The sequence below is a fragment of the Thamnophis sirtalis genome, unplaced genomic scaffold, assembly GCF_051295495.1.
Source record: "Thamnophis sirtalis isolate CommonGarterSnake01/CBP01778 unplaced genomic scaffold, rThaSir2_p1.2 scaffold_5, whole genome shotgun sequence".
NCBI lineage: Eukaryota > Metazoa > Chordata > Lepidosauria > Squamata > Natricidae > Thamnophis > Thamnophis sirtalis.
This window is the reverse complement of record NW_028261385.1, coordinates 30,091,454-30,152,401: the sequence shown is the minus strand read 5'-3', so window position 1 is coordinate 30,152,401 and position 60,948 is coordinate 30,091,454. Positions and strand designations below refer to the sequence as shown.

General features: G+C 40.0%; 1 protein-coding gene across 1 annotated transcript; it reads left to right on the top strand.

Moving 5' to 3' along the window:
• The first annotated feature begins 4,261 nt into the window (after window positions 1–4,261).
• On the top strand, window positions 4,262–38,126 carry DEPDC1B (DEP domain containing 1B). The gene is made up of 10 exons (XM_087715540.1): window positions 4,262–4,512; window positions 9,288–9,420; window positions 9,848–9,975; window positions 13,321–13,451; window positions 15,107–15,154; window positions 17,305–17,445; window positions 29,123–29,289; window positions 29,846–30,022; window positions 34,063–34,248; window positions 37,259–38,126. Exons 1-10 carry the CDS (start codon window positions 4,280–4,282, stop codon window positions 37,415–37,417), a joined length of 1,503 nt encoding a protein of 500 aa, XP_087571666.1. The 5' UTR covers window positions 4,262–4,279; the 3' UTR covers window positions 37,418–38,126.
• The last annotated feature ends 22,822 nt before the right edge of the window (window positions 38,127–60,948 follow it).

Here is a 60,948-nt window from a genome sequence, read left to right as displayed (position 1 = left end):
TTTTCCGAAGGCTTTCTAAGCACGAGCTGCCTTTTTTTGTTGTTCCTGAAAATAAGCAATATTTGAACATAAGAAAATAAGCATGTGACCCGGTGCCTCCACTCCCTGATAAATTCGTGGTAAATAGCATTCCTAAATCTTGAAAAAAATCCTGTTTGCTGTAGATTTAATATATAAATTGACTACAGTTATATACTATACACTTTATATAATTGACTACAATTCAGGTTAACAATTTTCTGCAGGGTGAATGGTCTTAAATTGCCCCAAAGCGCATGCATATGTATAATCTTTACATTGAGTCTTTATTGATTGGCCTGATGAAAGAAATGTCCTTCTGGGTTCGGCTCCAAGTGGGGAAAAAGACATCGGGGACATGGAGGCTGCTTGGAAAGATGGTTTAATGGTGGACAGGACTACATGGCTAGAATCCTGAACAGAAAAGATGATCACATGCTTCAATGTTGGGGGAAGAAGAAGATAGAAGGAAAGGCTGAGATGCTGAGACCCTGGTTTTATGCCCCCTCTGGCCTTTGATCTTGAGCTTGTATTCTGATTGGTTGTCAGATTTCCATGGGGCCATGCAGGGGCAACTCTCTAGGCTGTGTTTTGAATCCAGGTTTAGTTGAATTCTCAGATGCCATGTAGTGAGTTGGGTAAAGGCTAATGCTAGCATGCCTTGATTCCATCACCTGGAGTTGAAGGGGAGAACTCTTTATTATGTAAAGGGACTGGCTTGGCCATCTTAATGGCCCATTGACAAAGGGGGTGGGGGCAGGAAGCTGCAGGGAGCTGTTCTCTCTTTAAAACACGTTTCTTCCTTTTCACATCCAGGGAAATATTCAGCCCTTTCAATATTTCCTAGGATATTTCATTTTTCTGGGAGAGGGGTGGGTTTTAACTTCCTACAGGCCCTTGGGCCATATCAAAGTGCAAAGTTCCAGAAACAAATTATAACTCAAATTTAATAATAGCAATTTGAAATGAAATTTGATAAAATACAATTTAAAATGGGATTAGAATAAAATACAATTTAAAATGGAATTGGAATTAAATATGGCTTAAAATGAAGTTGGAATATAATGCAATAATTTAAGATATAGATAAAATATGATAAAATTATATTTCTGTGTCACCGCTGCAATCTACCCCCAATCAGTTCCACATATGCAGATCTCAGCCGAACCATTTTGTTTAAGTATTGTGCTGTGTTAAATGTTATTTTCCAGTTCGGGCTGCACATAAGAGACACATAAGGTATAGTGAAATTCGATCCTCCTAATTTGCGGCCAGTTTTGGAATTACTCCAGCACATCTGGGCAGGTGCTGCATTGAAGAAAGCTGGTATTTTGAATAGGCTGACCTGTTGTAGGGACATCTGCACCTCTAATGGAAATGGGGCTGTTATATAAATTAACATTTCAGCTGTGGATGCTGGGATCGCCTGCATTCACTGCCACTGAACCATGGTCTTTCCCCGAGTTCCTGTTTATGTGCCTGATTCAGCTGTTCTTCAATTTTGAGTGTACTAATGCCAACTTAGATAGCAGCATGTAACGTGAAAACACTAAACCTGGCTGAACTGCTTAGTTTGGGATGAGACACTGTCAGAAAAATCATGGGATGGTAGTATAGACATGGAAGGAGAATCAAAAAGGGGAACTTCCTGGGGAAAAAGGCACCTGCATACTGTTGTAGGAAAACTGCAAGTTCATGCTGGTGCATTTGGGTATTTTAATACATATTTGGATAGTCTATTAAAGGCATATATGTATACAGTACAGTTCTTTCTGAGCTGCAGCCGGAGCCTGCATAAGTGCCACCATATCTCACTAGTCAAGTAAAGGTAAAGGTTCTCCTCGCACATATGTGCTAGTAGTTCCCGACTCTAGGGGCCAGTGCTCATCTCGGTTTCAAAGCCAAAGAGCCAGCATTATCCGAAGACATCTCTATGGTCATGTGGCCAGCATGACTAAACGCCGAAGGTGCACGGAACGCTGTTACCTTCCCCTCAAAGGTGGTCCCTATTTTTCTACTTGCCTTTTTACATGCTTTCAAACTGGTAGGTTAGCAGAAGCTGGGACAAGTAACGGGAGCTCATTCTGTTGTGTGGCGTTAGGGATTCGAACCGCCGAACTACCGACCTTTCTGATTGACAAGCTCAGCACCTTAGCCACTGCATTACTAGTCAGGGTAGCATTCAAATTCTAATCTCCTGAATGACATGTATCTGTAGTGTCAGACCTAAACATTAGCCCTCCTGAACATTTCAGAGATTCAGTCAGATCTTTTGCAGGCAAAACAGAGGTATCCCTAATAGCTGCTCATCTTTGTCTTATGCCTTATCAAAACTGAGTTTGTATTTTCTTTATGGACACAGCACCCATAGCTTCATTAATAGATCACTGGTTTACGATGCAGCAGAGTGTGGTGTTAAAGCTTTGAATGGGCTGTGTTATTTTATATGGTAGATGAGAGAATACATTTCCAACTGTTATCACATTAATTTTAAAAAGAGTATTAGAAATACCACAAATTAAGACTAAGCTACAGCCTTTCTTCCAGAAATCTTGGGAGGTTTTTTAAAAAAAATTAACACTTAAAACTTTGCATCCAACAAATGATGATTCCAGGTACAGGTAGTCCTTGACTTACGACCACAACTGAGGCCAACATTTGTGTTGCTAAGTGAAATATTTGTTAAGTGAATTTTGCTCCATTTTATGACCTTTTGTGCCACAGTTGTTAAGTGAATCTCTGCAGTCGTTAAGTTAGTCATACGATTGTTAAATGAATCTGACATCCCCATGGACTTTGCATGTTAAGAAGATCATAAAAGGGAATCACATGACCCCACGATGCTGCAACCGTCATAAATATGAGTCAGTTGCCAAGCACACAAATTTTGATCACGTGAGGGTACTGCAAGGATCATAAATGTGAAAAACAGTCCTAAGTCACTTTTTTCACTACTGTTGTAACTTTGGTCACTAAATGAACTGTTGTAAGTCAAGGACTGTACTGAAATAATGGCCTTGTGCAATATTAAACCTATATAATATTCTTCAGGACATTGAATCTTTTAAGTGCTTGCTGGGGTGGTGTGGATGTGTTTTGCATTTCTAGCCACCAGATTTTGTTAAATAACCCATGATTAAAATTTATAATTCAATATGAACCCAGTTTATGAATTTTTGCAGGTCCTTGAACAGTGTGAGAAAAAAAATCCTTAGATTTTTATAGAGACTTTTATTATCAACATTACTCCTGATTTGAATCTTTGCCTCCTGCCCCAATTATGAATAAATGTACATAGATACATGCACATTTGATGGAGATAAGAAAAATAGAGCTACCTGGGGTTACAAAGACTGGCAGGAATGATGGTTCTAGAAAATAATAATGCAACTTCATCATAATTGCCATAAATTGTTATTTATACGATGACCTCCATATAAAGTGTAAGGAATATCATTCATTTGTTATGGCCACCTATTGAAACAACTGACTTTGGGCAGCCAACAAAATTAAAATAAAACAACTACAAACTTTACAAAATATTGCAAAATACAAATGTAGTTATTTGGACTTTCCAGATGTTTGGTCTTCCACTCATCCATCCTAACAGCTTTGGGCAGTGGCTAGGCATTATGAAAACTTCAATGAAAAACAACATGTTGCCACCTCTGAGCTATAGGGAGTGTTATTCTTCTTCCTCTGTGAAGAGAAATCTTGCCTGTGATAAATGAACAAAGAAGGCAATCAATTTTTCTCCATATTTTTTATCTCTTATGAGCAATGAAACAGGACACAACGTTTTAAGATAAATAAAACAGTGTAAAATGAATGGCCGATATTAAGACAATTGTGATTGAGAATTTCAACACACAAATCACCATGTCACAGTTTTGTGCACCTATTTATATACACCAATCAAAGCAGATTTATGCTCAAGTAATTTAAAACCTGAATGTGTTCAAGCATGACTTTAGAACGTATGGTTGTTAAAAGGGAATGTGCTTATATTGGAGAAAGTCTTGAAAAACAACCAGGCCTTTTTTTTAGACTTGCTGATTAGAAATAATATATAAAAACTGGAAAGAGCTTGGCTAATATGGAAAAGGCCTAAAAGCTTAAATTAGAAAGTACAAGTTAGGTTTCTTCATACACTCTTTTGTTCCTTCTCAGGTGCTACCCCAACAAGTACTAACTTGTGCTTAGATAAAACTTTCATATTTCTTTTCAGTGGAATGAGACTGTTGAGCTCTTTCGAAATGGAATGCCTTTACGGAAACATCGTTTTCACTTCAAAAGCTACGAAGGTTGCTTCACAGCTTCTGAGGCTGTGGAGTGGTTGCACAAACTGCTGAGACGCAACCAAAACTTTAGCCCAGAAGTAACTCGTGCTCAAACAGTTCAGCTTCTCAAAAAGTTCCTGAAGAATCACGTTATTGAAGATATCAAAGGACGATGGGGCAAAGATGATTTTGAAGATAATGGTAAATTATATAGGTAAATAACTGAATGGATTCTTCGGGCAGAAACTGTGTACTGTGTTCATTTTTAAATGAACTGTATTTCAAGTAAGCGTTAAATCCTTAGTAAAGAAAGAAATGCACGGTTCTTGCAGCATAAGCAATACAGGGAGTCGCCATTTAACAACTGTAATTGCAATCGGGAATTCCATCAGTGTGATTGTAAAGTGAAAACTCACACAAGTGCACTAGCTTATGAAAGTCGTTATGGATGTTAAGCAGATTGTGCTTGGTTGTTACAAGTAATGTCACTGACTTGCAACTTCCTGCCTGCTTCCCAATGCCTTTGCTTGTTGAAATCCAGTAGTGAAGTTGCAAATAGTGATCACATGATCCCTGGGGGGGGGCAACTGTTGTAAGTGTTCACTGATTGCCAAGCACCTGAATCATGATCATGTGACCATGGACATGCTACAACAGCCACAACTCATGAACCAGCTGTAAGACTTGTTCTAGTACGTTTACAATACAATACAATACAATACAATACAATACAGTACAATACAATACAATAGCAGAGTTGGAAGAGACCTTGGAGGTCTTCTAGTCCAACCCCCTGCCTAGGCAGGAAACTCTATACCGTTTCAGAGAAATGGCTATCCAACATCTTCTTAAAGACCTCCAGTGTTGGGGCATTCACAACTTCGGGAGGCAAGCTGTTCCACTGATTAATTGTTCTAACTGTCAATTTGATCTGTTATGCCTCTTATCAGTAAGACTGAATGGTATTCAGTCTTGGTATTGTAATGGTATTGTTGCAGAATTGACCTAAAATAGTTTAATATTTTCCTCCAGAGCCAGCAGGTACCTGCCTCTTTCAGGTAGTCTACAACTACCATCCTTGCCTCTTGTTTGCCAGAATTTTGCTTCTGTTCCTTGCAGGCCTATTCACCCATAGGCTACTCAGGTGCTTTAAAAGGAACATCTAGAACTTCTGTTATATGTTCAGCCAGGATGCCAAACATGCTCAGAAATGGGGATACATTCAGTCTAAGAAGAGTTCCTTGATTGGGAAACTAGTCACTTGTCTAGCTGCAATTCCACTTACAAAGCTTTGGTGGGTTTTATAGGCACTTGATCTTACCTATAAAGATTCAGATCATTGGTTCTTACTCAAATCATGATTGATTGTGGAGCCAACAGTAATTTTGTGGACTTCACACCCAGAATTTGGGACATGCCATACAGCCATCAGTGTCCCTAGAAATAATTGATGAAAGATCCCTGCTATTTGAAATAGTACTGACCTAGTGGAAATGGGGTTAGAAGAACATATAGAGGAACTGTCATTCTATCTAGCCCCTGTCCTTAATTTTCCAATGATTCTGAGAATTGCCTAAGGATGACTTTCAAATCATATGTCAAAAGGAATTAATATACTTCAATTCCCCCATCTGTAGGGAGCATTTTTCAGCAAAAATAAATTAGAGCAAAACAGTTTTCCAGCTATGTCTTAAATGAGCACAATCCCCTACAACCACATTGTCCCTATGACTGTCCTGTGGGCATGATCCCTGGAGCCGAGATTCCATTGTACATCTACTTCCTTTCAGAAATTGAACTTTTGCAACTCTGCAAAATTTCATTACAAAAAAAATCTCAAGATGATTAATTTATCTCTGTAGCTGCTTTTACAGTATTCTATTTGTCAAAAAAAATGTCAGGATAAGTTCTGCAATGATTGCCTGATCCTCAACCAGATCATAATCCAAAATCAGTACTCTTCCTTGATCTCAGAATGTCCAGGGCATATGTGAAAGGCCAGAAGTTTTACAGATCTCAGTCCCAGAGGGAGTTACATACAACTGGAATGAAACTAGGAAGGCAACTAATGAAAAGCTGTTCTTTCCACCTGCTAAGGGTGTTTGGAATATATTGTGATCTCATTTGGTTTGTGCAACACTGCCACAATATTCTAGCACTTGATTAATGACGTTTTTCAGGAGTTTACCAACCAATCTGTCATAATCTATTTAGATGACACCTTGATTTATTCATGGTCCCTTCAGCATCACAAATGCCATGTAAAAGATGCTTTGCAGTGCCTCAGATAACATAATCAGTATGCAACTCCTGAAAAATGCAACTTTGAAGTCAATGCTATTAATACCATAGACATTGCATCTCTACCAAAAAGAAAGTTCCAAAAGGACCCTGCCAAAGTAAAAAAAAAAAACTTCCTATTGACAACTCTCAAGATGGGTCAAACAACCTATGCAGAAGCTATGAGCTCTCACAAACTATTAATACATCTTCATTCCAAACTTTACAAAACTCACAGCTTCCACCAGCCTGGGCTGGAAATACACCCCATTCAGACAGAATATCCTATTCAATAAGGTTTTGAACAAATATAAAATGATTTCTCCACTCTGTCTATCCTCCAACATACTGACTGTACTCAAACATCTGTAGATGAAACTAACATTTTTGACATCACAGCATGAGCTATTTTGCTAAAAGCTAAAAACAGAAGAACGTTAAATCCATCAGAACATTTCTGTGCTATGATCTGGGACAAGGAACTCTTGGCTATTAAGGCAGACATTGAAACTTGGAGGTAGTTGCTGAAAAGAGATCAACATCTAGAGCAAATTCAGACCAACCACCATAACCGAGGGAGAGGATGAGGTTGAATGCTTCTCCCTTTTGTAAATGCTAGGTTTACCCCCCCTCCCCCAAGGCATAAATATTTTATAGCACTATAAATTGATAGGGAAAGTGTTCAACCTCCCCCCCGAAGCCTGCCTAGAGACAATCTGACCAACAGACTCAGTCCATAGTTATCCATGCCAGTGTTCCAGCTGAACAATTGGCCCTTCCAGCTGACTACATTAGCCACACCCTAACTTTTTCAAGGGTACCTCATGTCCATAGATAACCAGGTCAGCACACTGATGGAAGAATTTGTTCTCCAATTTGTTTCCTTGTTCAAGTCAGACACCAGATATCATAGTTCAGAGTTCAAAAGTTGATTCAGTACACAAGAGTCCTAAATGAAGCTGGCTCCATGCCAGGGATGCAGTACCCTTTTATAATCGGGTACGAATGTCCATGTCTGCTTTTAAAGATCTCAGATTCTAATTTTACTAATATAGTTTCCTACTTTCTAATTGATATGATTTATCTCTCTTGCTATTATTGTGATAGTTCTTATTCATACCTTATGTGTCCCATGTGACACACTTGCTTCAAAAAATGATGGATTGCCTTTCCCTTTTAAAATTATATTAGTTGAGCTAATAATTAATTTCTAACAACACCACACCCTCCATCCCTCAAGCCAGTTCAAAGAGAAAGCCAACCCAGAGGTATATGGGTGTGTAGGAGAACAGGAGACAAAAAAAACAGAAGTGTATTCAGACAAGTGCAACAGCCACAGACAATAAAAGGGCTCATAATTGTAACTACAAGCCATGGTAAACAGCCTATTTTGACTTCATCCCTACCTGGAGTTTAGGTTGCATGTTTAATAATACCATTGCTTAAAAACAGAGCTTGAAATGTAGCCTGGACCTCAGCAACAAATGTGTTCTGCATCAGGTTTTATGAAAGGAGCTAAGGGGCTGAGGCAATGCCTAATGCCCAACAAATGCAAGAACATTTGTAGCGAGCCAAGGATTGCATGCCACTTCAAAAACATTTAACTACTATGGGGACTGAGCCCCAAAGACTTGTTTACCTGACTAAATTAACTTGGCAAGGCTAGGAGGGTGGAGTTAACCCATTATTATTGTTGAGGAACATGTGTAAGAAGTAAAGCATTGTATAACATTTCCATCTAAGCCAGACATGTCAAACTCAAGACCCGTGGGCCGGAACTGGCCCGCGGGGCTGCTGTAGCCCACGGATCTGGCCCTCCCAAGCTCTGTTTTCGCTGGAAGAGGGTTGCAGGAGTTTGTCTCAACCGAAATGGAATTCAGGAGCCCATTTTCACTGGCAGAGCGCTCGGGCCACCACAGGTGCCCCTGACACAAGTAACATCAAGCTGGCCATGCCCATCCTAGCCACGCTCATCCTGGCCACCCGAGGTCAAACCTAACCTTGATGCAGCCCTCAATGAAATTAAGTTTGATACCCTAATCTAAGCCGCTGTTTCTCAAATTTGGCAACTTTCAAAATTGCCAAGTTTGAGAAACACTGATTTAAACTGCAGTGTGTCCAGTCATTGCAAAATGACCCCTTAACAATAACCTGGAATACCTTTTAAACAGGTGTCTGTGGAGATTCTCAGTCAGGAGGACTTTTAAACAGGTATGAAGCCAAATCAACACCAGATCATTGTTTCCCCTTTCAATTTTTGAGCATTATCATGGTTTTATTAGCTGAAATTCTTCTGTGTGATGGTAAAGCAAAATATAAAATGGTTAATAAAACAGCACTTGAGTTCTGGTTTTAACTGATCCCAAATGATAACTTTCTTCCAATAAGAAGAAAAATATTGAAACAAGTGAAGGTGAAAATTCTGCAATACTCTGCAGCATCAAATTTATCTATTTATAAAGATATTTCGCTTGAATAAAACTTTGTTGTGATTTCCCTCTCAAAGCAAAAATATTTTTTTAGCTCGATCATGTTATAAATTGATATAATTGTTTGTGTATCTTTAGTTTTGGAGAAGTTGTGTAATTTTGTCTCCGAAGTTCTTTCACCTTAAAGAAAGATTGTCTTGTAGCATCAATGGGGTTAGATTATCAGGGCAGAATGATAGTGTTCCTATGAAGGTTTTAATAGACTGTTTTTAAATTTTAGGTTTCCTCCTTTCTCACCATTAAAACCATATCCTAAACGATCTCCTTACCGAAAAGAAATTGTGAAATTCCCAAACTGGGACTTTGAAAAAGTTACTTTCCAAGAGCACATCCCAGTGAAACCAATCACATTGGTAAGATATCTTCCCATACATTAATATGTAATGCATTGAGATATACATGAGATTATGTCAAGATTATCATTTTTCCGCCTTCAAAGATATCAAGAAAAATTAAAATTGGCAGAAGTCTGTAGAGATTCTCAGTCATCCAGGTCATGGTTGTTTTCAGGAGGAAACTGGACTTCCTTATTTTTTCCTTGAAGACATTTCGTTTTTCATCCAAGAAGCTTCTTAAACTCTGACAGGATAGTGGGGGATGGAATTAAAATTAGGGTCAAAATTGGTGGATTTATAGAACTTGTTTCATTAATTTGAATTGGACTTTGTGACTCTTTCCATAGATTTGGTCAAATATATTGCTGGCAAGGCAATGTTGCCATGAAAAGGCAAAAATTATAGATTAACAATAATTAGGGTTTTTCTCCTCACACTGCTACAGAATTCTGAAATGTGGTTCAAACGGCACAGCATAGCAATTGGAGAAGTACCAGGATGCAAACTCATTCATCGTCGACAATTAAAAGAGGCAAATGTAGAAGACATATGGAAGTCCAGGACTTTATCATAGTAAGCATATTGCCTGAGTTGTTCTTTTACAAAATAAATGTGGTGGAATGTACTCCAGGAGGGAGGGGTGCATTTCAGAGGAATAAGAGACTAAATTTTAGATAATTTGGTTGGGAGGAACAGGGTCAAAACAACTCCTCCCTGGAAGTTCTCACACTATAACTATAACGAGGCAAAATAGTTTTCTTAGGTTGGCAGTATTTCTCTCTGAAGGTGAAAAACAGTATGGGAAACTGTTTAGAAGAAACTCTGCCTGTCTTTCTTGGTTTTGAGGCTTGGCCTCGATCTCTCTTATTCCTTTGGAATAGATTATTCCTCCTGAGAATCTGGACTGCATTTCACCACACATTAAGCCACTGCAATTAATGTTAGGAGTTACTTCCAAAATGAAAAAAAAAATACTTAAAAGTCCTGGTAGCCATTAAAAAAATAAAAAGGTATCAATGAACAAATCGGTAAATTATTTTCTGTCTCTACAGACTTTCTTTATTGTTTCCAGGAGATGATCTATAACAGTGGTGGTGAAAGTTTTTGGCACTGGGTGCCCAAACCGGAATGAGTCTGCATGCGCATGCGCATGCACGTGATGCAGCAACAGAAACCCAAAGACCAAGTTGCTGTTGCGCATGCACGTGCAGGCCACCAGGTCTTCAGGTTTCCAGCATGCACATGTGCGCTGGCCAGCTGGTTTTGTGCACACTTAAGCAACAAAAAACCAAATGCCAGGAGGCCAGCGCATGCATACACACTGGCCAGCTTGTCTTTGGGTTTCCAGCACTCCAGAACACACGAAGACCAGCGCAGCAGAAACCAGAAGAGCAGCCCGCGACGGCGCATGTGGCCACCAGGAGGGCATGTGTGCCATAGGTTCACCATTACAGATCTATAATGACAGATCTGATTATGCAACTGGGATTGTTTTATTTATTTATTTACTTAATTCATATGTCTTCTATTACGTGGTTCGAGGCGAGTCTGGGTGACATAATAAAACCTACATGTATAAAAACAATTGTAAGTATAAAAACAGATTAAAATTAGAAAAGGTTTAAAGCAGAAACAAACAAACATGGGTTTGGAGCAGAGAATGGTGTTGCCTTCTCTGTTACTACATCAGCCACCTGCATCCATCAGCTTCTCTCAGGGTTCCATGCCAACTAGCACAGCCAAATGTTAATGCTTTTCCTGAAGGCCAGAAGAGAGGTAGTAGATATCACCTGCTATGTCAAAATATCCCAAAGGGCAGGGGGACATGGCAGAAAAGGCTCTTCTAGACCCTATTAGTCACAATTCCTTGGCTGATGAGGTCCACAGTATGCCCCTTCAGCCAGCACGAGAGGGGCAGGTCAATCCCATTGAAGAAAGAAGGCTCCAGAGATAGCCTGGAACCAGGGGTGGGTTTCAAAAAATTTTAGAACCTCTTCTGTTGGTGTGGCCTGCTTTGTGGGAGTGGCTTGCTGGCCATGTGACCAGGTGGGAGTGGCTTGCTAGCCATGTGACCGAGTGGGAATGGCTTGGCAGTCATGTGACTGGTGGGTGTGGCCAACTTGTAAAATGTGGTGAAACTCACTTAACAACACTCTTGCTTAGCAACCAAAATGTTGGCTCAAAAACTGGCATTTGAAGCACGCAAGTCTTAAAGCTGTCAAGTTACAAGACCCTTGCACCCCTAACCCTTTAGAAAAAAAACCCCAGGGCTGTTCAAACTTGACAGCTTTAAGACTTGTGGACTTCAACTCCCAGAATTCCTCCTCTCGCTCTTCATCTTGATGATGTACGGATGGGCAGGGGGAGGGAGCTGAAACCGGTTCTAAATGGCACTAGATTTGTGGAACCTCTTCTATAGAAGAGGTTATAACTGGCAGGAACCCACCCCTGCCTGGAACCCTACTCTAGAGGGCTTTAAAGATAAGTGACCAACACTTTGGATTGGACCCGGAAGCAGATCTACACCCAGTGCTGTTTGTACAACAATGGTGTTACACTGCCTCTCATCCAGAAAAAAAGATGATAAAGTCCCAGATCCTAAGGCTCCATGTATTCACAGCCATTTTGTCTTACCAGCCTCAATTGAAGGCAGCCACGATTAGATCACCAGGGATGGAGATGTAAAGCTGTGTCATTAGCATATTGATGATAACTCATCCCATGGTGTTGGATGATTTCACCCAGCAGTTTCATATAGATGTTTTATTAAAGATTACTTTTAGTCCATTCACAACACACTTCTGGAAAACTGACTACCTTTCTTTTAGTGAGACATTTTGTCCAATAAACAAAGACCTAATCTAGAATGTAGAGTGAAATATTTTCCTATCCTTTGGGCGTGTTGTTCTGTAACCTGTGGACTGCAATCTACTACCGGGCCATGGCCTGTTGGCCACAGGGCTGCATGAGTGGCTGGACGGTGAGCGTGCATGTATGCGCATGCACCCCCCCTCATGCTAGCATCACTGTCAGTGCCACATGGGTGCTACTGTTGCCCATTTGCATCATGCATGCGCTCGTGTCACTTCGTACATGCACATGCACAAGTAAAGGCCCCGGCCCCTCCTCCCCATCTCCAGGCCACCAACCCAGAAAGGTTGGGGAATTCTGCTATAAGTCACATGTGCTGAAGTGTATCATCCAGGAACTGGATGAGCTTGTTACAGGTAATATAGTACAGCCACAATTGGATAGTTTCACAATTTTGCACACTAAGGATCATTAAACAAGTCATCACACCACTGGGCCCAATTTTGAAAACATTTTTACGACAGTTGCTAAATGAATCGTGGCCGTTAAGTGAATCCAGCTTCCCCAATTGACCTTGCTTGTCAAAAGCTGTTATGAGTGCAAATCATGAGCACGTGACTGTAAGAAGCTGCACTCGTAAATTTGAGCCAGTTGCTAAATGCTCTTATTGCATGGGTGGTACGACGGTCATAAGACGCTTTTTTCGAGGCCAGCATAACTTCAAACTCTGATTAAATAAGTAGTCATAAGTTGAGGACTACATGTGTGAAACACTGAAGAGAAGGTGTTGCAATTCCCTAATCTCTCCTTTCGCTTTTATTATAGTTTATTATAGTTTAAAAATAGTTTATATTAAAGTAGCACTATCATATGTATGTAATTTGGTTTGCATCTGAAAGATGCAAATAATTTTTGTTTTAAAACAGTTTTATTGTTTTACTAATGAGGCTTTGAAGATGGCTTACTATGCACACAAACACATAATCTATTCATTAATATATATGTACATAATTCAGTGACAATGTGAGCTATTTAGCTGTAAATCATTTTCCAGATAACTGCTGTTAGCTAATTTACGTAAATCTGTTTGCTTTATGTCTTCTATAGCTTGCAAAAAACTTTAGGCTTGGATTCTCTGAATGATATTTTGGACACTAAACTTGTAAATCCAAAGGACATCATTCAGAATGTGTACAATGTCAACAAACAAGGAACTGTCATTTTAGAAGATAAATCAAGTAAGTGGAACTTGTTTAATATGTTATAGTTTTGCTGGAATGCCTCAGGAAACAAATATATCTTGATCACTAACCTGCTCATGCAGTGGCAATAAAATTCTGGGACAGATCTGTCTAAAGAAATAAAAGAATTGGTGATAATTTCATTCCCCATAAAATCTATGAAACATTGATAATTCCAATTACCGTATTTTTCAGAGTATAAGACGCACCTCTTTCCCTCAAAAAAAGAGGCTGAAAATCTGGGTGCGTCTTATACACTGAATACAGCATTTTTTGCCTCCCCAAACCCCACCCCCTTCACCAAAATGGTCGTGCATAGCCTTTAAGAGCCTTGCAGAGTGTTCCTGGGTGATGGGGAGGGCAGAAATGAGCAAAAAATGGACAACTCTGCAATGCTCCTAAAGGCTATGCATGCCCTTTTTGGGGGGAGGGAAACGGGCCCATTTTTGCGAAAAATGGGCTGTTTTGGGGAGGTCTGCAGAGTGCAAAAACTTTTTTTTAAAAATTGCCTCTTCAAAACCTTCGTGCATCTTATACGCCAGCGTGTCATACTCTGAAAAATACGGTACTCTTTGCTGTCTTTCCTTGTACATGCCCTCCCCCAACTCTTAACTAATTCCAGGGTTGAGCACAGCACACCTAAGTGGGAATGGGGGACAACCAGGGGTGGGATTCAGCCGGTTCGGAACAGTTCAGGTGTACTGGATGCTAATTTTATATCTAGTTCGCCGAACCGGTAGTTGCAAGGACCGACTGGCCCCTTCCACTCCACCCTGTCCTTCCTAGGAATCTCCATGTGGCCTGTTTTGGATGCCAGGTAAGTGCAGGCTCCGGCCCCTGGGAGGGTGTAAAACGGGCCTCCTGGAGTCTCTCGAGGGCCTCTGGAGCCTGGGGAGGGCAAAAATGGCCAACCCCGCCATGGTTCAGGAGGCCGAGTAGATTTCCTTTAAAAGGAAACTATTATGGGTTATCTCTTAAAGCTCTATCTGTCTCTAGTATTCCTCAGTGGCTACATAACCTTGCTAGGAAGGGTCATCAGGAGATTTGGAACACAGTATGCTCAAGAAATAGCTTTCCATAATCTATTCTGAGGACAGTATGGCTTCCACGATAGCGCAACTATAGTTAAAAAGTGGCTGGATGAGGGATAATAAATTGAAACTGAATCTATTACATGTTGTATGAATTAACTTTCTGCAAATACGTTTCACTGCAGTGTGCACTGTTGAAATGATAAGCAGCATCCTTAGTGAAACTGAGTATTCATTTGGGTTGTACTTTTTAAAAAATGTTCTTTATTGCATAGAGATCATCTCTGTGCACCAAGAAATAGAATGCTTATTATCTTATTATGATTAAAAGTTATTGCTTTCTCTTACAATCTTATTACTGGTACTGTTTTTGTACTCTGAAATCGTTTTCCTCAACGCCTACATGAATCCCTCCTTAGCTGATCAATGAGCAGCAGCCTATAAAGACTCATATAATTCACTTGATATATAAAAACTAAAGGGGACAAATATTAATCCTTCTTTGGGGAGAATCATAAAATCTTTAAAGAAATGCATGCCTGCAGTTGTAATTTAAAACCCAATTTCTTTTGTATAATAATTTCTAACATATTAAACCACTTTTTAAATTGTTTGATGCAGAAGAAGTTCCACATTGGGTTCTATCGGCAATGAAATGCTTAGTGAACTGTGAGTATTTTTCTAATTTTATTTCTGTATGTCATTTTGGAATTTACACTTTCACATTGACTTCAGTAAAGAAGAAACCCCTCATTCTTTTTTTAATAAACCGGTTTTGATTAAATGAATCTGTTTTCCATCATAGTTTTTCTAATAACAATATGATACTTTCTGCAACAGAGCTGGGAGGAAATCAATCTGCCACATAGCATGTCTCATTCTCATCAACCATTGTTCCAAAGGTGCAGTTTATTTGAGTGGAATATTTTCTGAGGAGTGGTCTGGTGATGGGATGAATACAGGTCCTCGACTTAATGCATTAAATTACATTTAATGACATTTCAAAGTTACAACGTGAAAAAAGGGACTAAGGACGACTTTTTACATTTACAACCATTGCAGCATCCCCATGGTCACATGCTCAGGATCAAACATTTGGCAACTGACTCATATTTATGACAGTTGCAGTGTCCCGGGGCCATGTGGTCCCCCTTTGCAACCTTCTGACAAGTAAAGTCAATGGGGAAGTCGGATTCCCCTAGCAACTGGGTTACAACCTCTCAACTGCAGTGATTCACTTTCCAACTGTGGCAAAAAAAAGTTGTAAAATGGGGCATAATTCACTTAACAAATTTCTCACTTAGCAACAGAAATCTTGGGCTCAATTGTTGTCATAAGTCGAGGACTACCTGTATTCTTTTCACTGTCTCTGACCCTCAGACACTAGGCTAGTCCTCTTCAACGTCCTTGAATATTTAAGGTTACTGAGGAAAGCAGGATGAATCTGCTGAACTTTCTAAAAGTTGCTAATACAGGTGAAGAATAAATTTCCTTTTATGTCATAATATAGATAATAATGCTAAAAGACTAAGTTTAATTGGTTTCTTCAAATTCTTCTGAGGAAAAAATTCCTGACAGTTGGAACAATTAATCAGTGGAACAACTTGCCTCCAGAAGTTGTGAATGCTCCAACACTGGAAGTTTTTAAGAAGATGTTGGATAATTATTTGTCGAAAGTGGTGTAGGGTTTCCTGCCTAGGCAGCGGGTCGGGCTAGAAGACCTCCAAGGTCCCTTCCAACTCTGTTATTCTATTCTATTGTAAATTGAAAGTGTCAGGTGGATTGCACACTTTTTTAAAATTGGTATTGTGACCTTCCTATAACAGAGTATACTTTCCTTACTCAAAGGAAAGTGATCCTTTCATTCCATGTCTTACTTAATTTCATACATAGAAGCAATTTGGATTTGGTAATAAATAGAATGCAATGTTTTAAAGTTTTTTGGAATGGCCATATTGCGCATGGTGGATATATGAAAGAAAAAAATACTGAAGAAGGTATGTTTGTAAATTGCTTTTTGCTATAATTTCAGGTAGTATGCGTATATTGTTCTTAGTTGTAGTCATTCTCTACTATTAGAAAGCCCTTTCAATTGTTCCTCATGGTTGGTTACTCTTCGTGTTAAAAGATAATCTGTTTTAAATCAGGGATTATCTATCTGGAGGAGCCAGGAAATAAGGATTAAGTTGAAGCGCTTTCAAAGAGATAATTCCCTGGGTCTATTCTGAAGTGGTTTGGCTGAGAGAAATCTGTACTGCAAACATTTAAAACCACCAATTTGTTTAGGAAGTTCAAAACTACCTTGAAATTACAAATTTATGAATAGACAAGATTGCACAACAAGTTTTTAGCAGGACAGTACATTAAGTCCTTGTTAACAGTTCAATCACTATTTTCATTCATATACCTATGTGACAGCATAGTATTGTCGTTGCCGGAACATCATTTCCATTGAGGTATGGTTGGCCCCCACCCCGTTGCTTTTCTGAAAGCTTCTAAAAATGTGGTTTTTCTCAGTGGACCTGACGACCACAAATCTGGATGGAGCCAATCATGTGGCTGATTTGATTGTGTTATTGTTGCCATGGAGGTGGTGTGGGTTTTATTTAATAGGTTTTTATTCTCTGGTGGATTTTTACAATTTTGTAAGCCACTCAGAGTCAGCTATGTGTGAGCTGGGCAGCTGTACTTTAATAAATTAAAACAAATAGAATTTTCATTATGACTACACATGTAAATTAGTGTCATTTCTGCCACCTGCATAATCCAACCAGGATATTTTTTTTTCATTCTACTTTCCCCCTTTCCATTCATTTTAGGGCCCAGATATCCAGATCTGAAACATCCCACCTACTCAGGTTTTGAAAGAGATGTCTTTAGAACCATAGCAGATTATTATGCACACATGAAGGAGCCTCTTCTCACTTTCCAGTTCTTTGATGTTTTTGTCAGTGTGCTGGGTAAGTTATGCTATGAAAAACACATATCTGGCAGGCTGAGTGCCCAGTGCTTATGCAGCAAAACTTTATTGCTCTCTTTCAGCATCTTTCGTAATGAAAATGACTCCTTCTAGAACTTGATAGTTTGAGAATAATTGTTGTTCAATGGATGTACATCTAACAGGACACCTAAACATTTCTTTTTTTTTAAAAAAAAATTGAACTTTCAGGATCTGCAATTCAGACATTACAATCCTTCTTTAAGAAGGCAAGCTTCCTAAAGGCAAACCTCAGCAATGCAAATAATCTTGAGGCAGTTTATTCAGAGATTTGCCTGGGGTGCATTTAAAGCAGGAGTGTCAAACTCATGTCATCATGTGACATATCAGGACTCCCCCCCCCCCTTTGCTAAACCGGGCGTGGGTGTGCTCAGCACATGACACATCTGGTCTGCAGGTTTGACAGCTCTGATTTAGAGGAAGAATCTAACCTACTTTGAGCAGACTGGGGATTACCTCACAGCAGTAAGGGCAATAAAATTTCAATATTTCCCCACCCTTAGTGTCTACTTTTTAGAGAAATTGGTCCCTTTTGGGTAGGGAGAGCCTCTTCAAACAACTGATGGTCCTCTGTGAGGATCTGATGGGGGGGGACTCTTCAGATTCTCTGTGCCTTGGACTTTGACTTGGCCGAGCAGGCTGAGGTGGCCTGATTCATGGCCTGGTGATATGATCTGGAATGAGATTTGGTTGATGACACCGGAGGAAGTAGGCAGGAATCTTTGCTATGAACTCAACCATCTGTTTACTGGATTTGAGACCTCCTTGGGTTAAGCAATTAAGAAAGTGACCTGCAGTTAGATTCATGCTATAATATCAGCCTCTTTCACAAGGGAGTGGGAGCCCGCAGCTTTGAAAGCGGCATTGGTCATTCCTTCTTCAACAAGATGACTTTGGCTCCAATACTTTGGGGGAAAGTCATTGAAAAGGTAGTTGATTTTGTAGCTGATGAGAACGCCGGAGGAAATGCATTATCTAAATATCAGGTTTCATGCTGGGATTTAGCACTGAAACGGCTTTGGTTGTGCTGATAGGTGATCTGTGGTGGGATAGCGGCAGTGCATCCATCGTGCTAATTGGTGACTTTCAATGCCATCAATCATGGTATCCTTCTGAGCTGCCTTAACTTTGTAGGTTAGAGATTGGGCCTCCAGTTTATGATGGTTCTCTTCCTTTCTCTGAGATAGTTACGGTCAGTGTTTCAGGGTGAAAAGAGCAAGACTTTCCTTTGTTGGTACTACAGAGTTATCTTTCTCTTTCCCCTTCTTTTCAACATCTGCATGAACCTGCTGAGTGAGGTTATCCAGTAGTTTGGGGTTTGATATCATCAGTACCCTGATCATGTCCATGTATATTTTTTGAGTCCAGGCTAACCAAGTGAGACTGTTGAGGTTCCAATGCCTGTAACCAGTGCAAATTTGGATGGGAAGGAATTGTGTCCAACTCAATCCTACCAAGATTGAGAGACTGGATTTTCAAACAGATCAGATCTGGGAATTTATATTTGACCTTAAGATGGAATGGCAGTTCCCCATTAAAGGAGGCGTGTAATTTAGGGGTTGTCTCCCATAATATCTATCCCGCCAATGTGATCTGGCAAAATTGGCACACTCTGGGTTTCTTCCATTAAGCAATGCCATCTACTGGGACCCCAGAAGCAGATCTTCACCTAGTCCTAGCGTGAGGGTAATTAAAGCCCCCCCCCCCCCCACTTTTTGTACCACTCCACTTTTGTCAATTTTGTCTTTGTAGTTGTTGTTGCTCTTTTTGCTTTCTTGCTTTTAAATATTTTTAGTATTTGTAAACTATCCAGAGTCTCTGAAATTGTGTGGCAGAATTTCACAATAATTACTTCAAAACAATTACCGTATATACTCGAGTATAGGTCGACCCGAATATAAGCCGAGGCACCTAATTTTACCACAAAAAACTGGAAAAGTTATTGACTCGAGTATAAGCCTAGGGTGGGAAATGCAGCAGCTACCGGTAAATTTCAAAAATAAAAATAGATACCAATAATGTTTTTGAATATTTATTTCAAAGAAAAACAGTAAACTAGCGGTGTATTCAATGAAATACTTCACTCACCTCATGATGCTGATGTCCCGCTGTGATGATGATGTCCCGTGCAGCCGCGGGAGCGATGTCCCGCCTCCTATGACACACGGCACAATGATTCCTATCATTGGATCACTGTACCAGAGGAGGTGGGACATCGCTATGTGGCTGCTTGCCATAACAAGGAGGAGATGGGACATCGTTGCAGAGTGGCAGGAGGGGGAGGAAGGGGAATCGTAAGACAGCCCTGCATTACATTAGAATGTGAGGAGGGGGGATGGTGCGTTGCGCGCTGCGCGGCAAACTGACACAGAGGGAGGGGAACCTCGCAGGGGCGCCGGGCCATTCACGAGTGTCACCCAGCAGCATGGCCCCGCCACCTTTTCTCCTCCATTTCGGGCAAATTTTTCACTGACTCGAGTATAAGCCGAGGCGGCTTTTTTCAGCGCAAAAAGTGGGCTGAAAAACTGGGCTTATACTCGAGTATATACGGTATCTTCATGGCAGAGACAGTTCAGCAATACCATAAAACATAACACCTTAAACATCTTCTTTGATTGTTCTGATTAACCCTATAATTAGCATATTTACATCCTATGGTTTTTCAGGAATTTTGTTGATCTTATTGAATAATTTCAGTAGGGTGGTACTCTTTTAAGAATTAGTATCACTTCTTTCTTTTGTAAACAAAAAGTTCTTTTATTTCCCACTAAAGTACATTTTATTTGTTTGGGTGGTAAGCAATTTTATACAAGTCAGAAAGGGAGCAAGAAATCATAAACCAAAGACTACTTTATACCAGTAATGTTCACTATTCTTCTCTCAACTTCATACATTGCCTTTATTCTTTTAAACTTCATTGCTTTTTGTTTGAGGACTTCCACAAAATAAAAGTTTCTTAGTCTTTTGACCTAAGTGGTACATGCAGCATACTGACACACATTCAAGGGATCTGTGTATTGACACTAACATCATACTTAGACATATACACAAATGTTCTGCCATCATTTGTGCTGTTGAAGTGTTGGCAAAGCAATTGTCGTCATGAAAATGACTGTTACCTGATTGTCATAATTCCCCATCCTACCTTTCCATAAAATTTTGGACAAAATTTAACACAGAAAGATTTGTGTGAGAAATGTTGGAAACTGTTAATAAATACAATTCAACAATGGTAGATAATTATCAGTCTTGAAAAACTCACCACTATTTTCAAATATATGTTATGTAGACAATAATTAAATACCAGACAATTTCAGAATGACAGAAGAACCAGTTTGGTAACCCTCATTGTTTCTATTCCAGCTGCAGAACTGTTAGCCATTCTAATTTATGCCTTAAAACAAACAGTTATCTTGGGATCTTGTTCCATGGAGAGCTTGCTTTTCTATTTTGCCATGTGCTAAATTGATCTCCCATCACACCAGATTCATAAGCTAAGCTTTGGCCTAACTTGGATTTGACTCTCTTTCTCCTCACAAGGCAGGCTGTTTCTACTAGTTACAGTTTGTTACTACTTAAAAGTTTGTAAACTTTTGCATTTTCAATATTTCCACATAAATATGATCTAAAACACCATCTACACAAGTCCTAAAACTCAATAAAGAGAATCCAATTCAACCTTTGAGTCAAAAACATACTTATTCAATGATTTATTGAAGTAAATGATCCAAAATTAGATACTTCTGTGTGGCAACTTTGCTTTCAGTCACTGATATTACCCCCGTTGGGCAAAAATAACTGAAACTAAACATTTAACATAATAGTTGATCAGTCCTGCTTGGAGGAATTTTAGCCTCTTCCTCCATTCTGACAGCTTCAACTCAGGAATGTTGATAGTCTTGTTTCCATGAAATGCCCTCGAGAACAAATAACTTTCTTCTGCTTTAACCATTTTTTTGATCATATGATCTATGTATTTGGGGTCATTGTCTTGCTCGGGACCCATTTTCTCTTGATAGTCAGTTAATGGAGAGATTTTCATATTTTCATATTTTCTTGCAAAATTTGCTGATAAAATACATATTTTCCTCTATGACGGCAAGCTATCCTGGTCCAGAGGCAATATAGCAGGAACAAACCTGATACTGCCACCCGTAGTTTCACAGAGATCTTATGCTGGAATACAAAAAGTTTACGTTTTGCCAAACATAATGCTTTTTTTTCAAGCCAAAGAGTTCTAGTTTGATCTAATTCATTTACAAAACCTTCTACTAGCTTTCTAACTTATCCATGTGGTGTTTCACAAAATGTAGGCAGGCAGCAATGTTCTTTCTGAAGAGTTGTGGCTTTCTTCTTGCAACCCTGCCAAGTGCACCATTGCTGTTGAATGTTCATCTAATGGGGGTCTCCTAAACAATGACATTTGCCCATGCAAGAGAAGCCTTTAGTTCCTTAGACATCACATTGGGCGTTTGAGGGACCTCTGGAGTATTAACATGCCTTTTTAGGCTGTTGTTTTGATGATAAGCTGTAACATGGTTTGTTTTATTTTGAAGTTTTTTATTGGTGAATCCTTACACTGGTTTATTCAGAGAACAAGGATTAATCAAATCATGATTTAGTATAGCACTGAATCAGATCTGTAAATTTCATGCCACAGGAAAGATATGTATTCCATTTTTTTCAGCAGCATGGCCATTTTATATAGAAAACTTATCCAAGTAGGATAATCTAGGAATAAGCATAAAATTCTGTAGATAACTTTTTAAAATTGGAACATAACCATCCACGTTGCTAGCTACTCTCAGAACTATTGACTTGAGTTTCCTTGTAATGAAATCTTATATGGAGTCTAACCTCAAAAGAAAATTTGCTGAATGAACACTCCTGTTCTGTAAAAGTTTGCAACACTTGAAATTACCGAACTTGAAGTTGGAACAGCAAATTTCACTGCTGTTTTCTGGGATAGGTCTGCTCAAAATGACCATTTTTTTCTTCCAGCTGAGAATATGCAAAATAGCATTTCAAAACTCAAAATATTTTATATAAATCTTTTCCTGTGTTATGGTTTCATGACTATAAAAGAAACTCAAATTTATAGCTGCTTTAAAGCTTTGCATGAAGAATCTCCAGATGAATCGAGATGATAATGATCAAGGACAAAATATGATTAAGTTCAACTATGCTTGAACTCTCCTTTTACTTCCACACCAGTGAGAGTGAGTGTCCAACCCCCTCACTTATTCTGAATGTCTGTGGGAACAGGATATTCTCAATAAGGATCAAGATAGCATCCATGAATGGGTTAACACGGTCCGTGCTCTGATTGGACTGAGTCTGATTATTAATTAATTACCAGCCTATATAACCCGCCTTGTGAGTATCCCCACCCAGCTTTCCGACTCAGTCCACTCTGGGACAGTTGTGTTATCCACTCCTTAATTCATCCCATGCTGAATCCCTTTATATCTACTGAAATCAACTTATGTGAGTTTTGGAGACTAATTGGTAGTACGAGCCTACCTGTCAGTGGCCACTGGGCATTGCCCCACAGGCCCGATCTCTGCCTCTGTATTGCTGAGAGAAGCCTATTCCGCAAGGCTTAACGAGGACGAGCTGATTGCACTGTCTGTCATTTTCGGCAAAGTGCTCTGTCTAGAGATGGCTGGGGACTGCTCCTAGTGCAGGTGCCGGCTTGGCTGGTCCCTTCTCGGCGTGGAGCATTGCGACGGGTGACGGAACCACGCAGGAGGCTTGGACGATGGCGGGGAGTTGTTTCTCCTGAAGGTCACGGTATTGTGAGACTGAGGCGGTTAAAAAAGGCACAAATAGAGTGCAACCGCCATTTTGAAGTGGGCGGAGCTGATTTGACAGGTGCCATTTTGCCTCACAACTCCGGCAACTGGGAGAGAATGGCAGACAGCAGCATTGCAGAGGCTCCTACTGCTGCCCACAAAAGCATGGCTGAGCCCACCCAGGGACTACTCTTAGCAGATCAGGCATCCTGCCCCCCAGTAGAGACTACTACTACATAAGCTGACTAAGGGGGAAAGGCCAAGGATAAGGCCTCCTCCTCCTCCTCCTCACGCAAGGGCTCGAAGGCCAAGAAAGACTCCAAATCCGGGGACAAAAATAAACACAAAGATAAACTGGCATTCACCGAGGCACCCTGAAAAAGGGGAGGCACCACCCTCCCGGCTCTGCCACCCTTACAGCTGGACCTTGCCCAGGAGCCTTTCAGCCCAATGCTCCCCATCAACACGTCTGCCCTTTGGGGCGACGTGGGGTCGTGAACACTGAGTAGAGCCCCCAAGGCTACCTTTACCCCAACAGCGGCTGGGCTTCCGCAAGAGGGACAATTGTCAACCTGGCCAAGTTTGCCCCCAATGGTCATGGTGTCACACTCATTGTGCATTCAAGATTTTTTGGCAGAACCATCCAACCTGAACCTGAATTCCAACAGAAGGCACAGCCTCCACAGGCCACTGCACCCCCCCTGCCCCCCCTTGTTTCACAGGAAGGGGTTGACCACCTCCCCATTGGAACCACAGTGTAGCCCATCACCAACATCTGAGGAGGGGGAGATCAGGGACGCTGACCTCTCAGAGGAGGAAGGGGCTACCCCAGATAAGCCTATATGCACCGGCCTATTTCCTCCTGCGCTGTTCAAACCGCTACTGAGCAAGGCCAAGGCTGCTTTTGCCTTGGAAACCCCGACAGGTCTCCGTGGCCTCTCCACCGCAGCTGGCCACAGCCAGCGTTCTATTTAAGGAGCACAAGTTGGAAGCCAATGTCATACCAGCTCCTCAACTTTTTGTGGACGCATTGCAGAGACAGTGGTCATCTCCGACATCCGGACCCAGTCCCTCTGTGAATGATAAGTGATTCTACAATGTCGATGAACAGCTGGACAAGATGCTTCTATGGCCAATGGTTGATTCCCCAATTGCAGCCCTATGCATTGCCCCAGCTATGCCAGGATCCCAGGAAGACATCCTTAAGCCTGAGGATTGACGGGGTGACCAAGTCCTACAGCGGGGTCATCAGGCAGCTGCCTGGGCGGTGAGGGCTACTTCAGCGGCCTCGTTCTTCTCAAGATATAGCCTTTTTTGGCTGCAACAATTACAAGAGTGTACTCCTGCAGTAGACTCTAGGACTTGAATAAAATAATTGCTGTGGTGCAATTTACTTCAGAGGCCACCCTGAGCACCACCAGATTTTTCTCCAAGGCCATGGCCTCTGTGGTGACTTCCCTCAGACTCTTATGGCTACAGCAGTGGCAAACTGATCTAAAACATAAATGGAAGCTAGCCTCGGAGCCTTACAAAGGGAGGGGGGCTTTTTGGGGATGTACTTACTCCGCTGCTTGTCAAAGGCAAAGACAAGCATAAGGTTCTTCCCTCAAACCCCAAGAAGGGATTTACTCGCCCAGCCCCTTATCCTAGAAGGCAGCCCTTTCGACCCCAGGAGTATTGGGGGGGGGTGTCGTTTAGGTATCCAAATTATTCCCCCTCAGACTTCTGCCCCCAAACTGGCTACGGCCAGCGATCACGGCAGCAGTTGTACCGGCAACAGAGGGGCAATCAGTCTCACCGGCCCTTTCAGGGAGGCGATGACCACAACTACCTCAAACCCTAATCTGGCTGAGGATGGGCCTCTCATTGGCGGAAGATTGCAATATTTTGCTGATCAGTGGGAAGCCATAATGTCCAATTCCTGGGTCAGGGACATGGTCAGGTTTGGTCTGGCCGTGGAATTCATCTCTACTCCCCCCAAGCTCTTTGTTAGGTGCCCAATCTCTGGTAACCCCCCAAAGGCACCTCCTGATGGGTCGGTCCATTCAACATCTCCTAGATATTAATGCCATTCAGGAAGTTCTTACCACATAGGTCTCAATTTTGTTTGTTATTCCCAAGGCCTCACGGGGCTGGAGGGCCATTTTGAATTTTAAAAAGTTAAATTGTTACGTCTGTTATAGTTGTTTTAAGATGCAATCACTAAGTACAATTCTGGAGGGTGTCCGAGATGGGGATATGCTTACTACTATTGATCTCATGGAAGCCTACCTGCATGTTCCCATTTTGCAGGAGCACCGTCAGTTTCTTCGCTTTTGTTATGATTCGCACCACTATCAATACACGGCTTTGCCTTTTGGCCTTTCTTCCACGCCCCGCGTGTTTACTAAGGTTTTGGTGGCCCTGGCTGCATACTTACGCACCATACCTATCAGGGTTCAACTCTACCTAGATGACGTCTTGGTTCAGTCGAGCTCCCAGGAGGCAGCCGATCTTGCCATGGCATTGCATGTGTTTCAGGCCCATGAGTTTTCCATTAATGAGGGCAAAAGCCATTTCACACCTACCACCAGAATTCTTCACCTGGGGACCTGGATAGATTCGGTGAGCAGCCAGGTCTTCCTCTCCGAGGATCACATACGTAGTCTGCGGTCACTCGTGGCCGAAGTGTGGGGTTCCCGAAGTGCGACTCTCGCCACCTTATCCAAGTTACTGGGGAAAATGATCTCTGCCTTATATATCGTTCCCTGGGCTCGCCTTCACACGAGAGATTTACAGTGGTTCTTACTCCCCTTTCAAAAGAAGAGGACTCGTATGTCAATTGTCAAGGTGTCCCTGCGCAGGGGCCTGGTCAATTTCCTCCATTGGTGGGAATTGGGGGCCATAGAGAGGGGTTGTCATTTCAGAGTCCTCCACAGGGTCACTATCACCACGGAGGCCAGCCTTTATGGCTGAGGTGCACACATGGGGCCTCACATGGCACAGGGTCAGTGGTGCCAGGAGGAGGCAGAGTTAATATAAACTGGTTAGAACTGCGGGCTATCAGATTGGCTTTATTGAGTTTCCAACACCTCATTGAAGGTCAACATGTGTTGATCCTCACGGATAACACAACTGCCAAGGCCCTTGTTAACAGAAAGGGGGCACTAGATCTAGGGATCTGATGCTAGAGGCTAATACATTGGGTTCTTGGGTGGAAGGCCATCTGCTCTCCATTGGGGCAGAACACAGGGAAGGCTAATGTGTCAGCTGATTGGCTTAGCAGTTCTAGGATTGGCCAGGCAGAATGGCAATTACACCCTTCTCTCTTTCAGGAGATTGTACAGCGGTTTGGGGACCCAATAATAGACCTGTTGACCTGTTTGCCTTCCAGTACAATGCCCAACTCCCCAGATTCTTTTCGAGGTTCCATGCACTGGGAGCGGAGGGTGTGGATGCCCTCCACTGCCCCTGGCCCAGGGGTCTTCTGTATGCCTTCCCCCCAGTACCTCTACTGCTCAGGGTGATCTGCAAGATTATCAGTGTAGGAGCAGAGCTCATCCTTCTGGCACTCTACTGGCCACGGAGACTATGGTTTGCCGACATTCAGGCATTGTCAGCGGAGAGACATTGGATAATTCCAGTGGACAAGGTCAGACTTTGCCAGGGATCACTAGAACACCTGGGGCCGCAGTGGCTTTAACTGACCACCTGGCGATTGAACGGCAAGCTCTCCAGAGGGGTGAACTCTCTTCTAAAGTCATAGGTACCATCCAGGCGTCTAGGAGACTGTCGACTGCACATTTATAATGCCACCTGGAAGACTTACTGCGTTTGGTGTCAATCCAAACGCATCATCCCGCTTGAATCTTCCGTCTCTCAGGCCCTGGAATTTCTCCAGGATGGTCTCGAAAAAGGGTTGTCTGCTAATACGATCAGGAGACAGGTGGCAGCTCTTAGCACAATACTCACCTGGGGGGAGGGACAGCCTCTTTCACATCACCCATTGGTATGGAAGTTCCTGAAAGTGGCTTCCAATCTGCGATCTCCAGAAGTACATCATTACCCTTCCTGGAACCTCACGAAAGTATTGGAGGCACTTACCGGGCCTTTCTTTGAACCTCTGCGGGAGGTTCCCATGCGAATACTTACCTGGAAGGTCACATTCCTGGTAGCGATAACATCCGCTAGGAGAATATTGGAATTACACACCCTTTCAGTGAGGGGACACCTGTGCAAATTTTATCCTGACCAGATGGTGCTGAGGCTAGACCCCTTGTTTATGCCAAAGGTGGGGTCCTGGTTTCATAGGGCTCAGGAGGTCATCCTTCCCAACTTCTGCCGCTCCCTGATTCATCATTTAGAACGACAGTGGCATACATTAGACGTCTGTAGGGCGCTCGAGATTTACATTCAGCGCACGGTGAGCCTACGGCACTCAGATACACTGTTTGTGTCCTTTTTGGAGCAATCATTGGGTCAGAAAGTGTCAGTGGCTACCATAGAATGTTGGGTACGTAAGTGCATCGCAGCTGCCTATGAGGCACGCCAGGAATTGGTGACGAACGGGGTTACCGCCCACTGTACTAGGAGCGTGGCTACCACCACGGCATGGCCCACTTAGGCATCTGGACAAAATATATAGAGCCACGGCGTGGGCGTCACCTTCGCCATTCATTAGAAATTATAAATTAGACAAGTTCGCATCAGCAGATGCTGCATTCGGGCGCAGGATTTTACAGACTGTAGGTTCTCAATGTTTCAGTGCGGAACAGTATACAGCCCATCCTTGAATTAGCCAGTCTTGGGTATGTCCCATTCATGGATGCTATCTTCATCCTTATTGAGAAAGGGTGTTGGTACTTACCTGATACTCCTCTTCTAATAAGGTGGAGATAGCATCCGGCCCACCCGTATAGGAGTACTGTTCCTTCTGGTTATTGTGGTCAAAATATTATTCTGATCGATGGTTGAGAGAGTTTGAATTTTTCTGGTTAGTGTATTGAGTTGAGTACCAGTAAATTATGGTTGGATAACACGTTGAGTCTGTGATTCTTTACTTCGCCAGAAAGCTAGGTGGGGACACTCACAAGGCAGGTTATATAGGCTGATAATTAATTAATACAGACTCAGTCCAATCAGCACACAGACTGTGTTAACCCATTCATGGATGCTATCTCCATCTTATTAGAAGAGGCATATCAGGTAAGAACCAATGCCCTATCTCGGAGGCCTGGAAATAATTCTTAATTAGCATAAAAGAGCCAAGGTGGCGCAGTGGTTAAATGCAGCACTGCAGGCTACTGCTAGATCAGCAGTTCAGCGGTTCAAATCTCACCGGCTCAGGGTTGACTCAGCCTTCCATCCTTCCGAGGTGGGTAAAATGAGGACCCAGATTGTTGGGGGCAATATGCTGACTCTCTGTAAACCGCTTAGAGAGGGCTGAAAGCCCTATGAAGCGGTATATAAGTCTACTGCTATTGCTATATAAAAAGTTGAGAACAAAATGGCTTAGATTCTCTTCCTCTTCAGGTTGTCAGAAAGTATAATCTTAATTTATTTACAATATTATTTTGTATTATAGTTATGTTATTTACAAATATTACTTTGTAAGCATAATAAAAACATTCCCAAGAAAAGATCAGTAGGCAGGCGTTAAATGCTTTTGGGTGATGAAAACAGCTTAGCTTGAATCTTTTAATGTTGGGTACCGACATACTTTTCGGTTTCCTTACAGCTTGTATTTTGAATGCCAAAAAATGAATTAACAAAGTGAATGATAAAATTCTCATTTTAAGAGAAACTCGAGGTTGAACATTTAAAAAAATAATACTTAACACCTTTTAAAATCATGTTTTGATCCAGGAATCTTGCAGGAAAAGAAGCTAGCTACTGAAGCATTGCAGATTTCTTGTCTTCTTCTGCCACCAGCAAATCGGCGAAAGCTACAGTTGTTGATGATGCTGATGGCTAAGATACAGTCAAATAAAGATCTTCCACCTCTTTCAGATACACTTGGAACAAGAGCAATGGTGTGTGTCTACCGGAAAAAGAAAAACATTATGAAATCACTTTAGAATTGCTCTGGGGGAGACTCTACTTAATGACTTGTTCTAGAAATAGTAGTAATCTGTACAATGCAGGGTGTGGTTTGCAATATTCTCTTGTCTCCTTCTGCCAGTATAACTCTTAAGTCAAATCCCGAGGCTGAATTTCCTTGCTAAAGTGGATGAAAGTTGGTTCTTCCCACCTATTTCTCACCACAGTCCTTGTAACTTTTTTTTACACTGCTTGCTCCGTGACGTGACTGGGTTTTTAAAATTTATAGCCCTGTCTTAATGGGTATATGAATCAGTGGGCCCAAGAATTGATATTAATCAGTGTGATAGCAGGCCTCCAGTATCAGTATCGGATCAGTTTATAAATACTTAAATCATTGGGTTTGGAGGAATCTTAAAAGTCACATAGCCTCTGGCTGAATACATGACCTGCAGTACAAATTCCATCATTTACGGGATAACAAATAACACATTCAGTATAGATTGTGAGACCTGATCTCATTGATGTCCTCTTTCTCCTCTGTTTCAGATGGTTCAAACTTTTTCTCACTGCATTCTTTGCTCCAAGGATGAAGTAGACTTGGATGAACTCTTAGCAGCTAAATTGGTATCATTCATGATGGACAATTATCATGAGATCTTAAATGTTCCTTCAGCCTTAAAAACTGCAGTTGAGGAACATATAGCTCATCTCCAAAGAGTCCAGGTGAGCCTTATGGGGTTGAATTTTATTCTCCTGCATATAACATTTTTAGTATATTTTGAAAACCCACCTAAATAAGCAGATTAAAGTTTTCTTTGTAGAATTGCTCTTATCCCTCCTTTAGTTGACAGCACATTATATGAAAGCATGTAAATTAGGTGGTTGTGTGTGAGTTTGGAAGTAGGAAATCAGGGGATGGTAATAGTTCCGTGTTATATTACAGTGAATGGTGACAATGGAAGAACTAGATATGAGTTCTGAGTAAATTATGCAATGCTCTGAATGACTATGAATGAATAATTGTCCTAATTGCCAGAGACGTTTGGGTGGGTACAAAAGGCATTCAGAAATTCAAGAAAGGGAAAGGTGACAGTTTGATGAATATCTGTTTAAAGGAAACAATTTCGTTTCAGGTATGCCGTGTAAGCAATAACTTACTCATAGATGCACATGGTTAAGAAATGAATATAGTTCTAAGAGTAAAACAAACAAAAGATTGAGATGATTAGTAAAGGATTCAGTGGTGATGATAATTTTCTAAATTTGAAACAGTCCAATTTTTTGGGTAGAATTAAGGGTGGATTGAGGGGAGGATGGACATGGCAAAAAAGGAAACAAAAGAAGCAAAAGGGAAGTTACATCAACTTCAGAAGGAAAACATACGAGTCCTATATGAGAAAATAGATTAATATCTCAAGGGATGAAATGAAAATAGATCTAAGAAAAGAGAATGTAACACTGTTAAGAAGAGAGTAAAAACAAACATGTTCGGATTACCAGAGAGTTGTGTGGAGTTATGCTAATCGGATGTAAGTTATCTCATGAAATATGAAGTGCAATAGTGAAGTGAAGGAAGCCAGGGATTAAGAAAGGACACGCACATATAAATAAGAGAATGATTTCTGAACAATAGAGAGAAAGATAGAGCATAAAATGTGTGTTGAAAAAAAATAGTTGCAAAGAATGTAGTAGTCTCAAGAGAGCATGAAGCAGTTAATAGTAAAAGAGCCAGAGAAAACTCACAGCAATTTCAATGGAAATGTACGATTTATAAATAGGTGAAGAGATCTAAACAAAAAGCCTCAGGTTAAGTGAATAGAATTTCAACAATTAACCCATAGATCGCCCACAATTATTTTATTGACCAAATACTGTTGAAACAAAACAATTTGATGACTCTGAATGACAGGAGATTTGATGACTCTGAATGACAGGAGATCAGAATCATACTATAAGGTCCCAGAAGTTTCCCCCAGCCACTGAGATGCCAAAGAGAGTGAGACTCAAGACGAGGCTTGCAAGAAATAACAGCTTTTTATTTGTGGCCAAAGAAAAAAGACTAGGTGAATACTATATCCAAAACATACAGACAAAATGCATGTAAGGAATAGTCACACCCTTGTGAGAGTGGCTCAGAGTATTATATACATTTTATGCCGATAGAAACAAAGTTTACTCAATCAGAGACAAAGATTTGTTACTAAAAGTGTTCTTTGTTTATGGAGCATTCTTATAGCCTTGTGTAGGAGTGGTCCATCCCCGTCCCGTCCCCCTCCCGGCCAAGTGGTTTATTTGGCAGAATGTTTTCAGAGTTCAGAATTTATCAGGAAAACTCCCTACTCTGGTTCTTTTATCTATGGGGTCTGATATTCCTAGGTAACAGTTTCTTCTATATTTTCAAGGATGTGCCTAGCTTTGAAGCCAAGAATAGAAGCGAGAACCAGAAGTGAGATAACAAATTTTGTACTGATGCCAACCAGTATTAAGGTTACAATTTACTAAACTAGAATTAGTTCCTAACAACTAATTTCTGACAGTATACAATGTAAGCAGGAGTCAATAACAAAACTCAATTCCTAACCAATGACTTCTAGCAGTATATCAAACAAACAGCAGATATTGGTTTAATCAGTAACAATTATATAGTAGCATAAGCAACTCATAATAAAAGCAAATAGCCAATATTGATTCATATACTCCTTCAATACATACCACTCATGGGAGTGTATTCCAAAGTGTGAGGCTATCACTAATAAGCCCTGATGGTGCCTATATACTTACATCTCACATAGGGGGAAACGTTCAAAGGTCTTTTCTAAATATTTGAACTGGGTGCATTTCCTGATAAATCCTACCCCACACCACATAGGATTTTATATGTAATTGTTAGCATTTGTATCTGGAAGCAACACTGCAGTGATCTCAAGATAAGAGCAATTCCACCAGAACAAGTTTTTCTTGCTAACCAACTGGTCACCATTTTGCATTAATTGCAGCTCAGGGCTTATCTTCAAAAGCAACCACATAAAACGCATTGAAGTAGTTTAATTGTGCAATGATCAGGGCATGAGTTATTATCACAAGGATTTCATAGTCCAGGTACAGTCATGACTGACACACTAATTACAGCTGAGCTGGGCAAAGGTCCCCTGGCCATGACTTCTCTTTCATAACATGGAATGACGGAATACTGGGAAGAATATTTTAGAGATTTGTTATAGAGCTATTAGGGAAGTTCAAGAGTGCAATTAAGGTGGATGCTATAAATGATTAGTGTCCAAGAAAAAAAAAGTAAAAAGTTGCAAGGATGAATGCAAGAACATCAGGGTAATGAACTTATTAAATACGGCTACGAAGATGTTTCTTAGAATTCTAATTAAACACAAAAGGTGACAGTAATCAAAAACTGGGAAGTGCTGTTCAGAGGTGGTGTTCAGCAGGTTCTGACCAGTTCTGGAGAACTAGTAGCAGAAATTTTGAGTAGTTCGGAGAACCGGTAAATACCACCTCTGACTGGCCCCGCCCCCATCTATTCTCTGCCTCCTGAGTCCCAGCTGATTGGGAGGAAATGGGGATTTTGCAGTAACCTTCCCCTGGAAAGGGGTGGGAATGGACATTTTATAGTATCCTTCCCGTCATGCCCACCAAGCCACACCCACAGAACCGCTAGGGGGAAAAATCGAATCCCACCACTGGTGCAGTTGGAAAAATAGCAAATGGTATCTGGTTTGTTATGCAAAATAAATATATGTCAAAAGAAGCAAAATGTATGTTTATAAGAGTGCTACTGCCTACTTTGGTATATGAAAGTGAGAACAGGGTACGCTAAAAGACCCTAAAAGTCGAATGCAGTCAGAATCAGGCACTTAAGAATGCATGGGAAATAAGAAGACATAGGACCAAGAATGAGTCTGGACTGAAGGCAAAAGTGAAATGCATGAAGGAGGAATGAATAGACCGAGAGCATGAGAAAGACCAACAAAGTCCTGGATAGATGAAGTGGATGAGATCCAGGGAAAAAAGAAAGGCAAGAAGTTCAAAGAACAGAAATTGGTGTATGAGTTGAATGTGAAGGAAGCAAGAATAGAAAAGTGTGATAAGACATAGTGAATGGTGTTGGTGTAAAGTTGTTTTAGTTCTATTTCCTTTTATTTTTTATTAACTCGTGCATGTGTATGATTTGCTGTTGTGCTATGCATAATATTATCTTGAAAGAGAATAGCATGATGGATATTGCTATTGTTTTTTTTACTGTTGAATGTGATTTTATGCTGTTTTAAGATGAGTAATTACATATATACATTTAATTAATTAATTATGCAGATATGTATGTAGGAGGTACATTACAGATTAACAACTAGAAGACAGTCAGTTAGAAAACATGATCTGATCATTAATAGTTATAAGCCCCTTGACAGGTTGAAATGTCTCTACAAGTATTTTGTGATCCTTCCTTCCTTCCTTCCTTCCTTCCTTCCTTCCTTCCTTCCTTTTTCTAAAAAAACCTTTTATAACTAAATGAAAATTATCATAATTAAAATATAAAATTCCCTCCTCTCTTTCGGTCAAATGCAATATGTCTCTCATAGCAATGAATTTCAAAACAAAGGCTTACTATTCTAAGCCTTTCAGTGGTCAATTTTGCTTCAAGTGGTGATAGTTTATTTGACCTTCATAATGTTTATTAATCATAGAGAAAAGCAGAAACAAATTCTAAATGTCTTCCTGCGATTTTTTTGTCTCTCTGTGTGTGTAAAATTCAGATAAAATATCCAGAATCAGATATAGATGCTATTTTGCCGTTGCCATCATTTTGTCATCAAATCAGCACTGATGAGTTTGAACACCCCAAAACAAATTGTCGTCAAGGGCCACTGGCAAATTTGTTGGAAGAAATCACAATGAATATGGAAATGTCCATCAAAGAGAAGAAGAAAAGGTTGAAACGGGTAAATGAAATTGTTGATTTTTTTTCCTTCAGTTTTCTCTTCATTTTTGCGGAAACATTTAAGTAATAGCCTTTTTATAGCTAAGTTGGAAAATGGATTGATATTAGGTTCTTTGATTTATATTTATTCGTTATTTTTATTTATCAAATGTATATGGTTCCCATTTCATGGAAAGTGCCTTTGGGCAGCATATAACAATAATTTAAACAATAAATGTAACAATACAAAATAATAATTACCTAACCATTAATTGTGGCAAACATATCCAAAATAATAATTATGAAAAAACATTACACACTATAAAAGCAGAACCAAACCAGGAAAGAAAATAATAGAGGAATGTGAAGAATAATGGAACCACCACACAAGTTGATCCATCTTTAGGGTCCTCAAGCATACTGGCACTCTACAAGTAGTCCTCAATTTACAACAGTTCATTTAGTGACCATTTGAAGTTACAACAGCATTGAAAAAAGTTGCATATGGCTGTTTTTCGCACTTACGACCGTTGCAGTATCCCTATGTAACGTGACACTTGGCAACTGACTCATATTTACAACAGTTTCGATGTCCCAGGGTCAATGTGATCACCTTTTGCACCCTTCTGAAAAGCAAAATCAACAGGGAAGCCAGGTTCACTTAACAACCACATTACTAACGTCACACTTAACTGTGGCAAGAAAGGTCATAAAGTGAGGTAAAACTCACTTAGCAAATGTCTCACTTTAGCAACAGAAATTTTGGGCTCAATGGTGGTCAAAAGCTGTTAGAGCAAGGTGTCAATAAAGTATATGCTAATACAATTCAAGACATGAAACCAATGCAAACAAAGAATAAGAATGAATGAAACAGATGTGTTTTGGGTCTCCTCCAAAGGAAGAGACGGTGGATGCCAAATATAATTCATTATCTTCTTTGCCATTAGCTGCTAGAGAAAAGGCAAGGTGTAAATCCTGAGCCATTTTTTAAATATGCAAATATAAACAAGCAAATATGTTGACACATTCAAGACTGAATATAACCAAGATATGGATCATTGCTACTAAATCTGACGAGCTGACAAATGGTTGAAGTTGACACGCCAACCATAATTGTGCAAATGCATCATCTTCTCAGTATCTCGCACCTTAATCCAATGATAGCTGAGCTCAGCAAGCATTCTCAGAAATGAAATTGCTCTTTCAATAAAAGAGCAACCTCAAGGGGAAATGGCTAAAACCACAAATTCTCTGTTGACCAGTAACACTACTCTGAATTGAATTTCAAAATCGTTCTCTCTCACCAACCATACTTTCTTTTTCTGTTTCCATTTAGCCTTTTTAGTTGCCCCTGGAAGCCATTATAGCAATTCATTGGGTGTACCAAGTCTTCCCCCCCACCCCCCTGAAATTTCAGATGATGTTTTGGAAATTTTCACAAATAAGACACTTGATAGGATTGTGGGTCATGTTAAAGGTTCCACACATATAAAGGCCTTCTCTACAGACTCTTAAGTGACTGATAAGGCAAGATGCTTGTGAGTTCCTCAGAGATGGGCTATAGCTCTGTTTAGAGTTTTGCTGATGTTGTAATGGCTTACTTCTATAAGAGAACAACACTAGGATCTTTTTAAATATATGTTCAATAAACCTTAATTCTGCTCCTGCAGTTCATCAGCTTTTTTCACAGAATTCCTTTGGAAACATCTGTAGTGCTGAGACTACAAATGCTATATTCTGTAGCCAGGGCAATACATTTATGGCATATGTAAATATTTTTATTGTGGCAAGTGCTTAAAAACCTTGAGGGAGATGGATGATCTACATACATGAAATATAAATAAATCCCAAACATTGCCAAAGCAACAGAGGAGGATTTAATAAATTTAAATCCTGACCCGATGAAGAAAGAACTGATATCCGGCCTTTATAGAATTTTAGAATTCCTCTCTACAGATACATAACATGCCTTATAAATGCATTAAAAACATTTCTCCCATTTAATGCATAACAAAACCTTGACAGCTGTTCAGGTTTGCCATGTCATGTCTTAAGTGAGATCAGAAATTGCCCAATATTTATTTTAGTTTTCAACAATATCAACAAGACAGATGCATCAGTAAGGGAAATCTTCTTTTAAAATTGGTGGTTCTTAGGATTTTCCTTCATATTTAAATATAAATGTTTTTTTTTCTAGAATGTTTACAATTTTATTGCAGGTTCTCGTAGCTTATAAAAGATTGTATAGAATAAAATATATTCTATTTGTTATTTTATTTATTAAATAAATAATGGTGGTATTCTGCCCATCTCGCTGATAAGCAACTCTGGGTGACTTACAAACATATTCTTAAGTGTGAGGCAGGAGCCTATAAATATGAATTTGCTTGCCAAAATTATTATGTTTTAGTCTTTAGTTTAAATAATATAGTCTCATTCATGTCTTAATCATTTTGGTTGAATTTACAATAATGAAATAATCCCAGTATTTCTGTTTCAAAACAAAATGGATATATACATGTGTGTCAGGGATGAGTTCCAGCTTCTGTTACTGCCAGTTCGCTCAGGGATGCACTTTGGCATGTGCGTGCTTCGGGTGCGCATGCGCTTGATGTGTGCTATGTGCGCAAGCGTAGTGGTAAAAGAAGCGCAGTAGCAAAAAACAAGATAGAACCAGTTTGGGGGCGTGGCCGGCCAAGTTACTACCTACTCGGCTGAAAGGTAGGAATTCACCTCTGATGTGTTTGTATATTTGGGTTGTGGAGATAACAAAAACACAACACAGGGTTGTTGCATGGAAAATAAGAGGAGGATAGTATATTGGACATGCTTGCTGTCTTGAATTATTTATAAAAACAATACAGGTGGGATACAAATAAATAAATAACTTAAGTACTATGGATTGTGCCATAGGGTTTGACAAAATATATGTCACATATTTCTTTTTTACAGTGAGAGATAAGGATTTTACATTGTTTGCTTTTAGTGAACAAACTAAAGCAACTTCCTTAACCCAGGTTATTCCTTTTCAGTTTCAGAAATCTTATCCTGATGTATATAAAGAACGTTTTCCTACTCCTGAAAGTGAAGCAGTTCTTTTTCCAGAAAAAAATAAACAGAAACCACTGTTGATGTGGGCATTTAAAAGGCCTTTCCAGCCGTTTCAAAGAACAAGAAGCTTACGCATGTAAGACTGTGAATGAGCCGAATGTCTATAATGGTCTGTGGAGCATCTGGATTTCCACGTAGGTTCTGAAACTTGTTTAACAAAGAAGAAAATCAAGGCAGAACACTGCTAAGCTGAGCCATTATCACTATTTGGGGGAGGGTGGGGGGAATCCCTTGGTGCTTTTTCATTTTATTTGTTTAAGTTGAGGTTGGGAAATAACGGGTTCAGATGATCGTATCATAGCACGTGAGAGACTTAACACCTATAGCCTCATTCTGCAAGCTGCAGTTAAACCAAGAAGTCTCTGAAAATCTTTGAGTTATTACTGAGTTATTAAAATACAATCAAAAACACTGGAGCTATCCTAGTATTATCCTAGTGGTTGGGCAACTGTGATAGGTGAAATATGTTGCTATGGCTTGCTGAGTAAACTATATTTAAAACAAACATTAGTTTAGAAGAATTTGTGAACCCAATAGCCATCCCTAGAGAGAAGATAAGTAATAAATTTCTATTCCTTCTGTTGAAGTCTGGGAACACCTGGAGATCCTGACCAGTTATGGAGAGGCACAGAACCTGGGCTGAATACACAGAATGATCTCTGCTCAATAAATTTCTTTACAGGAAGTCCTTGACATACGACAGCAATTAAACCCAAAGTGTCCATTGCTAAGCAAGACAGTTATTAAGCGTGCTTTGCACCATTTTACGACTTTTCTTGCCACATTTGTTAAGTGAATCACTGCAGTTATTAAATTAGTAACATGGTTATTAAGTGAATTTGGCTTCCTCATTGAGTTTGTCAGAGGGGCGTAAAAGGTGATCACCTGACCACGGGACACTGTCATGAATACATGCCCATTGCCAAACCTCTCAATTTTGATCACATGAGCATACCTGCAATTAACTACGTGGAATACAGTGTGCCATCCTAATAATAGGACTTCTTAAATTAACTAAGTAACCTTGCCTTAATGAGGCCTGCACAGTAATACAGAAGTTTCTGAAAATTGTCGAACTCTTCTGCAGCGTTGTGCAAACCACATTAAAGCAGCAAAATGCATCGCTTGGCCATATGGCGCTATTCTGGAAGTGGCAGCAATATCAAAATACAATTCAGCCACTGGAAACATGCCAGCTGTTTCCAGAATCACGCCATGCGGCCTCACAATGAAGCAATTCAGTCCAGCCCTCTGGAAGGCCTCAGAATTCTTCAAAAGGAAAGTGAGGAGAAGGGTGTTTGGTCTAGTAGGGTGAGAATCAGGCTTAGTGCCTGGGGAGACCTGGTGGAAATTGGAAAAGACCCAATTGTGGGGACACAAGGAGCAGGAAACAGACTAAGGGACATTTGGGGTGATGGGAGAGGCCTTGGGAGAACAAGGACAAGCAGGGCTGGGGCTCCCAACAGCTTCCCCCAACCCTGATCCATCCCATCTTCCACTTATGACATGTATGCTCATGTAATGATTCATTGGGAGAGCTGAGGAAAAAGTTATTAGCTGAGTTCTTCATTTAATTACCATTGCAACATGTGACTGTAATGGGCAGGTTTTATTTCAGTCATAGCTCAAGGATTACCTGTACTTCAAGAGGAATCATAGATTTGCATATTTTATAAAGTCAACCATTATGACTTAATCAGTGAGGCATGTTTTTGACCAATCATGGCCTAATCACTATAATCCCACTCATTTCCTGCAAGACTCCCTCCCTCCCCCCCTCTCACACACACACACCATGTTTGTCCTTGCCTCAAAAGAAGGTGGTGATATGGACTCACACTTGAAGAGTTCATCTCTCTCTTTTCCAGTCTGATCAAAGTACAATCAGAGAGATTTAGATGTTTATACCTTGCCTTCCTCATGCTTGAATGAATAGTATTTTAGTTTACTCAATACACAAGATGGTTATTTTTTTAATAGTTTCCTGAACAAACCATATTGGTCTGGGTCATGTCACTGGCAGTGGCTAATATAATAAAAGATTTATGCTTATTAGTTCCTTCTGAATCTTAAATGAATGTTCATGTTTTTAAATTTTTCAATATTTTCCACTATATAGTTTTCCAATTTGGACAAAAGGAACATAAATGGTTAATTAGATACTTTAAGATTTAATTGCTGCTTGCATTTTTGTTTATTAAGATGTGATTATCTAATGCAGTCCATAGGGTAACAATTACTACTGTGTCTGTTATGGGAGGATCTAAAAAGAATGTTTATCGTCATGAAAAAAACAAATTGTACTTGTAGGCAGCACTGAATTTCAAGAAGAGGGGAAAATGTTTTATTTGCTTGAATGAACCTGAAACACTGGATCTTGTTCTGCTGACTAGGTAAAACTTTATACTGTTGGTCTTAAGAAGCAAAATGGATAAGTTCTTAGATTCCTGAGCAAGAATTTCAGAAAAGAAGTTTGAAGAATGTTTTTAAGGCATTACCTGTGTGATATTTCTGACACAATACCAGACTGACTTATGGGAAGCAATCTGGCTGTATCTAAAGGGCAGAAACAAGAAGTGTACTTATCATGTCTCACATCCTTGTAAAGTGCATATATATGATTTATTCATACTATATATTCTTTATTCAGAGATATTATTTTATGCAATAGTTATTTAATCCTGGGGATAAGTTTTGAAATGGGGAAATAAGAATCTACTTGAAAATAGTCTTTTGTAGGTCTTAAAGCAATTTCTTCTAGTTACCATATATGCCTTTGTTTAGCTGAGCTAAGACAGCTTAATTGTGCTTCTCTTAATATGATTAATATGATTACCCTTTAATAAGGCTCCCTTTTTGTAATATTAAAATAACTTTTCAATAGCAATTTTTGAAGGAATTGTGGAGAAAGACTCAAAGATTTGGAAAACGATGAATAGGTTTTACATCTTTTCCATGATAGCACAGCACCTAAAAAGCCACCATATCTCCAAACCAGGGAGTGTGGTGACTCCAGAGGTGAGGCCACAGGACTATGATCGGTAGGCTCTCATTCAAGACCCAGTTGCTACCGCAGGATGGGGTGAACTCCCGTCACAGGCTTTAGCCGCTGCAGACCCAGCAGTTTGAAAGCAGGCAACTGTGAGTAGATAAATGGGTACTACTTTGATGGGCAACTTAATGGAGACATGAAAGGAGCCCCCAACTGGTCATCCCCCATTCAATGGTCAATAATTTCAACCCAGAAGCACTTTGGTGCTCCCAACATGACTAGTAGCATCTCCAAATCCATTTGTGTCAATCTTCTTTTGTCATCACAGAATAATCCAGAAATGGACAAGAAAGTTAAAATCTTTTACCAAGTAAACAAACTACTGGGTATTCCTTAGGCAGAAATATAAATCTCCTAACCCAAGTGGCCATCCCATTTATTGCACCAATGATCCAGCAGTATGCTGCAGCTGCCAAAAAAGCCAACACCATCCTAGACTACATTAAAAGAGGGATAGAATAATAGATCATGTGAAGTGGTAATACTTTGCCAAATTCTGTAATTTGGAATTGCAGGAGCTGCATTTATAAAATTACTGCTGCTGCTCAGTTCCAGTAAGGCAGAGTCAAAATTTAAAACAATGGTTCTCAATAATATGCCCTCCCGATGTTTTGACTTTGAATTGTTGATTTAGTTTGTAAAATGTGTGTTTGTGTATGCACAAAAGAAGCAGATATGTTCAAAGGCACCCTGAAGGTTTGATTTGAAAAAGGAAGTTGACTCAATTGCCTTCATAATGAATCTCTAAATCACATATTCATTCAGCTTAGCATGGTTTTAAAAACAAAGAGTTGCCCATGCAACTACAGGAGAAAACTGGAAATTTGTGCTCTGTTCATCTCCATTATGTATCCCCACCACTTCCTTCTATCAACCATCTGCTGACTTTGCTAGAAAATGTTAAGTATGGTTGCTATCCATTTCCCCCTCCCTATGTTTTAAATGTGGATAGATATGTGTAAAAGTACGCACAATTTATGAAAAGGTCATAACAAAAGACAAGGCACTGGATTGTTATATGAACTTCACTGTTGTACAATGATAGACAAGTTAAGTACGTATGTATTGGGTGTCCTCCAATCTACTGTACCTCTTAAAGAATTTCTGAAAATAAAATATTGTTTTTAAGATCTTTGCTTTATGATTTTTATTATTACCCTAAGCTGTAACTCCCTTACTGTGATAAGGGAAAATGCCTTGCTAAAGCTCATTGGTATGGTTGGCTTATCTAAAAAAAGCATAATATGATTCAAGAAACAGACATATAGTATTCATAGGGAAAAGTTCACAGAAACGAATTCATTTAAATTCAGGGTTTACTTCCAAGTAAACATTCTTATGACTTGAGTGACAAAGGAGATGTAAGAATGAACTAGTTATATTTTTATAGTATAAGAAGTAGTAGTTTTACCGCTTTTAGCATAGTAGTAATTGAATTTTTTTAAAAAAACCTTATGTTAAGAAAAAGTTATCTTATTTAGTCATTTTAACTCTTTTCTGCCTAGTCTAGTCCTTTAGTTCCCTCTAGTGTCTATTTGTAATCTTTATGAAGCCTTAATTCCTAATATTCCTAATATAATATTCCTAATAATTCTGTTTCAGTCATTTCCCACAAGTATATTATTTGATTATATACTTGTTTTTCAAATTCTACTACAGAAATCTTTCTGGCCTCTGGTTTTTCTTATCTTATTTTTCTTCATGTTTTTCATAAAACATGAACTGAAATAGTATCTCAGAAAGGATACCGATTTCAATGGATAAACCTTTAAATGATGACGAGAAAAACATTTTGTTTTAAAGTTTACCTTCCATTGATTTTATAGGTTTGAAGGCATTGAACGTAACAAGATAGAGATTACCAAAATTAGAATACAAAAGACAAATGAAGAAAAGGATCTGGACGTAGAATAGCTCTGACAAAAAAATAGGATGATGCCCTTTATGGGATTTGCAAAGTAGGCTTTGAAAATTCCTTTTAGATGCCAGAGTGAGGAAAGAAAAAAGAGTCATGTGATGTCATACATGATTTAGAGGTCAAGATTGCACAGAGCAAAACAAAGGAATATAAAGATGAACTATTTGACCATAGATAAAACTATTTATTTGATATTTCTGGTAACTCCTATTTGACTTTTTGCCTACCAAGGTTTGAAAGGATGATGATTTCTGGATAGAGGCAAGTTAGGTTTAATAAATTCACCAAAGAAAGATTTTATTTCATCTGGAGAAGAACTAGATATAGTAGACCACCACATATACCTTGGCCAATGGATCTCACCGGTATGTGATACAATAAAGGAAATTCACAATCGATACAAAAGCTAGGAGTGGCGCAAAGAGCCATGGAATGATACATGCTCGGCATTACAAGACAAGATAGAAAGACCTGCAAATGGATTAGAGAACAAATGAAAGTATACAATATCATCAATAGAGTAAAAAAATGGAAATGGGCTGGGAACATTAGCAAGAAGAACTGATGGAAGGTGGACCAAGGCAGTCATGGAATGGATTCCACAAGTGTCCACAAAAGAGACCTAAAACAAAATTGATCGATGACATCAGCAAGTATTACAGGCCGAATTGGCAAAAGAAAGTTCAGGACCATATTGGTTGGAAACATGTGGAAGTGGCCTTCATCCTGCAGTAGATAGACAATGGCTACAATGATGATGATGATGATGAATAGTTAGACTATGGGTAGAAGGCTCTTAACCTGTAAAAGAAGGTGAAAAGTTAGTATATGAACGTATGCTCAATGACTGGAAACTGCTTTTTTATTATTTTCTTTGTTGCCTTTTTCTTTTCTACTTTTTTCCTTTTTAAAAATTTTTGTCTGCATCTTCTGTACTTTTCAACAGTTGTGCAATATCATTTATTTCCAATAATATGGTTCTCAGGGATAGTGACTTATCAAAGGGAGTCTTAAAGTAAGACCTGAGCTATTCTTGCCATGAATTAAAAGCAAATTTAGCAGCTCCGACCCTGTGGAACGACCTCCCCGTCGAGATTCGCACCCTCACCACCGTCCAGACCTTCCGCACAGCCCTTAAGACCTGGCTATCCCGTCAGGCCTGGGGATAAGTTTCTAATTCACCCCTCCCGAGTGTTGAGTGTTGAATGAAAGTTGTGTTTTTATTGTTTATTTTATTCACATATTGTTTATGTTTTTATATTGCACCCCCCCTTTCCCTATGAATGTAAGCCGCCCTGAGTCCCCTCAGGGAAAAGGGCGGCCTATAAATCCCAAATAAATGAAATGAAATTAATGCCAGTCTTTATGTTATTTCTTTTTTGCATTTGTTCCTTGACTTTCTGCGAAGAAGCTCATGACAGCATATATATTTTCTATCGTCTCTGCACATTATCCCAACTGCAAACCTGTGAAGTAGGCAAAACTGGATCCATTCTGCAATGCAAGGTCAGAATTCAAACGTATTTCCATCAGCTGTGTAAAAAAACAACAACCTGAAACTGACCTGCAAACCTCAGCAGCATGGCCATTTTGTTGGGATCCTGGAAGCTATAGTTCAGCAACATTGGGATGGTCATAACCTTCCTATATGTCAAGTCTGTTGAACCATGGCTTTTGACTATCATGGAGGAAAGCAACAGAATATGCAAGGCCCATATCCAGGTCTCACCTTTCTCCTTTTTATGTCCTCTGAAGCCTCCTCTGACCACAGGCATTGTTTCAATCCCCAAATTGCTTCCTTTTTTTACAAAACAAAGACAGAGGGAGATAAAAATCCTAACCTCCTACGTGAATGGGACCTACTCTGCCTTTTGTAACCCCATCTTCAGCTGCTCTCATCCTACCCCAAAAGTTTTAATTTATACCTTGGCTTGCTTCCAAAAGGTAAGGAGAGTATTTATGCTTTGTTTTCCTTTGTAAAAAAAAAAAGATTCTGTATTGCAGGAGTGTCAAACTCAAGGCCCAAAGGCCAGATTTGGCCCGCTGGGTTCTTAGATCTGGCCTGCGGGCCGCCCTGGAAACAGCAAAAGACTATCACGTGGTTCCTCTGCCAGTGAAAACAGAGCTCAGGGGGGCTCTCCTGGGCTTCGTTTTCAGCCATAACAGCCTCCTGCAGCCTTCTGCCCAGCAAAACAGAGCTTGGGGAGGGTGCACACCAGAGGTGGGTTGCTGCCAGTTTGACCGAACCAGTAGTGGAATTCAGGCCTGGGTTGCAGAACCGGCAGCAACCCAGGCCTGCCACGCCCCCGAACCGGTTCCCTCGTTACTGCTGGGCCAATGCCATTTTGTTTTTTTAGTGATTGCACATGCACAGTTCACTAAATTGTTCTGTGCATGCGTGAAGAACAATTTACACTGACCAGTGCATGCAACACAGCATGCATCTGGCGCACCGGCGGGTTGTGAACCGGTAGTACAACCGGCAGCAACCCACCCTGCAACACACGTCCCGCCCGGGGTCCATTTTTGCTGCAATGACCTCCTGCAACCCTCTGCCAGCAAAAACAGCTCAGGGAGGCTGCGCGAGCTGGCCATGTCCCCTGGCCATGCTCCTTCGGCCCCCAGGTCAAACATAATCCTGATGCAGCCCTCAATGAAATTGAGTTTGACACCCCTGCTCTAATGCCTATTTGATCCCACTGTGGCGATCTAGTCTACACAAGGGGGAACCTATCATCAGCAAGTAGCAATTGCGGAACTTTAAAACACAACCAGGACAACACCCTGAAAATTCCTTATGGAATTTCACGAAAAAGTATTAATAGTCCACCATTCCATTTTGCATTTATGCAGCTTAAGTAATATCTAAACAAACAGTCAAACAGCAAATCAAGAAGACTAAAGATGGGTCCAGGCGCTGCATTAATCCATGATTTGCTGGTAGATACATTGTAACTGTAGTGTAAATACCATTTGCAATCCTGATAAGCCATAAATTGGTCTACAAAGGGAACTTGTCTGAGTTTACACAACAGACTGTTAAAATGAGATCAAACACTTGGCTTTGTTATTTATTTATTTATTTATTTATTTATTCAATTTCTATATTTTAAGTCACAGATTCTAACTTCCAAGGACTTTATGGAGAAGACAACTAAGACACCAATCCTTTCACTTCTCCTTTTATTTCCATATTAGCTTAGTTTGTATAAACTATGTTGTACAACATAGTATAGTTCATTGTAATTGTAGTCTAATACTGCACAGTTTTTTAACCATAACCCCCAATTTATCTGAGATTTAGGCGTTACTCAGACAAAAAGTAATCAAGCTAAATTCAGGTAATGCCGTATGTTAAATCGAAGTTAAGATGGCAGCCCACACAATTCTATTAGCATGCTAAAATGGCTTAGCTTATTTTACAAACGCTCCAATTCATAGTATTGCCTCTTTTAACTATCCATAGGATTGAAGAAATACATGTATTGGAAGATAGTTGAGAAGTCTTATGACACTATATTGGAATGAAGACCAGGGACACTGTCGTGGCCCTTTGGCTGCCAGCAGAGGTAGCTGCAGAGTCAGTCGAGGATGAGGTTGAGAGAGAGTAGCCAGCTTCGGAGCCTTTGGAAAGCTCTGATAAGGAAACAGCATCAGAGCCAGGGCCTCCCCCATAAGGAGAGGAAGCTCTCTTCAGGGCCTGAGCTGAGTGAGGGAGAGGAACAGATGGGAGAGAGGAAAAGAGAGGAGAGTGAAGGAAAGCAGTAAGCTGGCTCTCAGGAAGAGGCAGACGCAGATGATAGCCAGCCCCTCCCTGACTGGGAAATAAATAGCGGTTTGGGAGTGGCCGGTTGTCGCAAAGAACTGTTCGTTTCTAGTACAAAGCAGGCAATTTGGATTTCTTGGATAAACCCAGGTTTATTGGGACTAATTACATTTGATTTTTTTGTTTATCCCTGTGAATAAAAGACTTATAAAAAGTGGTTTGTTTTACTCGTGAGTAAATATCTTATCACTACTTGTGAAGGCTGGGCCAGAACAGACACATTTAATATTTCTTCTAAGTATTAACAATGACAATCTAATTTCTTTGAGTTCAGTTTTTTTTCTCCTTTAAATTATATGTAATAGTGCAAAGTATGAACCCTACTGGATAGCCTTCAAAACACCATAAAACTACTGCCAAACTCTGGTTGACTTCCTGTCTCATAATTAGCCACAGCCCTGCTTTGTTTTGGCTTAGTTTGTGTAATCTTAATTATTATTTATAAATCATTTCTATGGCTTCTCAGGTCATGGGGACCTGGCCAATCATGACTTGTTCAACAATCCATCATTCAAATTGAGCTGAAGCCTATTGTGGTTGCTGTCCTAAAATCTATTTATGTTTTGATGTGATGATGTACTTTATATAATATAACTAATTGAAGTTAATATATTACCTTATAGAATTTAATTTCCAAGATCTCAGGTGCTATGGTGAGAATTGTTTGATTAGGGACTAATTTTATTTCCCATAATTCCTAATGTCTGAAAAGTAAGTTTGAAAGATGCCCCTTTCCTTCACCTGTTATGATGTAAAAACATAATTCCAATGGTCGTGTGATATCTTAGTGCTATTTTATCACCTTTGAAGATCTCTGTTAAATGTCTTCATAGACAACATGTTCTAATTAGAAGGCTAATGATGATGAGGAATTATAATATGTAGGTGCTCTCTTATGTCAGTACTATTCCATTCACAACAACGGTAATTGATGTTTGTCCATTTAATACCATATCTTCTGATCCAGGAGGTAAGAAGCTCTTGGCTTACGAACTGGCACAATGGCCTTGAAAAGGATGCTTTTTTGTTTCCATTCGGGCAAGCTCCCCAATCTTAGTGTATTGTCTGTTCTTTGGATGAATGAAGCACCAAGAAGTCTTCCCAGGGAAGATCAGTCTTTGCTGACTGTAAGAAGCTTGCACAACTCCTAAGACAGTGATGTTAAATAGCAGCATTCACTTTTCATTTTCTAAGCAACTAATACATCATGTGTTCCAAAATTAGCAACAGGCGGGAGGGTATTTGTTGCCATTTTTTGTTGGCCTGTCTTCATTGGTGCATTTCAGTTTATGTTGCCCTCTTAATCATTATATATCATAAAACCTTTAAAATAAATTCTAAAACAAAAACAAAAATGCATTCTTCTCTGACAAAGTGCTAACTGATGCTCTATTGTTTGAGGAGCAACAATTCAACTGCATTTAAGTCTTCTTATGATGTAGCTGTGTGGGGGAGAGTGGAAAAAAAGGACAGGAACTTTGCTTCTCTAAATTACAGTGATGTTTATTTTTACGGTACTTTGCAAATAAACAATCTTTGCTTATTTCTAATATATACACTCCCAGACACTTGTCTTGCTTCCTTCTTGCCCGATTCCTACAGGTGTTCCTTCTCAGAATTTTGATATGCTCGTTTTCCTAGTTTCAATGGGATCACTTTTTGGGCTTGCTTTTAACCTGGAGGGGAGAATAGAAAGAGGAGAAAAGTAATTCTTTCTTGACCTTTTTGGAATTCTGGAAACCTTTACCAAGCTGTCTTTACTGATGTCTCATTTATCCAGGTTTGTTTGCAGGGAGAAATAAAACAAAAGTCAATTTGGTGGCCACAACCATGAGATCAAAGCCTCATTTTTAAAATGTGCATCACACAAAAAAATAAAGACAAGCCTGGGACAAACACACACACACACACACCCAAAATAGTGTATCCTGCAGATTTCCCTTTCGCATTCTGCTTGTTCCTGTGGGATCCTGGGCTGGAAATTCCTTTTCCAAACTATCCTTTGATATAAACAATTTTTCCAGTTCCCACAGCACAAATACAACTTGGAACAGCATCCAATAACTTTCTCCATTGCCCACAGATCTGCCTTCTTATACGTTTTTATTACAAGGCAGATGCTCCTCTTCTTAGTTTTATGCATGGGGGAAGGAGTAGGAGAAAGAACAAAGAAGGAAGAAGATTTAACCTTCAGATGATTTTGCAGCCTTGTTCCAGATATGGCATCTTACCCTGCCACAAGCTGAAAAAAAGTTATTTCAATTTTCATTGTTATAACTTCTAAATCACTGAAACTATGTAATTGTTCTGCTCTTTTCTACCATCCCTGCATGTCCAACTCTGGGCATTATACTCAAAGGATATCTTTGCTATCATATTATTAGTGTCACTGCATTTTGCATTCACATAAAGATTATTATCTCTAAACATTTTTAAGAAGATACTTATTGCTGTTTGACATGATAACACAGTGACTTTAGGAAGGATGAACAAGCTCTGATGTTCATGACTTGGATTGTTAATAATGTGTTTGATTGCCAGGACAAATTGAAGGAACACTCTTCATTGTGATAGTGCCATAGTTGTGGAAGAGCACATTTCAACATTCTTCCTTTGTTGTTCTATTGATATGCTCAGTCTCAATACTTTCCAGAAATGAATCTTTGGAGGTCTTCTAATCCAACCCTTTGCTCAAGCAGGAAATCTTATGCATATTTCAGTTCTCCAATCTCTTTAAAACCTTCAAAATTGGAGCACTCACAACTTTTGGAGGCAAGTTGTTCCACTCATTGTTCTGTCAGGAAATTTTTTCTTAGTCCTTGGTTGGTTTTCTTCTTGATTAGTTTTCATCCACAGCTTCTTGTTCTGGAATGTTCAGGTGCTTTGGAGAATAGATTGACTACCTCTTCTCTGTGGCAACCCCTTAGATATTGGAACACTGCTATCACTGCTTCCGGAGGGCCAACTTGCCTGCCCAAGCGCCTTATCTGTATTTGAGCTCTTTGGTGCTTACGCGCACGTGCACGGAATGCACAGAGCCTGTGTGACGCTCCGCTGAGCAGCTGGAGCATCGCAGAGGCTCACAGAGGTGTTGCAAGAGGTAAGGATGCATGCGTGTGCTGCGTGCATGTGTGCGCTGCGCGCATGCACTGTGCACATTCATGTGCTGGACACCGAGGCCCCTTGCAACCCTACCAGTTGCAATGGGATCCGGAACCCACCACTGTACCTAGACCTTCTTTTCATTAAACTAGACATACTCAATTCCTGCCACTATTCTTTATATGTTTTATCCTCCAGTCTCCTAATCATATTTGTTTCTCTTCTTTGCACACTTTCTAGAGTCTCAACATATTTATTTCGTGATGACAAAAATTGGATGCAATATTCTAAGTGTGGTCCTACCAAGGCATTATAAAGTAGTATTATCACTTCACATGATCTTTATTCTATCCCTCTATTAATGTAGTCTAGGATGGTGTTCGTTTTTGGCAGCTGCAGCATACTGCTGCAGAGATTGTCCACTAGGACTCAAAGATCTATCTCGCAGTTACTACTAGGTAGTAACCTACAACCATGAACCACCTATTCTAGTGTTGACAACATCAGATACCATTTCCTCCCTCCCTTCCCCATCTTTCACTTTCTGTCTCATTTCACCTCTTTCATATGTCTCTATTTACAGAGAGAGAGGGGGGGGGAAGAGAGAGAATTATTATGGGTAAGAAAGGAGGAGAATATCCTGATGGTATGAAATGCTACAGCAAAAATTGCTTGCTGGTTTCTATTCTAAATGATTTGCCAACAAGGCAGGGCAACTTGGAACTGCAAAAATACCTGAAGGATTTTAGGTAATAAATATTGCAAGAGCTTTCATCCCTATAAGTCGAAAGGAGCCTGCTAAATCTCCTGTTCTGCTTTAAATCCTATTTCCCACCATTGTCTTTCATTTGTTGAACCAGTGCCTCATTCCTCTTTATTACACTGATTTGCATCAGCCTCCCTCCCTCCAAAACACTCATGTGTACAATAATTACATATGTATAATAGGTATTTATTTACATATCTAACAATATATGCATAGCTACAGTAGCTATTATTACTATCATTCAAGTACAAATTCAAAACATCTCTGTTTAGTGTGATTAGTGTGCCTGCTTCATTTCATACAGGCATCAAAAGTTGCTGATGGAAAAATTATTAATTCTTCCCACATCGCATCCTGCTTCTGCTAAGGTGATGCAGACACTACAAAATATTCGAAGTCTATCATAAAACCACCCACACCAACCAAGGGCCTCACTATCAAAGTAATAACCCAACCTCCCACAAGAGCAGTTGGGTAAGAATACTATTTAGACGAACACAAACACACTACAGCAAACCCTGAACATCAGAAAAAACAGATCATCTATATTCTATACAACATCTTCCAACAAAATGGATAACCACGCACTTCATCAAAAAGTGCCTGACTACTCAACCCAATATAGCACAATCAACAGAAGCTGTGACAAGGATAATGTTCTGACCCAGCCTTCGCAAGTAGTGACAAGATGTTTACTTGCGAGTAAAACAAACTCTTTTTATAACAGGGCAGTAACAGTCTTTTATTCACAGGGATAAATAAAAAATCAGACGTGATTAGTCCCAATAAACCTGGGTTTATCCAAGAAATCCAAATTTCTTGCTATATACTAGAAATGAACAGTTGCCTGCCACAATTGGCCACTCCTGAACCCTTCCTATTTATTTCCCAACCAGGGAGGGGCTAGCTATTGTCTGTGTCTGCCTCTCCCTGAGAGCCGGCTTACTGCTTTCCTTTGCTCTCCTCTCTTTTCCTCTCTGCGCATACGTGCATCTGGGATAGGCCCCCTCGGTTCCTCCCCCTCACTAGCTCAGGCCCCAGCTGTGCCTCTGTCTCTGATGTTGTTTCTGTATCAGAGCCTTCCAAAGGCTCCAAAGCTGGCCCAGCCTCTCCCTCAACCTCCTTCTCTTCTGAGACTGAGCTATCTCTGCTGGCAGCCAATGAGCCATAATACTAACAATACTATCATGCATCAAAAACATCAACATCTCAAAAACCATCAATAGACTATTACAACAATATGGCATCACTGTAGTACAAAAACCAACTAAAGCCACCCAAAACCCAGAAGAAAAAATAGGAATCATCTACAGCATAAAGTGCCAGGACCCTAATGGGTCCTATATAGGACAGACAGGCAGAAGACTAGTAGAGTGCATCTATGAATACCAACTAGTGGTCAGAAGACATGATGAAACCCCTTAATTTCGCAACACATGGACAGACTTAACCATAGTTTAAACTGGGAAACCGTGAGCATCTTAGATCAAGCCTAGTCCCAAAATGCTAGAGAATTCTGAAAGCCTGATATTCAGGCCATCGACAGGCACACAGAGATAAACAACATCTACATACCATGGTAATCAAAAAGCCAAAAAGGAAACAAAAATACCAATTTACGTCTTCACCAGCAATCAACACCCAGATGAACAGAGATTAACACCGAGATTAACATTAGACCAATAATCAAGAAGCAAGTCAAGAAACTACCAATTCAGACAAACAAGCTAACAGTAAACAACAATCCAAAGAACTACCAAGGTAATTCCCACCAAAACTGACAAGGCAAGCCATCAGTATATACAAACCCACTCTCTACTACCACCGATAATGTTACCTAGTTTGGTAACGAATTGTGTGCAAGAAAACAATCAAGCTCAGAGACCACCAAGGATTCCACACTAAAATACTTTTTGTAAATGTTTCCCCATCTCTTTAAAAAGCAAGGAAGATTATGGTTTTCCAACATAGTTAAAAACAAAAACTATTTATATCCCACCTTTATTATTTTTATCAATAATTCAGGATGGTGTATATATCTTCCTCCTCCTATTTTCCCCACAGCAACAACAATTTCTTCCACAACAACTCAACAACCCTATGCAGTCGGTGGAGTTAAGAGAGAATGACCGGCTTTCATGCCTGTGGCAAAATTAGAACCCACAGCCTCTAACCCCTTAAACACTAGACCAAACAGATGTCTAACTGAAAAGGCTAAAGATGTCATTTTAAAAAATTGAGCTGACTGCAGCAGGCTGCTTTGTTTGTTTGTTTGTTTGTTTGTTTATTAAATTTATATGCCACCCATCTTGCCAAGAATCCTGGTGGCTTACAACCAAGTAAAAACGAGATAAAACATTAAATAGTAAAATAAATATTAAAAGTAAAATTCACTTAAAATTAATAATGATGGCAAGGATGGACACGGAGTGGAAGCAGAATCTTATCTCAGTCCATTAACTATCTCCAGTATGCCTTCCTGCATTCAGGTGCCAAGTCAGTTGGAAGAACCAAGGTTTCAAGCCAATTTGGAAGCCTAAAGGGTGGATGCAGATCTCACCTCAAGGGCATGATATTCCAGAGGGCAGGAGCCACCTTACCAAAGGGAATAAAGTCCTCCTTGAGTCCAGGGTATTTCATTTTATTGGCAGCAGTATGGAAGTGATTTGCCATTAATTTCTGGGTCTCTTTCTAGATGTACCAATCTAGCCCAGTGGTGGATTCAGCCAGTTTGCACCTATTTGGGAGAACCAGTTGTTGACTTTCTAAGCAGTTTGCAGAACTGGTTGTTGGAAGAAATCTCATTTTGCTTTTTTTCCACTTTACAGGGCTAATCCTGTAAGGAAGGTAGGAAGGAGACATTCTGGTGTTGTTTCTAGCCTAATTTTTATTGCCCTGCTTATAGAAACTGCCTCTCCGGTTAACTCTCATTACATTGCAACAGCTAAGTGTCCATTGACGTGAGTCACATTGTGAGTGACATTGAGTTGGCCATGTCCCCCAATCACATGACCACCAAGCCACACCTACCCAGTTGGTCATTAGGGCAGAGAACCGGTTGTTAAATTATTTGAATCCCACCACTGCCTACAGCCCTTACTGGGAGTCTCTTCTAAACTCTACGTTTAGCTTTGTGATATCAGTCCATTTTGGGGAAGATGCTGTCACTTGCTATAATATGTCTGCAGTTGTAGAAACATGTAAATGTAAACAAGATTATAGCCTTCGAATAACCTATAATAAATAGAAGTTAGTCAGGGGTGTTATTTGACTTGATTTGGTCCAATCCATGCAAACTAGTTGTTAAATTGTCACACATATTACAGCTAAGCCAAAACTTCACAGTTTTTCTGCTCTACCCAGACAAGCTGGCTTATCCAGGCAAAGTAGAAAGGAAAAATGCAGAGCACATCTGACAAGGATGGGAGGTTTTATGTGCACAAAGTCACAGCCCAGATAGAACTAAACTACCCAATTTTCCAAAGAGATAGCTTGTCCAGGCTGAATGAAAAGAAAGAAACAGCCTTTTATTAATTCTAATGGTATTGGAAATACAACCCAGCACATAAAATCTAACAAATAACTTCTATGATTTATTTTAAAAATCAATTTTTAAATTTAAAAACTCAGCTTGCATAAATGTGATCTATTGATTAAAAATCCCCCCCGCAATGTTATAGGTCCATAAGACTATTCAATTCTATATTAATCCAGTGCTAAACAATAGTGTGGCTGTGAGCAGCTTATGCATACTTAGCAAATCCTTTTTTTAAAAAAATGCTTTAATTATCTAAAAATGTGTGATATTAGCTATATTAAGTTAAGAAGCCTTTCTAAGGACACAGATGGATATCAACTATTTCTTTTGATGTTCTCAGTTCTCCAAGCAAAGCAGCTCAATCAAACTTTTTGAATGTTGCATTATCAAAAATTCCCATTCCACTCAAAGGAAATACTTTACATGGAAGGTTTCTTCTGTCAGTCCTATAGTCCCAAACCAGTGGTGAGATTCAATTTTTTTTACTACTGTTTGTGTGGGCGTGACTTGGTGGGCATTGTGTGGCTTGGTGGGCATTGCGTGGCTTGGTGGGCATGGCTTGGTGGGCATGGCTTGGTGGGTGTGGCAGGGAAAGGATACTGTAAAATCTTCATTTCCTCCACATCAGCTGGAACTCAGGAGGCAATGAATAGAACGGGGCGGGGCCAATCACAGGAGGTATTTACCGGTTCTCCAAACTACTCAAAATTTCCGCTACCGGTTCTCCAGAACTAGTCAAATCCTGTTGATACCACCTCTGTCCCAAACTAAAGGTGGCTAAAGGTAAAGGTTCCCCATGCACATATGTGCTAGTTGTTCCCGATTCTAGGGGGTGGTGCTCAACTCTGTTTCAAAGCTGAAGAGCCAACTCTGTCTGAAGACGTCTCTGTGGTCATGTGGCTGGCATGACTAAATGCCAAAGGTGCACAGAACACTGTTAGCTTCTCACCAAAGGTGGTCCCTATTTTTCTACTTGCATTTTTACATGCTTTCAAACTGCTAGGTTGGCAGAAGCTGAGACAAATAATGGGAGCTCAATCCATTATGTGGCAGTAGGGATTTGAACCACTGAACTGCCAACCTTTCTGATTGACAAGCTCAGTGTCTTAGCCATTGGCTATTTAATTGTAAGTAGGTTATATTTTTTAAAAGACATATGTGCTGTTCACTCACTTGCTATTTATCTACTTGTGCTTTGCATGCTTTGAATAGCTAGATTGGCAGGAGCTGGAGTGAATGACAGGAGCTCGCCCTGTCATGCAGCAGCATTCGGGTCTCAAATACAGGCTTGCTGATTGTCAAGCCAGCATCCTAACCTTGTGAGACACTGTGCTCCATATGTGCTGATAATATAATAAAGGTAACACCTATTTGTATAGGTTTGTAGCAATGTAAGGTTTGAGAATTCTTGCCTTACTGCTGCTGTTATGACTCACTCTATTTCTGATCTTTGTTGAAATATGACAGTCTTTAAAGGAGGTGTAGGTATGTCCTGTTCATTAAATACTTTGCTATTTCCCATGCTGAAAGGCTGACATGATGAATTACTGTCACAACCATTTGTTGCCTTATTTAAATAACACCTCTGAGGTTAGTTTGATCAACTGTAACCTTGGAGGGGTTAAGGTACTTCTCAAATGCAAAAGAAATTTACATTTACATCAGCACAAAAAGTTGAAAATTACTTCCCTATTGGTTGCTTTTTTTAGGGGACACAGTGGCTCAGCGGCTAAGACACTGAGCTTGTCAATCAGAAAGGTTGGCAGTTCGGCAGTTTGAATCCCTAGTGCTGCATAACAGAGTGAGCTCCCGTTACTTGTCCCAACTTCTGCAAACCTAGCAGTTCGAAAACATGTAAAAATGCAAGTAGAAAGTAGGGACCACCTTTGATGGGAAGGTAACAACATTCCGTGCATCTTTGGCGTTAGTCATGCTGGCCACATGACCATAGAGACGTCTTCAGACAACGCTGGCTCTTCAGCTTTGAAATGGAGATGAGCACCGCCCCCTAGAGTCATGAACGACTAACACATATGTGCAAGAGGAGCCTTTACCTTTTAGTAGTTGCTTTTAAATCTAGGTTTTTTTCACAACAATGTAATAGAAGAAAAATAAAGATGGGCCATTATCAATATAACATCAAAATGCCCCCAACACCACAGAGCTTTGTTTTATATGTAGTTTTACACTGATGAATTTAGAAAAAATTGGCAACAATCGGAAAAGCTTAAGGACATTCCCACCCCAAAACAGTTACAGTGAGAAACAGCTGGGATACAATTTTCAGACTGCAGCTGGTCTTAACTGTTCTAGGATTTTAAGATCTCTCTGGGAGGTAAAAATAATCAAGATGTCATCCATGATTGCAAAGTCCCATCCCTTTTTAAATATCTGTTGTGAATGCAGGACGTGTTAAAAAGGGGCAAAACTTTGGGTGTGCAGTCATGGCATCATCTTGACTTTTTCTGTTTCTCATTGCAAATGATGCTTACCCTCCAGAACCTGGTTTAAACTAGAGCATTGCTTTATTTAATGAATGATGCCCCAGATAGGATACTTCTTACAAACTAATTTACCTTTTTCTTTTTTCTAAGAAAGTTATCAAATACATTTTTGTATAATTGTGAACTCTCCTGCCCTTCTATTTTCTAAGAATTACCTATGTGGGTTCAGGAACATTTGTGAAAATAATGAACTGTTGTGGAAGTTTGTAGTTTCCAGCATGCAAACTTCCCATGTACTGTTTATTGTGATTAAAATAATCCAAAAACTGGGGTGGGGTGGGGTAGCAAAACTGCCTGTCTTGTTTCCCTTCTGGTAACAGTCAAACATATCTTCTTGTAACAGCCCATCACAACCGCTTTGTCAGTAAGTCAACTTGCATTCACACAAAATGCTCTCTGAATTCCCATGATGGCCACTGGCTGAACAGGGTGCCTTTTTGGAGTTTACCCAATTGGATTCACAGACCACGCTTGACTTATTTTAATCATGGCTTACTAAAAAAAAAAAATTGGCTGGGTTTCATACGTTGCATTAAGGTACTATAAAGTTTCATTGGGCTTGGTTTGACATGCATGGACTAGCAACTGCTCTTCAGAGGTCCCAGCAAGAGTCTTCCTTGAGACTTCTGGGTGAATCTTGTGACTTTTATCATGCAGTGAATGTGTGCTAATCTTGAACTTTGCCCTTTTTGCAATAGTCTTTCCTGTGTCTAAGACAGGATATTGAAAAATTCTGGTCTTAAGCCATTCAGAGTTATAGAGTTAGTGCCAAATCCTTGGACTGAGCCTGAAATCAAGGTTTGGGCCACCACAGTGGGACCTGGCAAGATGCATTCTGCATCTGTAGTCTTGGTTACTTTTTGAGTTCAGCCTGACCTCTAGTGCTTTTATGAGCATATCCATGTACCTTTCTTGGCAGAGTCAGACTTGATTTGCCACTGCCGTCTACTGAGGTATATTTTAATCTCCCTGATCTAATCAACAGTCTTGGTATTTCCTGGATGCCTCCCTTTTAAGTATTAACCACCTCCAGCCTGATTCAATTTCCAGCCCAAACTAGGACACCCAAGAGTTGCCTCTGGCAGAAATGTCTATACTGTTTTCATAGTTACCTGTATATTTAAAGAGAATAAACCACAATAATTGAAACATAAGGTTTGGCTCCCTCTCTTGTCTGCTCGAAATAGTAGCACTTAAACCCTTAATTTTTCCTGAACTCTAGTAAACCATTTTTCCTAACAGGTTCCACTTCACTGGCAATAATAGGATTGTCACTCAAAGTTCTACCAACGATAGCTATCTTGTCTCAAATTGCTTTTGGTTCCTTCTCTTTCAAGCTGTTTTGGGATGGAAAACTCTTGCATTCATCCCCCCCCCCCAATAATTTTAACCCATCTGAATGCAGACCCCAGTACGAACATGTGGATATTGTAGATACAAATAGTACGTAGATAGAAATAATATTTGCACTTCTAATGTGCATTTATCCAGAGGATGGCTTTCAGGAGTAAATGAATTGCTGAGAAAGGGAGGAATAAAAGGTAAGCAATAGCAATAGCAGTAGACTATTGTAAGCTGCAATACTGATACATTCTCATTGTAAGGTAGGTAGAATTTGCGTTTTTTGTTTTTTTTTAAAGAAGATGATATCCTTACCAGATGATCTGGAAATATCACTGAAGTTTGAAATGTTTATAAAGGTTTATAAATGTTTATAAAGGTTGTGTCAAAGGGAGATGATAGATTCTTTTTGCTTTCATCTATGCTTATATATATAGAATGTGCTCACATGGTGGCACATGATGTGCCTCTTGACTTTGCTTGTTACTCAGTTAACTAACAGTACATGCAGAGTTTTAAACTCTTTTTTGCTACATGCTTTGGTGTAGCTTTGTGTTGCATTGTTATTCCATCACTTCTCTTCTTTGATGGAGAAACCAAAGTACTAAACCACCAGCTTGGTTAATTTATGTTGTCCACAATCAAAATGTTGTAACTATAGCAGGGGTGGGCTTCAAAAATTTCAGCAACAGGTTTTTTGCCCGGTTGCTGGGTGGGCGTGGCCATGGTCTTGTTGGCCTATTGCACCACAGTAGGGGTGGAGGGTTCACCATCCCCCAGCTCCGGAGGCTTTCCTTGAACCTCTGGAGGCTGGAAATGGGTCAATTTCTTGCCTTCCAGGAGGCCCATTTTCCCCTCTCCCCGAGCCTCACACAAGCCCTGCACTTACCTTGCATCCAAAATGGGCCACGTGGAGAATCCTGGGAGGGGCTGGGCAGGGCCAGCCGGGGATGGGACTTGGAGGTTCTCCGAACCAGCCATAACATTAGCTATGGGTTCTCCTGAACCTCGGTGAACCCATAGCAGCTCACCCCTAAACTATAGCCAATTTTATGCAGGTCACAGGGTTCAGGAGCTGCATAAGGACACATTTAAAGATACCAGGATAAACAATTCTGTCCTTGAGGAATCAACTGTTCTGCTCTTCTAAGCATGTTCTTTCCTTAATGCATCATCTCAGTTGCCCCAAGATTGTTACTGAACACTGTTGTTTTTGGCAAAACCAAGTGTTTGGCAAGTCAGGCTTACAAAGATGTATGCAACTGGTTTGGCTGGTTACGTCTAGGTCAATTAAACTGCTTTCTTTCCAGAATGAAACTTTTCTTTCATTCCGGTCTTGACTGCTTCAGAATTTGTAAACAACAGAAGTAGATAAATCAAGAACTGCATGGATACACTTACCTTAAGAGACAAAAATTTCCCCATCTGTTAAAAGAAAATGGATCTTGGGTTTTTTCCACCAGTAACATTATTATTGCACCAATCATATTTAATTATTATTGTATATGGGTAGTGTAATAATTCTCAAAAGCTGGAACCCTTTTCTTCATGAATGAGTAGAAGTCCTGTTGTATTCCTTATTGGTGATCATGTTGATATTATCACACTTGGTTATGTGCTGTATTTTGCAGGTATCCCTTTCAAAGCTTGGATAATGTATAAGTAGCCACTCTTGTGTAGGAAAATAGGTGTGTCAGCTGAAAACTTCAGAACCTGAACTACAGAGCAATTAACTTGTGTGGTAGCTAAGCCAAGGATGCCCAACCTGTAGTCCCTTAGAAGCTCTCCTAAAGTTGCCATCAAAATGTATGCCATAATGAGATAGAAAAGGGACATTATGGAATAATTGGGAGTAATCATATTCCATTCATTTAAATCATTTTATTTTGACCAGGCTGGCATGTCATTTCTTACCATGCATTTGAAAGCAAATGATTGACCTGAAAAAGATTCCATGTTTCTTTGGGTAAGATTTTGCGCTAGTTGCGGTGCCTTTCCATTTTTTTCTAACACTTTTGCACATGCAGTCATTGAAAAAGAGCCTGAGTTTTAGAAAGACAACACCACATAGAAATTATGTTCGGAACAAGGCCAGACTATAGCAAGAAGAACTGCTGGCAGGTGGATCAAAGCAGTCATAGAATGGATCCATCTGGTTTTAAGTCTCTTTTGCGGATGTTTTTTATCAAATGGATCCCAGTTGGCTCAGGACCATATTGGTTGGAAACGTGCAGAAAAGGCCTTCATCTTGCACAGACAATGGATAGGAGGAGGAGGAGGAGGAGGAGGAGGAGGAGGAGGATGACCACTATCAGCTTCTTATATTTTCATAGGACCCTTGGTATGTGTGTGTGTGTGTGTGTAAAAAATGTCAAGAAGTGCACCTTTCTGACTGAAATCCTAGTCTTCCTTTTTCACATCCAAAAATAATGAAGCTTCAATCATTTGGTGCGCTACCTTGTTGTCATTTTGTTACTTTTCTGCAGACACCCTACATCTTCCCACAAGTATTGGATACACAGAGGCCCAATAAGGCCTCTTTGCCAGGCATTTGTGTCTCCCAAACAAGAAGAAGAATTCTGCAAAGTATTCTGGGAATGACTACTCGGGAGCACCTGACATGCTGAAGACTCTGGTTGGGAATCTTTAAGGGATCTCCTGTGGTGTCACTTCTTGTGACAGAAGTGCTGGTTCCTACTCAGCAGTATAAGCAGAGGAGACCCAATGCAAATAAACAGGCTGCTGCACATATACCAATAATTTATATTACCATCTAGAGCTCCTCCAGAAAAGCCTACAGGCTTAAGTTGCTCATTTCCCAATTACCTAAACATGCTTAAATGCAAATGAAAGAAAGAGAAAATAATATGTACGCTAGCATTTATGCTTAGCTATACATTACAATATAGTTTGCAATAAAAAAGCAATGAATAGAATCAAAATAGAAACAGAGGGAGCACAGCTCTGGTGGGACAACTTTTCCCAAGTTGCACCCGCTCAAGCTGTAGACAGACCAAAGGCAACATATGGATGGGAAGCGTCCACATGTGGAGTCTTCTATAACATTAAACTATGGTTTGACTGAAAGGCTTAAAAGTGGGATCTGTTCTATAGAAATCAGGACCTCAAAACTCCCTACCTTTGGTTTAGAGTTTTTAAAAGTGTGTTAACATGCATACACATACGGCGGGAAGCTCTTGGGTTTTTTCCCCATTTCCCAGTAATAAATGAGGCTGAATATGTTGACTAGATGTATTGTGAGATTAAACATTCTGTTAAACTGTTCTGTGTTTCTTTTCAAAAAAGGAAATAGTGCTGATCCTTTTATAAACACAATTGTTTCAGAAGATGTCTGTGATGAAGGACAGACTATGGCTGTGTGAGAATCTGAATAGAAATATTCCTATTTTTTATTATAAACATACAGGCTTTACAAGACCTTATCAGACTTGATTCCCAGTTAGCTAAGCACAAAATTCTTGGATTTGGTTAAAACAGGGGTTGGCAACCTTAAACATTCAAAGAGCCACAAAGGTCCTAATCGGAAGTCCCCCATTCAATTCT

What these genes read in the sequence shown, in the direction of transcription:
- DEPDC1B (XM_087715540.1), top strand. Translation starts at nt 4,280, where the DNA reads ATGCCTTTACGGAAACATCGTTTTCACTTCAAAAGCTACGAAGGTTGC. An exon ending in CATTTTAGAAGATAAATCAA is followed by an intron (nt 13,452 to 15,106) that starts GTAAGTGGAACT and finishes TGTTTGATGCAG; the next exon opens with AAGAAGTTCCACATTGGGTT. An exon ending in AGAAGAAAAGGTTGAAACGG is followed by an intron (nt 34,249 to 37,258) that starts GTAAATGAAATT and finishes ATTCCTTTTCAG; the next exon opens with TTTCAGAAATCTTATCCTGA.